The sequence below is a fragment of the Prionailurus bengalensis genome, chromosome A3 (assembly GCF_016509475.1).
Source record: "Prionailurus bengalensis isolate Pbe53 chromosome A3, Fcat_Pben_1.1_paternal_pri, whole genome shotgun sequence".
Taxonomy (NCBI): Eukaryota; Metazoa; Chordata; class Mammalia; order Carnivora; family Felidae; genus Prionailurus; species Prionailurus bengalensis.
In genome coordinates this window covers 140,193,317-140,264,709 of record NC_057354.1, presented here as the reverse complement: position 1 = coordinate 140,264,709, position 71,393 = coordinate 140,193,317, and the positions used below count along the sequence as shown (strand labels likewise).

The following is a 71,393-nucleotide window of genomic DNA, read 5'->3' as shown; positions in this document are numbered from 1 at the left end:
CACATCTGGGGCCTGCCAGCAGCCCACCAGCCTTGGGTCCTATTTGGGTGGAAAATTCTGGGTGGGAACGTTCCTTTGTAAGGCTTACCCTTCAGCAAACATTCCTTAGGACAAAAACAAAATACACGTTACGCCCTCATTAGGGACAGTAGCAATTGCAAAGTACTGAGATTACCTATTTAAATGTAAATACCATAAAACATTAAAAGTTGATTGTGTGTGTGACTAGCACTGGAAATCTGCTATCTTGCAGATCTGTCAGTGACACACTAACAGTTCTATTGTAGGTACAGTGAATTTTTAAAAATCACTTTACATTCATATATTATTTTACAATGACTAAAATTCCTTTTATACCATGAATTAATTTTCTTTATTTTATGAATAAAATGAGCTTTAAAATCCTATTCTTAATTACTCTGTGTAGCTTACTATTTAAAATGAGAATTTTAGGGGCACCTGGGTGGCTCAGTCGGTTAAGCATCAGACTTCGGCTCAGGCCATGATCTCATGGTCCGTGAGTTCGAGCCCCACGTCAGGTTCTGTGCTGACAGCTCGGAGCCTGGAGCTGCTTTGGAGTCTGTGTCTCCCTCTTTCTCTGCCTCTCCCCTGTTCACACTCTATCTCTCTCTGTCTCTCAAAAATGAATAAATGTAGGGGCGCCTGGGTGGCTCAGTCGGTTAAGTGGCCAACTTTGGTTCAGGTCAGGATCTCGCAGTTTGTGAGTTCGAGCCCCGCGTCAGGCGCTGTGCTGACAGCTCGGAGCCTGGAGCCTGCTTCGGATTCTTTGTCTCCCTCTCTCTCTCTGCCCCTCCCCTGCTCATGTGCTCTCTCTCTCTCTCTCTCTAAAATAAATAAGCATTTAAAAATTTTTAAAAATAAAATGAGAATTTTAGCTGTAGGTGAAATATTAAGGGACTTAGAAATGATTCCTCACTCCTTTGTGTGGCCTTCACTCTGTGTGACTCATCTGTGTTTGTGGGACACCGTGTACATGTGTCATGCGTACAAGTGTATTTAGAAAAAGAACCAAAGAAGATAGTGCTTTCTTTATCAGCTGGCACTAGTTGTCAAATCTTCCAACTTTTGGGGTCATTTTTTACAGTTAAAGTTACAGCCGAGTTACAGCAAGGATCTCACCGGTTTACAGACGAATTGCCTCAGAATGAAAAGTCTGGGAAACTCAGAAATGTAGTCAAAGCAAAACTGACTTGGCAATCCCAGCACACAGGTGCTGCGTGGCCACACTGCCCCCATGACCGCTGGGGGTGTCTCGGTGCCACAACCCCTGTCCTCTAGGTCATGATCTAGAAGCTGAGGAACGGGGGAATGCCATCCCCAAAGGAGTGGGGACAAGAGGTGTTCAGGGGCTTCGGGAAATGAGGAACGTGGTACCACAGGCAGACATCTGGAACCCGGCGTGAATGCCGGTCACCCCGCGCATCTCAGCCCGGAGGCCCGGGCGGGTCCGGGACCCGGGTTTTCCAGGCTCCCAGGGGAGGCAGGTGCCACCCACAGGGACCACAGTGATGAGGCCTCCAGACCCAGGTCCCCATCCTCACATTGATCTACAACAGCTGTGACCCCTCAGAAAATACTCAGGAAACTCGGTGGCGACGTCACCTCTCCGAGGAGCCAGCACTGAGTCATACCTGAGGTCCCTGCAAACTTGACCTTCGTGGGGCCCTGCCACTCGGTAGGGCAAGAAGTGGTGCTAGGAGTCAATCAAATCCAACATCTCCCACTGATGACTGCATATGACGCTCCTGTGTGGGCACGTGGACCCTGAGATCTGGGTCCTCTCCCTTCCCTGTGGGAAGCTACATCCTCTGGGAAATTCTCCCACCAGGAGCAGGGGAGGGGGTCTGCACTCGGCCGCTAAACCAGGCATGTCCAACGCAAGCCCAGTCTCTTTCCACGAGCGGTCCGTTGGCTGCCGTCGTTCAGAGACTTCCGAGAGCAGGTGGGACGTTAGCTGAGACTGGAGGCCAGGATTATCTTAGATGCACATAAGAGAGGGGATACTTCATGTGGGGAAGCTCCATGACCAAAATTTAAAGATGAGAAAGGCCACACCACATAGGTGTTGTTTGGGATGTTGGGGCCAACAAGAGTGGGAAGGTTGGGAATTGGTGAATTTGGGGAAGGAGGGAATAAACAGGAAGAGGAAATGTGTGGTCAGACTTGGAGCAGTGGGTTCACGGGGTCACAGGGAAGGGCGAGAGCTGGGGCTCTGAGGACGTAGGTGGGAAGGGAGTGTTCACGGAACAGGGGAAGTTTGGGGCGGCAGAATATCCAGATAGAAAACAGAGGAGGAAGCTGGGAAAGGCTCAAGCCTGACCACAAGGAAATAAGAATGCGTGCTCTGCAGGGTGGTTACAGACAAGGGCAGTGACAGCCTACTTGTGGTCCCCTCTGGGGAGGAGTCTCGGCTGCAACGCCAGCCTGGCCGGTTTTATCACAGAGAACCCACTTCCAATGGCACTGCCGAGCTCCTGAGGCCTCGTGCTCGGGCCCCTCGTGCTCCAGCATGACCCTGCTGGCCTCCCCGCTGTTGTCACAGACCTTCTCCCCGTCTTGGGGCTTCAGCTCAGTGGTGCCGGCTGGAGCTGGGGTCCCTTCACCTGCAGACACAAGCCAAGGAGGACTCCGAAACCACCAAATGGGGGAAGATTCGCTGAATGAACCATATCACCAAGTTCAAATACACAAATCTTAGAGCAACCTTTGACAGCCAAAGAAAAGGTAAATTTAAGATAAATTAAAAAATGCTACTGTATATTGTCGGTGGCAAATCTATAGAATGCACCAACAGCCATTTGAAATGTGACTTTGTTAACTTCAAGGGGGACACTTTAGAAACTTTCCAAATCTTCCCGTTGAAGTAGTGACTGTATCCACGTGTTTCTTCAGCGTGACCCCTGTGCTCCTGTCACGGCCAAACACTGGCCTGGAACGCGTGCTAAGACCAGTGCTGGCGTAGATGAAGACCCTTGTCAAGCAGTTTGAGAACCTGGTGGGCGGCAGCACTGGATTTGTCCCCAAAACCTGCAGACTCATTGGAGGATGTGTTACAAGGAGAACCTCTGGTGCCCCCTGCTGCTCTGATCTGGCAGCTCTTTGTGGCTCTCGCTTCAGAGATAGAACAAGGTTTGAAGCCTGCTATTCGCCGTAAAATGGGAAAAAGCTCACGCGCGTGCTGTATAATTTACAAAGTATGGCGCACACATCAACTTGGTTGTTTCTTACACTCACCTGGAGGAAAAACAGGAAACATACAAGTATTGTGGTGCCAAATAAGAAGCCAAATCCTGATCTAGTAAGGAGAGACTTCATTCAAGTGTTCTCACAGCAAGAAAGGTCCAACTATGAGAGGAAAAGGGTCCAAGCATGAAGAGAGAAGGGTCCAACCACGAGGGGAGAAGGGTCCAACCACAAGGAGGGAAGGTCCAACTACAGAGGGGAGAAGCATCCAACCATGAGGGGAGAAGGTCCAGTCATGAGGGGAGAAGGTCCAACCATGAGAGAAGGATCCAACCACAAGGGAAGAAGGGTCCAACCACAAGGGGGAAGGTCCAACCATGAGGGGAGAAGGTCCAACCACAAGGGAGAAGGTCCAACCATGAGGGGAGAAGGTCCAATCATGAGAGAAGTGTCCAACCACAAGGGGAGAAGGATCCAACCATGAAAGAAGTTCCAACCATGAGGGCAGAAGGTCCAACCATGAAAGAAGGTCCAACCATGAGGGTAGAAAGTCCAACCATGAGAGAAGGGTCCAACCATGAGGGGGAGAAGGTCCAACCATGAGGGGAGACAGGCCAACCATGAGAGAAGGATCCAACCATGAAAGGGAGAAGATACAACCACGACAGAAGCATCCAACCACAAGGGGAGAAGGCCTAACCATGAGGGGAGATGGGCCAACTGTAAGTATCTCCATCTGGGGCACAAGAGGGCTCCTCCTTTCTGAGGAAGAGTCAACGGGTGTAAACAGGTTAGGAAGAGTGGTCTGGGTGGGGGATGAGCCTGATGGGCAGGAGTTGGGTTTGAAAGAAATGTCTTCCCTGGCAGTAGGTGTTAGAGAAATGGCACTTGCCTCCTACTGGAGCAGCCCCACCGACCCTCAGCAATACTGTTCAAGCTATTAGAATGATCAGTACATGTCACAGAGCAAAAAAGACCCCATCATTCACCCAGGATTTGCCCTTACTCATTATAAAAGGAGACAGTTCAGGAGATTACATCATGCCGTCTGTCAGAGTTTCCAGGTGCTTCTCCAATCCACCTTTCCTGTGCAGCTCACCGTGCCCCACACGTGACAAGCCCAGCTATCTCTAGGGCATCTCTGCAGTGGCACATCCCGATGGCCTCCGCTTAACTCTGAGATGGCTCTTCCACCACCAAATGTGAGAATATCATGCACCAAATGTGCATGAGAAGCTTCCAGAAGCAAAGGCAAGATCACCCCGTTCCCCCTTTGGCTGCATCGTCTGAACCCTCCCACATCAAAACTAGTCATTGCTTCAGGGACCCGGTTCCCTCTTTCCCTTCGCCCTTTCCTCCCCCAACCAGGACAGGGTCAGCCTTGAGGTGAGGAATCAGTTCGAGGAGGCGCAGGAGGGAGACCACAGGAACTGGTGTATGTGCCAAACAGCATCTTGAGGAGGCCTGGGTGAGGCCACAGAGCATTTGCCCAACTGTTCCTTCATCTCAGCAGTTGACACGTGCATGGGAGGGGTGAGGGAGGGACAACCGCGTGCCCAGCGGCTGCAGAGTTGGGACCGGACCTCAGACACGGCTCAGAATGTGGTCAAAGGCCAACACTGGCCACGCCAGGAGACAGAAGCTAAAGCAGGGACATCTTTCCCAAACCTGAGGGATGGAAACACACTTAGAGTAGGGAAGTTATCTCAGTTTACCCAAATAAATGGACCGAGTCCATTGAGCTTACTTTGTGCATTATTGGCCTAAAACACTAAAATTTTACCTCATGCGTTCCATCAGTTACTATCACTGCCAAAGACGGGCCTTTCAAACTGGTGCAGTGAGGTCAGAGATTATCATGCAAACGGAATCGTAGTTTGAAAACACATCCTACCCCAGACCTTGGCTTCTGTCACTTTGCACCCAAGCCGGCAGACACAGACCCAGATTTGGGGAGTGGAACTGGTACACTTTGCAGAACTCTCTCTGAGAAAAAGAACACGAGGCCGTGGACCAGAAGTACCCACGACATGGCGAGGCTCCCACACGGGTGAGCGCCCTGAAGCCTCGGAGGCATCGGGTCGCGGGAGAGCGGTCCCTGCTGGCCGGAGAGATGGGGCAGGCCGGCCATAAAGCCCGGAGCCCTTCAATACCACGAGCTGGGTTTCCGCTGAGGAGGTACGAAACCGAGCAGGAGGAGAGCGCTGTGTGCACACAGAGAATTAACACAGAGGCTTCCCAGGATGGGGGTCCAAACAACTCAGTCACAGGCCGCTGCTCCCATGACTCTGACTTGCAAATTCTGCTGGCACAACATCCACATCTCCCAGGATTGCCCTGAGGTCAGCCGGCTGTGAGCACAGCGGTCCCTGCAGCCTGGGGTCTGGGGGCTTGCTTCTGTGCCCACGCCCACACTGCAGAGTCCCCTCCGGCTGCATGAAGCCCAGGCCCCTGACTCAGTCCTCAGGTGTGCTGGGTTCACTTCCCAGGATTGCTGGCCCTGCCCATGTGCTTTCAGGTGAGTGACAGCGAGCCCAGGAGAGACCCAGGCCCTGAAATCCTGCTGCCTTCCTATCACAATGCACCACTCACTTCTGTGGTATGGACAGAGGAAGCCGTGAGAATACCAGAGCTCTGCTCTGCCCCGCAGCTTAACGTCAACACAGCAATTTCATATTTGTGTCACTATGACCGACCCCCAAAACCTGCCCTTTGGCCTTTATCTGGATTAAATTTACGCCACTCTCCCCCGCAATCAGGTCTCACCATTGACGCCTGTGGTTGGGACTGAGAGACAGACTGAGCTTTAAAACAAGGCAGTGTTATCCAGAACCGCATGGCAGTGACCCTGAGAAAATGGGCTGGGCCTCAGGGCCATGGGGTCCACCGCCCTGGATGTGGCTATGGCACAGTGGGGACCATGCACAGCAGCCAAGTGGATCCGCCTGGTTTGCAGGGTTGGGTGGGAGCTCATTTTTACATGAGTTTTGTACAAAAGTGTGTTTAAATATTTCATTTCCAAACCTGATCTGAGAAAGAGGACTCGATATCCATCAATACCTCGCAGTGAACGCGGGTTGGAGTCAGTGGACTTGACTGCATTTTGTTTACAGAGGCTTGTGTTTCCACATCCTGGTTCCCTTGTTGTCAACAATCAAAACCTAACTCATATGCGTGTTATTTTAGGCAAGTTACCAAAACTGTGCAGATAGGAATCGATGCAGTTTCGACGGTGAAATGGGCCGAATAAATGAGCTTTTTCCCTCCACCGAACATCTCTTGAAATTCCTCGTATGCTGGCTGTTTCCTCCCCAGAACATACAGTTCAGTTGTCTTCCTTTTCTTCTTCTCCATGCGATGCGGCTTTCTGTAGCAGCTCAGGGAAGGCAGGAAGGGCACCCTGCGTGTCCCCACCCGGCCAGCGTGGTACTCGATACAGTGTCGTGCGGTGCGATCACAAGATGCATGAATGTAAAGCGGACGAGTCAATCGATGTTAAATATGTGAACAGATATTTAAAATAAAACGCATTTACTTTAGATTTCCTATTCTGACACCAAAGTCCAATGGGTGGGACTTCCCCCTAGACCAAGCAATTCTCCAACACCAGCTGGGTGGCCTACGGTTCAACCCGACTCTGACACAACCTACCTGGAGAGAGTTGGGCCCCAAGGGTTCAGAGCCCAGTCCTACAAGACTCCCTCCACCTACCTTCAGACGTCAACAGACCACCTGTCCTTTTGACTGACCAACTGTAGATTGTATAGCTTAGAGTTGCCGTGACTCCCAACTTGGGTTTGGTTAATTTGCCAGCACACATCACAGAACTTGGAGAAACACGTCACTTACTAGATTAACAATGTTAGAACACCACAGACCCAAAATGGCATCAGTTGGGTTAAGACCCCAAGTCGGTAAACAGGAGCTTAATATCTACTCTAACTGCACTTCTAACCTCTCCCAGAAATGTAAGTCTTAGTGGTCAGACAGCCATTTCCTGATCAGCACCAATGAGGCCGTCCCTCTGTCCATCACACAGGATGGATTCTCCATCCCCACCCACCCACCAAGGAAGTCAAGGTCACACGGGCCTTCTCCATCCCCTCCGAGGGAAGACAAGGTAGCCCAGCTAATGGGGCCCCTGCCCTTCCCCCTCAGTAAAGGTGACCTAATAACTTCCTTGCCCACCCTCCTCCCCATAAGACCTTCCATTTTGTGCAAGTGCTCCCGGCCCCCTGGACCCACCAGACAGGATGAATCCCTTGACCAAGCCAAGTGGAAGCGCACATTTATGAGGCTGAGTTTTGTTTCTTTCCAGCGGGCAGATGCGAAGGACGCAGAGGGCAGGTGTGGAGAAAGGTACTTTCCACGCCCTCAGGGAACAGCTCTCTTCCCAGTGTCCTGTGTTCAGCAACAGCCTGTCCTAGTACAGAGGCTTTATTACATAGGCAGCCCCTTCCCCTCCCCTGAGCTCAGGCGGGTGGGACTCAGATCTGGAGAGGGGTCTTCCTGGCACCCAGGAAGATATCAACCCAGATATCACTTGGGAAATTCCAGTGGTTTTAGGAGTTTTGTGCCACAAACTAGGTGAAAACCAAATATGATTTTCTTGTTATAGATCATATCTCAATATTACACCAGTTTCCTTGCAGTTTTAAACCTAATTACAACTGAGAATTTTTGGCCACTACATATATTTTTTTAATGTACCATATATTTTTACATTCATACCATATATTAACATATGTATGAATATATCACAAATACGGTCTTGCCAAGAGAGAAAACACAAGTATTTGCACAGATTGTGTGCATTTCGCTGTAAATATCTGAAACACGAGTGCGCACTTCCACGGCGGGCTTTAGGGCTGCATCTGGGGGGACACCGGCACCTGGCTCCTTGCCCGAGGCCACACCCCTGCATCCAGGTGGGCTCCAGAGCGAATTCTGGCCCTGAAACATGGGCGGAAATGGCAAGCACCACCTTCAGGCCCATCCCTCATCCTTTCCAGAGCTCTGAGCACTCTTGCTCTCTCCCCGCCTACTGGTGAGTGCAGAAGACTCTAGAAGAGGAGCCAGGAGCAGGGAGCCCCAGGGCGGAGTCTCTGTCAACCTGAGGGGAGGGAGGGGGGCCGAACTCCCAATGTGCTCAGGCAGCAAGACGAGGGCTTAGTCTGTTAGAGCGGCTGGCATGACCCCCTGGGCCAATCTGAGAGTGAGTGAGCCATCCCATCAGATGGTCCTTATGACAGAGGGACCTGGGTGAATGGCCTGACTTTGCAGTTGACTTGTCCAGTGAGGAGGAAGGCTCTGGGTTGTCTTCTCACAGTGGACATGCATGGTGGCAACAATCTGAAGCGCCTCAAAGCCCAACAGTATTTTTCATTTTACTCATAAATTTCAAAAACATTATGGCATTTCTAGTCATGGGGCAGATTTGAGCTACAGCCTATGAGTGTGGGAGATAATTTTGTCCAAAATGTTTTGCAGAGATGGTATTCTCGTTTCTCTTTCTTTTTGCAAAGAAGTAACTTCGTCCTGAGTCATCTCCCTGCACTCACGTTAGTCTCATAAAAAGAGTTAAGTTGGACAAAAGTGAAATTCTCCAGGTTGCCTACCAACTTATCCCTTGGAAATATTAAAACATAACTCAGATTTAAGCATTTTGAGCACTTTCTCTATATGAAAAGTACAGCCAAATCGAATAAGAAACCTCTGCATTTATACACACAGATTTGCTAACTATAACTGTGGAATTCTTTGCAAATATAGATTTGGCAAAGAGAATTAAAAAAAAAGGAATCTGAGTTGACCAGGGGGCCGGGGTACTTCAGCAAATAGGTGGTCACAGATGAGCTAATAGATGTTCTTACTCAAAATTCCAATCCACCCAAGCCTCAGGGGAACCTCCAGAAACCACAGGTGATGCTAGGGTTTTGCTGATTAGGTGGGTTCGGGCCTGTGCAATTCACACTTCCTGGCAACCTTTGCCCACATCAATGAGGTAATATTTTCAAAATGACTCTGAAATGCATCTTTCATGAATTAAGTAGAACACACCTGCAGACGATTGAAGCAACACATACCTTTAGGTGCAATCTTGGGCTCTCAGAAACCACACGGTTGTTACGGCAATCAATACCGTTGTCATTCCGTTTTCCCGAAATACGGGCTTTGTGCCAAGCACATCTGCCTTGGTGGAAAGAAAATCATTCTTTTCCAACTTTCTTGCCACTCTGTTTGCCGGAATCCTCTTTTGATTTTATAGTTCCGTGCAAACCTCTTAATTTTTTTTCTATGCACTTCATGCTTCCATAGAGCTTCCCAGAGAACAAATTGGAAGACTTACTAGAATTCTCCAGCAAATATTTACTGGACGTTAATCCAGGTGCCATGGGGAGAACACGGAAATGATGACAAGCCATCAGTCTTAAAATAACTCATATTTTTGTTAGTATTTTATTTTTTGTATGATCTGGTTCCTACTTCATGGAACTTATTATCTGGTTGAGATAGATGATAAAGCAGCATTTAAAGAGATGGTTAAAACCACAATGACGTGTAGGATCACTTGTTAAGTGATGTCAACATGACAGGCCCCAAACAAAATGTATGCTCCCTATTATTTTCTGTGATTGTTCCAGCCACTCTGTGGCCAGGCATTACCCATCCCTCCTCCCAACAGAAACTAAGGGTCAGAGAGGTTGAGTATTTTACCAAAGTTCAAAAAACCAAACAGCCAAGAATTAGGTTAAGAATGATTGAAATTTCACTCAGTGAAAGGACAGGAAGTGTTTTTAAAAATCAGAAACACAGGGGCACTTGAGTGGCTGAGTTGGTTAATGTCTGACCTGATTTTGGCTCAGGTCATGATCTCGTGGTTGGCGGGTCCAAGCTCCACATCAGGCTCTGTGCTGATGGTGAGGAGCCTGTTGGGGATTCTCTCTCTCCCTTCCTCTGCCCCCACCCCTCCCTCTCTCTCAGAATAAATAAATAAACTTTTTTTAAAAAAGTCAGAAGCAGAGAGCAGCTGGACAGCTGGGGCACTGAGAGCCAGTTTGGAGCAAAGCATGGGCTGCCCGAGAAGGTGGGGGAGGAAGGAAAGCCACCTGGCGGAGGTTGTCAGCACCGAGGCCACAAGAGCCCCTGGAAGACATCCCCCACGATGGCTGTTCAGCAGGTGTCCTTCCTGAGGCCGCCGCGAGGGCCCAGATGCGGTTGGAACAAAACCTGTCGCTTGGCTTTCCCAGCCTGTGCCTGGCTCCCTGGCCCTGGGATCTGCTTAGGATCCAAATAGAGGGGACTTGGAGCATTGAAGGTCAGGACCAGCATCCGCGGCTGTCGGGACGGATAGGAGGAAGCTGAGACTCTCAGCAGTGGTCCAGGCTTCCAACCTGAGGCACTTCAGAGTCACAGGACTGAGGACAATGGGCCACTCTGGTCTGTCTGCAGCAATGAAGCAGACGGCTTCCACTCTGACTTGGCCTGATGTGCTACCTTTCTCATGAATGTAAAGGTCTAAGGCCTCCAGTTTCCTTCAACGTGTCCTCCCCAATGCTGTGACATTGGTTTATGTGTCACTCAGGGATAAATATTTGTGGAGTGCCTGGTGCTGGTGGCCGGCAGTATAGCTTGGAAGGGGAAGAGGCAGACACGGAGGGAAAGCTTGGAAGAAGGGACACGTACCCAGAAATTAGAGATAAATGTGTAGAGATGGGGACACGTTCTTGCAAAGGCATGTGACGATGTGGGGTCTCCACTGACTCACTGAAAGCCCAACAAGGCTGATTCCTAGAGAATGAGCCTAGAAAGACCCCCTGGGCCACCTTCCTCAACTTAGGATCAATTCAAGTGCAGTCAAAGGAGGGACCGCTTTCCTGGAGGGTGGAGGGAAGAGAGAGGTCCCTTGGGGGCAGATGGGACAGAGGGTGGAGAGAAACAGGCCTGCAGGGTTTGGAGGCTAACCCGCTCTGGAAGGGCACAGAGGGCCAGTGTTTAAGCATCACTCTTGTTTTGGGTGTAAGCAGTTGGCTGGGATTTGGGGCCATGGTTTAAGAGTTAAAGCCCTGGGACAGCAGGAACTTTGGAAAAGAGGTTGCGCTGGGTCGTGTGGGGTTGACCAGACAGCCAGCGGATACAGGGTCTTGCAGCTGATGGGATGTGCCTCCTGGTGGCCAGGCCCGGGGACTCGTTCCAGGGCTTATGGCACACGGGTCGAGGGTCTGCATGTTCACAGAAACCCGAAGAGACAACGGGGCCCTGTCCCCGCAGAGCCACCCCTCACGCAGACCCACAGCCCCGCGGTGCCGATCACACATCTGCCGCCCGCAGTGACAGAAGCGCGACCCTGGACGGTCTGGAAGGTTGACTGAGGCCCAGCACCGAGGTGAGCCTGGTCGGGCACCTCCTCCGAACCCTCGATGCAACCACAGAGGGCGGTGGTTCCTCGCCCCCACGTGGCAGAGTCAGAGGAAACCTGGAGCTTTCTCTGTCCCTAACCATTTGGGAGACCATCCACGTGGAGCAAGTGACCCTGCAGCCTGGGTGTGGCCAGCAGTTGGATCTCCCAGGGCTCTGACGGTGGCCTGAACGAGCATCCATGCTCGTGACGGATGACAAACTCTGGCCACGAGCTCCCTCAGAAGCTGTGTCTTCTAGCGACCCGTCTGTGGAGACAGACGTGGCTGAGGATGATTTCCCTGCACTGCGTATGCCGAGCCCCCCGCCACAAGCCTCCACTCCCCGCTTTATGTGGCACCAAACCACGGGAAAGTCAAGTACTCAAAATATCCTGTTTATTGGGTAGATGCGGTGAAATCAGTACCAGTTGTACCCAGAAATCTGGGAAGTGATTTTCTGGAATTGATTCTAAAATATTTGCAACTCAAGGGGGTGGGTGTAGTCAGACATTGCCAATAAAGTAGGGGTCAATTACAGAGCTGTAATAATCTAAATTAATGCCATATGACAGGGCGTTCAGGCCACTCAACATGCAGCAGTTTTTAAAGGAACTTGACAAATTGAACTTAAGAGTCCGTTTTCCTTTTCAGGGAATAGCTGCACAGACGTTGCTTTTCAGAGGCTGGGACAGAAGAGTCCCCAAGCTTCACTGCCTTGGGAGCGGGGAGTGAGGAAAACGGCGACTCTGGAAGGGCAAGGGACGCCTGATCTACGCTTTCACTCTGACTGCTGGGGGAGGGGTAGATTTCCAAGGTCTCCAGCAACCACTCAGCTCACCTGGTGCGGGAGCAGACCCCTCCAGGCGGCCCTCGCCCTCTTAGTGGGAGCTGGCCGCTGAGGCTGGGCTGTCCTGGGGGAGGGGCTCACCTGCCCGGCCCGACCCCATCCTGTGATTCTGCCCTGCCCCAGACACCCCTCTCCGCCACCCTGCTCTCCACAAAGGACCGGGTGATTAGCATTTACAAAAAAACCCAAGTTGAACTACATAGCAGACGTTTTTTTAATTCAGAAAAACCCTTTGGGGCACCCAGCACACGCCCGGCCAGCAGAGCGCCACTGCTGAGAGCCGCGTGGGTCTTCGCGCCCCTGAGCTTGAACCCGGGCAGCGTGAGCCCCACAGGACGAGCCTCCAGCACCGAGCGGGCCGGGCCCTCCTTCAGGCCTGATTTCTCATTTCTCCACATGGCTGTTTGCACCATGGGATTTGCTTCCTATGCATGGAAGGAAGGGTTTTGCAGTCGGCTGGAGGATTTCACGTAAAACAACAAAAAACCACAGTAAGTGAGGAAATGCCAGTTGAAGACACACACCTAGTGTCCGAGGGACGGGGACACACACAGTGTCCAAGGGACGGGGACACACACACCTAGTGTCCGAGGGACGGGGACACACAGTGTCCAAGGGAGGGGGACACACACACCTAATGTCCGAGGGACGGGGACACAGACCTAGTGTCTGAGGGACGGGGACACATACAGTGTCCGAGGGACGGGGACACACACACCTAGTGTCCAAGGGACGGGGACACACACAGTGTCCAAGGGAGGGGGACACACACACCTAGTGTCCGAGGGATGGGGACACAGACCTAGTGTCTGAGGGACGGGGACACACACAGTGTCCAAGGGAGGGGGACACACACCTAGTGTCCGAGGGACGGGGACACACACAGTGTCCAAGGGAGGGGGACACACACACCTAATGTCCGAGGGACAGGGACACAGACCTAGTGTCCAAGGGACGGGGACACAGACCTAGTGTCCGAGGGACGGGGACACACACAGTGTCCAAGGGATGGGGACACACACACCTAGTGTCCGAGGGACGGGGACACAGACCTAGTGTCTGAGGGACGGGGACACACACAGTGTCCGAGGGACGGGGACACACACACCTAGTGTCCAAGGGACGGGGACACACACAGTGTCCAAGGGAGGGGGACACACACACCTAGTGTCCGAGGGACGGGGACACAGACCTAGTGTCCGAGGGACAGGGACACAGACCTAGTGTCTGAGGGACAGGGACACACACAGTGTCCGAGGGACGGGGACACACGCACTTAGTGTCCAAGGGACAGGGACACAGACCTAGTGTCTGAGGGACAGGGACACACACAGTGTCCGAGGGACGGGGACACACACACCTAGTGTCCGAGGGACGGGGACACAGACCTAGTGTCTGAGGGACGGGGACACACACAGTGTCCGAGGGACGGGGACACACACACCTAGTGTCCAAGGGACGGGGACACAGACCTAGTGTCCAAGGGACGGGGACACAGACCTAGTGTCCGAGGGACGGGGACACAGACCTAGTGTCTGAGGGACGGGGACACACACAGTGTCCAAGGGAGGGGGACACACACACCTAGTGTCCGAGGGACAGGGACACAGACCTAGTGTCCAAGGGACGGGGACACAGACCTAGTGTCTGAGGGATGGGGACACACACAGTGTCCAAGGGAGGGGGACACATGCACTTAGTGTCCGAGGGACGGGGACACAGACCTAGTGTCTGAGGGACGGGGACACACACAGTGTCCGAGGGACGGGGACACACACACCTAGTGTCCAAGGGACGGGGACACAGACCTAGTGTCCAAGGGACGGGGACACAGACCTAGTGTCCGAGGGACGGGGACACACACAGTGTCCAAGGGATGGGGACACACACACCTAGTGTCCGAGGGACGGGGACACAGACCTAGTGTCTGAGGGACGGGGACACACACAGTGTCCAAGGGACGGGGACACACACACCTAGTGTCCAAGGGACGGGGACACACACAGTGTCCAAGGGAGGGGGACACACACACCTAATGTCTGAGGGACGGGGACACAGACCTAGTGTCCAAGGGACGGGGACACAGACCTAGTGTCCGAGGGACGGGGACACACACAGTGTCCAAGGGATGGGGACACACACACCTAGTGTCCGAGGGACAGGGACACAGACCTAGTGTCTGAGGGACGGGGACACACACAGTGTCCGAGGGACGGGGACACACACACCTAGTGTCCGAGGGACGGGGACACAGACCTAGTGTCCAAGGGATGGGGACACAGGCCTAGTGTCTGAGGGACGGGGACACACACAGTGTCCAAGGGAGGGGGACACACACACCTAGTGTCCGAGGGACAGGGACACAGACCTAGTGTCCAAGGGACGGGGACACAGACCTAGTGTCTGAGGGACGGGGACACACACAGTGTCCAAGGGAGGGGGACACATGCACTTAGTGTCCAAGGGACGGGGACACAGACCTAGTGTCTGAGGGACAGGGACACACACAGTGTCCGAGGGACGGGGACACACACACCTAGTGTCCAAGGGATGGGGACACAGACCTAGTGTCCAAGGGACGGGGACACAGACCTAGTGTCCAAGGGACGGGGACACACACAGTGTCCAAGGGATGGGGACACACACCTAGTGTCCGAGGGACGGGGACACAGACCTAGTGTCTGAGGGACGGGGACACACACAGTGTCCGAGGGACGGGGACACACACACCTAGTGTCCAAGGGACGGGGACACACACAGTGTCCAAGGGAGGGGGACACACACACCTAGTGTCCGAGGGACGGGGACACAGACCTAGTGTCCGAGGGATGGGGACACAGACCTAGTGTCTGAGGGACAGGGACACACACAGTGTCCGAGGGACGGGGACACATGCACTTAGTGTCCAAGGGACAGGGACACAGACCTAGTGTCTGAGGGACAGGGACACACACAGTGTCCGAGGGATGGGGACACACACACCTAGTGTCCGAGGGACGGGGACACACACCTAGTGTCCGAGGGACGGGGACACAGACCTAGTGTCCAAGGGACGGGGACACAGACCTAGTGTCTGAGGGACGGGGACACACACAGTGTCCAAGGGAGGGGGACACACACACCTAGTGTCCGAGGGACAGGGACACAGACCTAGTGTCCAAGGGACGGGGACACAGACCTAGTGTCTGAGGGACGGGGACACACACAGTGTCCAAGGGAGGGGGACACATGCACTTAGTGTCCGAGGGACGGGGACACAGACCTAGTGTCTGAGGGACAGGGACACACACAGTGTCTGAGGGACGGGGACACACACACCTAGTGTCCAAGGGACGGGGACACAGACCTAGTGTCCAAGGGACGGGGACACAGACCTAGTGTCCGAGGGACGGGGACACACACAGTGTCCAAGGGAGGGGGACACACACCTAGTGTCCGAGGGACGGGGACACACACAGTGTCCAAGGGAGGGGGACACACACACCTAGTGTCCGAGGGACGGGGACACAGACCTAGTGTCCAAGGGACGGGGACACAGACCTAGTGTCCGAGGGACGGGGACACACACAGTGTCCAAGGGAGGGGGACACACACACCTAGTGTCCGAGGGACGGGGACACAGACCTAGTGTCTGAGGGACGGGGACACACACAGTGTCCGAGGGAGGGGGACACACATACCTAGTGTCCGAGGGACGGGGACACAGACCTAGTGTCCGAGGGACAGAGATGGTGTCCGTGAACAACAGATGATCTTGAGGTAGCTGGCCTCCCACTTCGGGACCCAGGAGACACGTGCTCAGAACAGCCACAGAGCAGGTTAAAAGCCGTTGTCCCCGGGGCCCACGTGGCCCCCGTCCGATCCGAGTCCAGGGAGCCGTTTCTGCTGGTGACCGGCGGGGCTGGGACGTAAGAGCAACACCAAGGCGGTGACGCTCTGAAGCGAGCGAGGAGGCAGGTGCCCTCGGCGACAAGGTCTGCGACTCGAGTCTGTCGGCAGTGGGGCCGCGGCCTCTCGGCAGGCAGGCCCACCCGTCTGAGCCTCCACGCGGGCGGCGGGTGAGCCCCCCTCCAAGCTGCCATCTTTTATGTGACCTCCTCGGGTTGTGCCGGTTTCCACGTGCGAAGAAATGCTGCACTGAGAGCACGGCAGCATTTGGTGAAGCTTTGTGTTTCCAAACCTGAGTGATATCCAAGCCAAGCTGGTGACCGGCCGGAGCCTCCGCTGTGACCACTCAGGTCCCCGTGAGCCCAGTTCCTGGGCGCGGGGACCCCGCGATCACTCGCTCACTCGCTTCCCTCTGGTGGGAAGTTTCTCCACCACATCTGCTTCTCTCCAGTTAGGTCCCACCCAGACCCGCCCCTCCTCCTCCGGCCAGCTTCCACCCCAAGGTGGACGGGGCAGCGGGCGGCATCGTGCCCGAGAAAGTGTCGGGGGAGGGGGGCACACGTGACCTTGAGCAGGGGCATGGATGGCTCTGAGCGTCACGCTCCCTCGGCAGCGGGCGCATGGTGTGCGCCCCAGCTCCGGGCATCCCCGTGGACGTGCCTTCTCTGACCTCCCGGTGCACCTGCTGGGATTTCAGGCTCCGCCACAGTGACCTCCCTCCATCGTTCGATTTGAGGCCAGCGGAAAGTGGACGCGTCCCTCAGACACAGGTTTTCCTAGTTAGGAAATACAGGACAGGAAACAGTTAATGCATCATGTTGTCTGAAGGACCCAGGGGTTGCCTGTGAGTGTGCACACCGTGGGCTACCTGACTCGTCGTGGTAGTTTTTCCAAAGTTGTCTTTGGCAGAAATACACCGGAAATGCTAAATGCGGTGCGCATGAAACCACTAAAATCAGAAACGTTTTCAAGGAAACGCCATTTATTTTTCCCATTAGCAAACCAAATGATATCTGTGATGGCCACTTCAGTGGGAGCAGGCTCACCGGCGGGCAGGATTCTGACCAGACGCCGAGGCCCACCCAGCATCCACACCCCGCGTGGCCCCTGCCGCGCGGCCCCATCACAGGCAGGACCGGGCTAGCTTAGATTGCAGACTGCGTGGAGGCTCCTAATCAGCAAGCTTGGAGTCAGTCCACGGGGGAGATTACCCTGGGTGGTCCAGACCTAATCAGGCGAGCCCACGCGGGACAAGAGGCAGCCTGTGGGGCCGTGCAGGCCGTGGGGGAGAAGACTCCATGCTGAGGAGACAGCCACATGGCAAGGACTAAATGGAGGTCTATCTCTCGGAGCTGAGGGCTCGGCCCTCCATCCCGGAGAGCAGCTCTGCCACGGCCCCAGGGCCCCTGGGCCCCGCAGACACAGCACGGCCTCTGACCGCAGAAACCCCGAGCTAATACACGGCGTGTGCTCTGCAGTCCCACTTGTGGTATTTGTTTCGCAGAATATAAACCAATACAAGTGCTAAAACAGACCATTCCCTTTAATCTCCCAGCAAAATTCCACACACCTGCTGTGTATACGCAAACGTGTTAACCGGTTTTGTCAGCCGCAATCGCGTCCACAGCCCAGTGGCCGCGCGGGGAACTGCGCCCCGTCTCCTCGGCACCGAAGCCATCGTGCTGACCGACCGGCCCTTGTGTGTCTCCTTCCACTTCGTGCTCCATTTTTAGGGTTGTGTATTGTCCAGGATTTTGAGAGAAAGTGAACTGGAAACTCGTAGCACGTTTGCAGCTGGGCGGAAGCAGGTTCGTGTCTGCCGAGGCCGTAGGACCAAGCGTGTTACACGCACGCGGCAGGGAGCACCGGCCGGCTCTGGCGGGATGTGGGGGAAACGCCCCTCGCGTTGGCGGGATACTGGAGCGAGGGCTCACCCCGCGTGTTCTGTGGGCGTCTCCGTAAAACTGGATCACGTTTCAATCGGCCTCATCTTCCTAGTGTGGGTTACGAGTCGTTATCGAAACCATTTATGGAAGAGGAGGAGGGCATCACGGGAGAGCTCGTGCCCTCCGGCCTCACGTTTAGCCTGCGTTTGCCGTTTCCCAGCTGAGGGTGCGGACGACCGACTCACCGTCCTCAAGCCTCTCAATGAGGAACTTCAGGAAACAGAGGTAACAGGACAATGATAGTACCTGCCTCCCTGGCGTTCTGTATGTGATGTGATGAGGTGTTTCTTTTTTTTTTAATTTTTTTTTAACGTCTATTCATTTTTGAGAGACAGAGAGAGAGCATGAGTGGGGGAGAGGCAGAGAGAGAGGGAGACACAGAATCGGAAGCAGGCTCCAGGCTCCGAGCCGTCAGCACAGACCCCGACGCGGGGCTCGAACCCACGAACCATGAAATCATGACCTGAGCACAAGTCGGATGCTCAACCGACTGAGCCACCCAGGCGCCCCAGATGAGGTGTTTCTCATAATGAAGTTCACCGTTGTGCTGGGCAGTTAAGTTTTAGCTACTGTCAAGTGTATCACTAGAAAATCTGCTTTTTTTCTGTGAATTTTGGTACTTACTTTTCTTTTAAGTAGTGAATAGTCTTGAGTGGACTCAGCGGTTATCAGAAAACCAAAACAAAACAACACAACCCAGGAACCACTCGGTGACGGTAACCACAGGGGAGCTGGCAGGAGAGGACCTGGACCGAGGAAGAGACTGGGGGTCCCAGGGGCCCACAAATGAGGACGCGATGGTGCAGGAAAGCTGAATCTGCTGAGTGAAGGTGAAGGAGGCCACAGGGAGGAGCCTGGCCCCGGTGAGGATGGGCCTGGGACCCAGCAGAAGGTGTGTCTATTTGGGGGGACAGGCGCTCTTCTCTGATCGGGGAAATGGAAAATGACGCGTGTGCGGGTGACCGTGGACGTGGAGGCAGTGCTGAGAAGGGTGCGCTGGGCACAGAACCGCTTTCCCCGTTGTGAGGGCTCCCAGCCGAGGCCCCGTCTTCCTCCCGGTGGGCGTTCAGTTCAGAGTCCTGTGAGTTCCAACCCTACGTTTATGTCCCTGCTGCGGACCAAGCCACTTGGCCGGCCCGGTTTCTTTTTCCTTTTCTTCTTTGTTTTGCATCCAGTAGGTAACTTAATTGGATACAGTAGAAAATGTTCATCAATGAATATACACATTACAAATATTAGATGCATTTCAACTTCATAGTTTCCAAGTTATTTTATGAGTCCCATTTTACCTTTTATTAAAACTTAGACTAATAACAGGCAGAGGCCACTTAAAATCCTGTCAAAAGTATCCACGTACCCACCACCCAGCTGAAGAAAGAACGCGTCATGCGTGAACACCGCCCCACCGTGGTCTCACCCCTTCGCCTGCACCGGGGAATCAGTAACGTCCTGAACCCGAACTCGCTTTTCCTCCTGATCGCACCAGGCGTGCGTGCGTCCCTGGGATACATAATGTCCCATTTCACTTGCATTTTGACTTTCTGCAGATGAAAGTACAGGCATAAGTTTCTCTGTCACTTTTTTCACTCACATTTTGCGTTTGAGATTTAACACTGTTGAAGCTTACAGCTGAATAGTACTACGTTTCATAGAATAGAATCCACCCATTTTATGCCGGTGGACATTGGTCTCCTTCCAGCAGGGGACGGGAGCGAGGCCGCTAGACACAGCGTCCCCCTCGGGGCACGCCCAGAGAGCCGTCCGGTCTGCGCCCCGTCTTCGTCCCTGGTGGGGACGTGTCGAGGTGTCTCCGGGGTGCGGCACACGCACAATCACGGCGGCCGTGGGCGGACGGGCCCCTCGCCCTCTTTGTGGATGTTTCCTGTGGGACGCACGCCAGTCTGCGGAGGGCAGGACGTGCCTAATTGTGCTCGTTTGGATGTCTCTAATTTTAATTACTATTTGGCCAGGGACTTCCACGTGCCGATTATAACCACTGAGCTCCCCCAGGAAATGCCTCTCCAAGGGCCGTGTCTGTTTTTCCGACAGGTTGTTTGCCACCTTTTCGTGGGTCCGTGGCAATTCTGCGAACTCTGACCGGGACCGAGTTGCCCATCGCCTCCCGGCCCGTGTTGCCTTTTCACATTCTTTGAGGTACCTTTTGATTCATAATATATACATATTATGAATATATTATATTGTATTATAATTCATATTAATGTAGTCAATGTTATAAATTTATCCTTTATTGTTAACAGATTTTTTTATCCTGTGTAGAAAATTTCTTTTTCCACCAAGGTCAAAAAGCTGTTCTCTGGTATTTTCTCCCAAATGTTCAGTGTTGCAAGTTTCACACCTGAGTCCTTGAGCCACTAGAGTTCACTTTTAGGTTTCCTGTGAGGTAAGATCTGTTATGGGGCTGAGTTGTGTCCCCAAAATTCTTATGTTGAGTCCTAACCCCCAGTACCTTACAGTGTGACCCTATCTGGAGACAGCGTCTTTGAAGAGGTGACTAAGTCACGAGGTGGGCCGTACTTCAACAGGCCAGGTGTCTTTACATGAAGAGGACATTTGGACAGTGACACAGGGAATTTTGCCTTCGCTGCCATCCCCCGCCCGCCCCCCTGCCCCAGGCAGGACACAGGTCACCTTATCCAGGGTCCGCGGTGGCTCTGCAGGTTTTCCTAAATCCACCTGGTTGGACACCATCCCAGCACGCATAATAAATACTTAATAAATATTTGTTCTTAACTCTGTCCCCTTGCTTTATATCGAAATACACTTAGCACAAGTATAGTATAGTAGGAGTGCTAAAAATAACAGAGCCTTGGGGTGCCTGGGTGGCTCCGTTGGTTAAGCATTGACTCTTGATTTCAGCTCAGGTCACAGTCTCACAGTTCGTGAGTTCGAGCCCCGAGTCGGGCTCTGTGCTGAGGGTGCGGAACCTGCTTGGGATCCTCTGTCTCCCTCTCTCTCTGCCCCTCCCCCACTTGCTTGCATTCTCTCTCTCAAAATAAATAAAAATAAACTTAAATTGAAAAAAATTGAGCCTTTGTTACATATATGTGTGTATTTAGTCTTCTCTTTGTGTTCTCTGAAGCTCGCGGTAGCCTGGACCATCCCGATGGCCCCAAAGGACAGGTGACCGTAGGGGGACAATGTGCTTGGTGAACAAGACAACACAAAGCCAACAGGAGAAGCTTCCGAAGTTACAGACTGTCTTTTGAGGACTGAGAACATGCCAGCCTCCTACATAATAAATAAAGACCACAAAAGTCTTCTTAAAAACAGAGATGTTGGGGCGCCTGGGTGGCGCAGTCGGTTAAGCGTCCGACTTCAGCCAGGTCACGATCTCGCGGTCCGTGAGTTCGAGCCCCGCGTCGGGCTCTGGGCTGATGGCTCGGAGCCTGGAGCCTGTTTCCGATTCTGTGTCTCCCTCTCTCTCTGCCCCTCCCCCGTTCATGCTCTGTCTCTCTCTGTCCCAAAAATAAATAAACGTTTAAAAACAGAGATGTTGGGGCGCCTGGGTGGCTCAGTCGGTTGAGCGTCCGATTTCGGCTCAGGTCACGATCTCACGGTCCGTGAGTTCGAGCCCCGCGTCGGGCTCTGGGCTGATGGCTCAGAGCCTGGAGCCTGCTTCCGATTCTGTGTCTCCCTCTCTCTCTGACCCTCCCCCGTTCATGCTCTGTCTCTGTCTCAAAAATAAATAAACGTTAAAAAAAAACAAACAGAGATGTTTTCAACAAAGGGTCTGAAACAAGAAAAAAACAAGCTAAACTTTGATGTGCTGCAACAGATAAGCATTATTTTCTCTTGAACTTAGAGTTTGGGTTGCCACTACATTTTAGTTCACATGTCAACTCCAAATTTCTGGCCATGATTATTTCATTATTTCTTAGTTATTGTGACAAAACAACCAAACCAAACTTTTTTTTTTTAAGTTGAGTCTTGGGAAAAACCTATAGATCTTTGGTCATTAATCAATGCACCTGTCACTGCCTTGAAACCCTGACTCTGGCATCTGGAAGACTCCAGGGCTGGGGATCTGCTGCCCCGGGGAGCGTGACTGACACACAACCTTCTGTTTCTCTCATTTGGGGGACCAGGAGATAGAGCTTTTGTGTCCTGGGAGCTTTCCCGTCAGACTCCACTCAATCACGACTCAGTCGTCCTACAAATCACACACTCTGTCCTCCACCATCTCCCCTGATTGACTGTCCTTTCAAATCCACCAGATTCAATTCTATTAGTCTTCTTCTGGCTGATTTTACATCGGAAAATCTTCTAAAGGACTAGAAAAAAATACTGGCATCTGTAGAATGTAAACTACACTTTGAAATGCAAACTTAGACACTGGCCGTGGAAAGAAAAGCACCCATGTGCTCTACTGCGTCTGTAAGTAACGCATGGGGTCTGGGAGTCAAGACCCGGCCATCCTGAGACTGCCCACCCGTGGATGCCCTCTCCTCTCCGCTCCTTCCCTTCTCTTGTTTCCCTGACACCACTCAGCAGCCAACATGAGGCCTCTCCTGAAGTTTGCTCTGTTTTCCGATTCTCTGTTCCTCGTAACACTTTTGCTCTGAACCCCAAGATTTCATCAGAGGGAAGGGGAGGAAGACAACTCGATGGTCGAGTTCTTGGATACAATCCCAATAGTACAGTCTGTGGAAGCAACAACTGATAAGTTGGACTTCGTTAAAATTAAAAACTTCTCTGTGAAAGACACCGTCAAGAGATGAGAAAACAAGCCACAGCCTGGGAGAAACCAATTGTCAAAGACACATCCGATAGGGGGCTGTCATCCAAAATACACGAGAGTCTTAAAACTAATAACCCAATTTAAAAACGGACAAAGGTTGGAGCACCTGGAGGCTCAGTCAGTGAAGTGTCCGACTCTTGGTTTCGGCTCAGGTCATGATCTCACGGTTCATGGGTTCAAGCCCCACATTGGGCTCCACTCTGACAGGGTGGAGCCCGCTTGGGATTCTCTCTCTCCCTATTTCTCTGCCCCTCCCCTGCTCACTCTTTCTCTCTCAAAATAAATAAACTTAAGAAAAAATTTTAAAAAATAAATAAAAATGGACAAAAGATCTGAACACACACCTCCCCAGAGAAGAGACAAAGGCAGCAGATGCCTCACTCGTCTTCCACGAAACGCAAGTTAAAACCACACGGGGTCCCACCGCACACCCGTGAGAATGGCCACAATCCGGATCCCCGACAACGGCAGGTGCTGGCGAGGACGTGGGGCAGGAACGCCCACTCGTGGCAGGTCGCGACGCAGAATGGTGCGGCCCCTTTGGAAGACAGTGTGGAGCCTCCTCACAAAACTAAACACCAGACGGTCCAGAGATCACACTCCTTGGAATTCAGTCAAAGGAGGTGAGAAATTACGTCCACGTGGAAACCCACACGTGGATGTTTACAGCAGCTTTATTCGTAACTGCTAAGCTCGGAAGTAACCAAGATGCCCTTCAGTAGGTGACGGATAAATAAACTGTGGTCCATCCAGACAACGGAATCTCATTCTGCACTAAAAATACATGAGCTACAAGCCACGAAAAGACAAGGAGGAATCTCAGATGTTACTGAGTGAGGGAAGCCAACGCGAAAAGGCTGTGCACTTGATGGTTCCTGCTATACGAAAATCTGGAAAAGGTGAAACTGTATAGACAGGAAACAAATCAGTCGTTGCTGGGAGTTGGGGGATGGAAGTCAGGAGCACAGATGACTTTTAGGGCAGTGGAAAAATACGTATTTAATACATATATAATGATGATGCATGCCATCGTACACTTGTGTGAAGCCCGGCAGTGAACGTGCAAGCAGCTGTGAGAGGAAACAGACGGACATTAAGGCGGGAAGTCTGCGACATTTGAGGGCTCCAGGGACAGGACAAAGTCCGCAGCTGGCCCTCTAGGACTGGGGCCCCGCTGGACCCATCGTTTATGTGTTGAACTGATGCTGCTTGGTTTGTGACGATGCCCAGATGGGAGCCTACACGGGAGGGTCCAGGGAGCCGGAAGGGGTCCAGGACGAGGCCAGTTCTCCCCACAGGCTTCTCCTCCGTGTCTCCGGAGCAGCAAGCGGAACTCGGCCCAGATGTGCCCAGATGTGAAACAAGTGACCAAGATGCTCCCTGCAGCTTCCAACTGAAATTAATCATTAAAATGCCTTCCTGAGACCGAGCTCTGCAGGGCGAGGGCCAGACCTCCGATCTGCACACCTCCGTGCCTCACGTGCCGGCCATGAGTGACGAGCCACCTGAGCATTTCGGCACCCGCCTGGCGTGCTCTTCCTGCAACTTAATCTTTAAAAAGTGTTCCATTGGATTACATTATAATTAAGTATGTGTTTATTAATTCAAATGGAGTCCAGGGCCTGGGCAAGCATGCACACTGGTGTGGGCGTCTTTTGTTCTCTGCTGTGTGTGTGTGTGTGTGTGTGTGTGTGTGTGTCTTTATCCAGTCTGCTTCTGACAAAGTAAAAATTAACTTTACAACATAATTTGGACATGGTCAGCTTAGTTCAAATGAAGACAGGAAATCAAAGCATCATAATTCTTGGTCTGTTCCCTTTGGAGAAGCCTCAGCCTGGCCCCCGCATCCCTGGAGCACTTGGCCTGCTGCCCTGGCGCCCTCTGGCGGCGTTAGTGAAAATACACGTTTCCTCGCCTGAGAATAAGTTTGCAAACCTGAGGAGAGACGGGTTCCGCGTTTTGACATCTTTGTTTCACAGCTTAGGAAACGGGCCGCGCAGAGCACATGGCTGCCGAGGGGGGCACGTCCCTCGTGCACTTGTTTGCACTCACGTCTTTCTCTCCCTGGGCTCCTGGGCTGAGCTGACACTTGGATGTGTCCCGTCCTGGGTGTGAGTCTTAGGACTAGATCGATACCAAGTTATCGCCAGCCCGCTACCGCTACTGTCCATGCGCTTTAGGGAAATTTAACGCCTGCCATATGTTTTGATGCTTGCCGTCATCTTATTAAATGAGTACGGCACGCATTAATACACATTTTATTCGCAAGGGGAAACAAATTCAGAAAAAACTCAGTGATTTGGCCGACACTGCTTCTCTAGCAAGTTCCGAGAGTCAGAAGTCAAACCAACCCCTCCCACTCCAAAGACACTCTCCTTCCAGGCCTCGTCTCCCACAGAATGCTATTTTATGTCCTTGATAGTCTTGTGAGCAAGTCTCTGGGAACATGGGAAGCAGTGTTTAAAACCTTTTTCTGATGCGGGAGGAGTCTTCTAACACGGCAAGACTCGGCGCAGGTGTCTTTACCCAGAGTCCACTGCTAGACGTGCAAACGATTCTCAAAACCACTTCGTTTTCGTGAGCAGTTTTACAGCCACCAGGCGCTAATGCGGGGAATTAATCCCGCAGCCTCGGCACAGCGACTATTCCGGAATCTCAGCTGTGTGTGCAGGTAACTTGCTGTCAACAGGAAGTCACCTCACCGGTAGGATGGGGCGTGGAGAACCCCAAGGCCTCTGGAAGGCTCTCCCGGAGGGCGAACGTGAGGGCGCCATGAACATGAAATCCAACCGTATCGGTCTTCTCCACCTCTGTCGTCCTCCGTGTCTCCGTTATTCTGCTCAGTGGACACTCCAGGGAGTAAACATTCCAAGGCTGCTGGTCACAGGCACCCCCACGGCGAGAGGAACACGTGGCCCCTTCCTCACACCAGAGGTGACCAGCCACAGAAGCAAGTGAAGCAGGGATTCCGGGGGATTCAGGCAGAACACTATGCTGGAAAAAAAAAAAAGACAAATCCCACAAGCATCCACTAAATATATTTCAAAAACGTACATCTTTATAATATTATACCCCAAGTATGTTTTCAGGGATTCTTGGCTAAACTTTTACATGTCAAAATATAAATAGTCTGAACTCACTATTTCCTTAATTGCCACTTTTACTATTAAATGCACATAATCTCACAAAACATTGACTTAACATGAATCGGACTGACTACTTTGGTTTAATCCTTCCGCCATGAGTAAGCACTTCCAGACCAGAGCGTCAAGAGTGGAGGGCTGGTCTTCGCTCCTTCCAGGATGCGTGGCGGCCTTGTTGGCTTGCAGTGAGGGTGAAGTCCCAGCCCTTCGCAGCTGCGCCAGTCAGCACAGAAAACACAAGAATCTCTCACAGTTCTAAACTCTTATAACAAAGGCGAAAATCAAACTTCAAACCGGAAAGACATTTTGCTTTACATGTTATTAATTTTATAATCAATAATGTTAATTATGTTAAATATGTTAAATATTTTAATAATGTTAATGTTAATAAATATATGAAATTAGAAACAATTTTTAAGAGGCAATATCGTAGTATGAATAGATTAGTCCGCCAAAGTGCAAAATGTCAATTAGCATTTGCAAAATGTTAGCCTCTCTGGTAACCAAGGAAATGTACGTTAGAACAATGAGATAAATTTGTGTTTATTCACCAGAAGAGTATTCTTTTAATGTTGCCAGCTAGAGTAACCAGGGTCAAGGAAACACGTGCAAACGATGCTGGTTTATGCTTCCTGAAGACTGGCTTAGCAATATTTATCAATTGCAATAAAACGTTTATATTTTGACTTAATTTCACTTGCAGGCTTTACCCCACATCAATAACTAACATGTAAAAGTACGCCTCGGAAGTCGTAGATACTTGTATTGCTTAAGTTAGGAAGACAATCAGAGGAACTCTGCACCTCCAGTACCAGTAACTGGTTAAGCAGATTGAACTAGTGATTGGGTTACAATGCAGTCATTGAAAATGACGTACATATTGAAATGTGATCATGATAAAAGGAATTGAAAAAATACTTCATAAAAAATTGACCTTAAGGAAAACCGTAGGGGCAGCGAACTGACATTTGACCATCTCCTGCCGTTCCAAATACACCGGAGGTCATTTAAGAACAGCAAAGCAGACGAGAGCAAGCTGGAGTCCCTGCATGGAAGGTTCAGGAAGAGCGGACTCACAGCGGTGGGCAGGGGTCGGCCCGGGGAGACAGGCCCAGGCTCCCCGAGATGGATAAACTCGTTTGGGGACCAGGCCGGACCCGGAGCGCGGGGACCAGCGGTCCCCGGGGGTCCCCGGCAGGAGAGGAGACACACAACACAGGGTGGGCCTGCTGTACGGGCTGCAGGCGGAGGCGGCCGAGTCACCGTCCCTGTCTGGGGACGGCCGTCCGGGGCTCACCGTACAACGCAGGCCCGAATGCCATCCGCGGACCGTTTCTGAACCCGCTCTGGAGGCTGGAAGGAGGCGGTGCGGGGGGCGAGGCCGAGGACGTGAAACAAACGTAAGCCGTGACCCCTGCCAACAGGGCACCGACGTAGGCAGTGTCACCAGATGCAGCGTGAGACGTCCTCGGCTCCAGGAAGTGAGATGCACAGCACAGAGGACACGTGAGGTCAACAAGAGGCGGCGGGGACCCAAGCACCCGAGGCTCGAGGCTCGCTGGCCTTCCCGGGGGCGCGGCCTGGCGGGGTAGGGTAGGTGGCTTGGTGTCTGTAAGTGTTGGACCCATTTCCACTGATATTCCTTAGTCCGCATCCCTAGTCAATAAGGATTCCAAATTAAAATTTTTAAGTGCTTTGACATTCAAGTTTTATTTATTTATTCAGACAGAGCAAGTAGGGGAGGGGCAGAGAGAGAGACAGAGAGAGAGAGAGAGAATCCCAAGAAGGCTGCGTAACCTTGAGATCATGACCCGAGCTGAAATCAAGAGTCAGACACTTAACCCACTGAGCCAGCCAGGTGCCCCTAAAAGTTTTTAACTTTAAATTTCTCGTAAAGGGTGAGACTATGTCACCATGTCCTTGCCACTTTGTCACAATAAATAATGCAGGTTTATATGTCACCTTATTTGATATGTGTGTGTCTGTGTCTGCGCTGATTTTCTGACAAAAGTCAATGTCTGGGTACGTGAAGCTCAGGGCCTAGTGAGGGACCACGTGGCCACACCAGCAGAGCCAACCTTCTGAGGGTTCCTGCTTCATCCACAGAAAAGTCAAAGCACATGTACGATTTCAGGGGGAAAAAACCATACTATATGTTATTAACTATATAGTCGATCAAGTCAATCATACGGTCAGTGTCAACGAAGACACTGAAGGTGTCACAGATTTGGAATAAGCAAAATATATTTTTATCGTGAATCTCTTTTTCCCCCTCTTTGTTTACAAATATACACGTAAAACGTCTACTTCACTTAAACAGAGGGGACGATGTCCTCTGGATGGAGCGGGCAGTTTGGCGTGTAGGACCTTCCTTCCCATGACAATGAGAATTAAAACACTTTTTAACAATTGCATTTTAAGGCACAGAATATGAACTTACCAGTTAAAAAAGGTTTGTGTGTGTGTTTGTGAAAATAAAATATAACCGCCCCCCCCCGAAATTACATATACACACACAAATGTACAAAGACAAGGCCCCGTGTCATGTTTTCACACTGATATACATCATTAAAATCAAATTCAGACCATGTTCACGATACTGCACTATGACATCCAGACGGTCCCACAGCACAGTCCAAATAATTGCAGGGAGTGGAAACGCAGTGCGGCCTCCTTACATCAGTCACGTGAGGCCGGACGTCCGGCTGTGTCCCCTTCCCGCTACGGGCCCGCACAAGCTCAGCCTGCACATCCCTTCTGCCTTGCATGAGCTCACACGGCTACTCCTGGGGACCAGGGCTGGGGCTGGGGCTGTGACGCCTGAGCTGTCCCAGGACCACGACACCACTCAACACCTGATGGGGAGCATCCCACTCACAGGCTGCAAGTGCAATGGACTTGAAATGACGGAACACGGATGCTACTTTCAAACCACTTTTTATGTTCAATACAAAAGAGAACATACCAGGAAGGAACTGGAAAACATGTCATAGTAGAAACTTCACTGGCTGTCTAGAAGATCCTATCAACTCCTTTCTAAAACTGTCAGAAATCAGGAAACTGTTTCTCTACCAAGAGTTCACAATTGTCCAGGAAAACGTTATATATTTCAATTTCAAGATTTAATTTAAAAATCTATCAAAGTGTGGGGTGCCTGGCTGGCTCAGTCGGTTGAGCATCCGACTTCAGCTCAGGTCATGATCTTACTTACAGTTCATGGGTTCAAGCCCTGCATCCAGCTCTGTGCTGACAGCTCAGAGCCTGGAGCCTGCTTCAGATTCAGTGTCCCTCTCTCTTTCTCTCTGCCCCTCCCCAACTTGTGCTCTGTCTCTCAAAAATAAATAAACGTTAAAAGAAATTTTTAATAAAAATAAAAACTATCAGAGTGTCACCTTTTAAGCTGCTAAATATAAATGTCAGATAGACTTTTTTTTTTTAATTTAAAGAATATGTTTCGTTTAGAGGGAAAAACCTTGTTAAAATTAAGACAACTATTCACAATTTTTTTCAAACCCAAATCAAGAGCCAGCAGCATTTCCTATACTGGACCCTGCACTTTTAAAAACCTGGATCTCTACTCACCTGTCGCCCTCCAGCTACGGAAGGACCAAGAGGCCTGAGCGACAGTCTGCAAAGGAGATGCTAAGAGGTAATGGTGCACCTGTTCTTTTTTTTTTCTTTTTTTTTTTATAATTTTTTTTTTCAACGTTTATTTATTTTTGGGACAGAGAGAGACAGAGCATGAACGGGGGAGGGGCAGAGAGAGAGGGAGACACAGAATCGGAAACAGGTTCCAGGCTCTGAGCCATCAGCCCAGAGCCTGACGCGGGGCTCAAACTCACGGACCACGAGATCGTGACCTGGCTGAAGTCGGACGCTTAACCGACTGCGCCACCCAGGCGCCCCGGTGCACCTGTTCTAACACAAGTGCTAGCACATTCCTGAGCACCCACACTTTTAAAAAGTGAAATTTAGGAAGGACTATAATCTTGTCATCATTGTAAAAACCTATTAGCTGGAACAGCTAAACAGTCACTGAATATTTCTACTTCTAATCCCGCATCCTGAAAACCTTTCCATGGAGCCCTGACTTGAAGGCCTTTGTACCGTTAACTCCTAGAACTCCTGTGAGAACACAAAGCAGCCCCGAACTTTCTCTGCCCCGGGGCCAACTGTGTGCCCTTCACAGAAGCCTCGCCTCCTGGGCCTTGGCTGCCTGCGCTCACAAGCCTGACTCTTTTCAGGACCGTGCTCCCAGGGTCTCACGTACAGACTGCTCCGGCCCAGGGCTTCTCAATCCTGGCACTGCTAACGTGCCGGGTCAGATCATCCCTAGCTCGGGACCACCCTGGGCTCCAGCCCTCCAGTGACAACCCAGAATGTCACCAGCTTTGCCACATCCCCTCCGCGGAGAACCAGCTGGGCCGCAGCCTGGGAAGCAGCGCATGCAGGGGGTGATGGTGCCGTTGCACGGACAGCACCGTTTATCATTCGCTTCAAAGTGTGTACGTTGCTTCAACGCTTTACAATGAATACTAATCGTACAGGTGACAACTCGGCGAACTATGCACAGACACTACTGATTTACACACTTTAACAGGAAGACGCCGACATCCTGGGTCGATCCAGGGCTAACCAACACCCAGATGGAACAGGAGACTAGTGTTTATTTTAAAAACCAGTTTTAAAGTGTGTCCTACAACACGGATGTCACGATAAAAGAACCCTCTGCACAAACGTGAGTGGCCGAGTAAGGACGCCTCCGATGCGCACTTTAACCCTTGACACGACAACAGAGGAAAACAACGTCCATAAGAAAACCAACACAACTGTTCCAGTGTTATTCTTCTTTTCTCTTCCTTCCTCTTCTCTTCTCCTGTAACGTTTTCAGGTCAGTCATTACATTCAAAGTCTTTCGGACCCACATAATCTAAAAACAATGATTTTGAGACACATTTAGAATTGGAAAACACACATCCATCAACAACACTAGAACTCAGAAAGCTGTAACACACATACCACAATGATCATGGCATTGAGCAGCAGCGGTGCTGAAAACACTAGAGAAATGAACATCCCCCGTGAATCGAAATACTGGTATTTTGAAAATGACCTGTTTCAGGAAGAAATTAAAAGTTACTTGGGACAACGGAACAACGTCCTTAGTGATATTCCCTAACGTAAAGCTCCTGGAGAGCCTCTTACGTCGACTAAGGCTCCACCGCCTGCCCCACAACCGAACCCACCCTCAGCCCTTCCCAGCTCGCTCCTACTGGGCCCCATCAGGGAACGTGCAGCGGGCCCGCGGCGAAGAAGGCAGGAGCCCCGGGGCCTGGGGAAGAGGGCGGTGGGGGCAACAGCAATCAACCCTCGGATTTGCCGGGCAAAGTAAACACTCGTGCGCTCTGGTTAATGGCGAGTTTGACGTCACCTGGGACGTGCTGTGCCTTCCGTGGGCCAGAAGGCGTCACGCGCTGCACGCGCTCCAGAGCTACTCTGAGACGGTGCCAGCCGGCTCTCTGCTCGAACTCTCACCAGCAGGCTGAGTCCCTCAAGCTGCCCCTAGGCAGAGGCCGGTTGTATCCTGGGGCTCGTCTGCGGCCACCAGTGACATGCAGGACGACCGTTTATAAAGCACCTAACAACCCGTTAGCTCGGTGACAGTCACGGAGGAGCCGGCCAGCAGCCCTGGCGTCACGGCTGAGAACAGGGGAGGCAGAGCTTAGAGCTTACACTATAGGGGAGACGGTTCGGGTAAGACGACACTCAAAACGCACTCGTGTGACTGATGTTCCGGAGAAAAATGAAGCCAAGGAGCATGGAGTTGCACGTGGGCTGCGGGAAGGCTCCCGACACTCCAGCAGGGACCCGGGGGAGCCACCAGGGCCCAGCCGTGGCCAGCCTGTGGCCGTGGCTGCCGTGGCTGTGCCGAGGCCTAGGTCGAGGAGGGGCTGGCGCCTGGGGAAGCAGGCCACCGCTCGGGAGGCATGGGGGCGGGCACCGAAGGTGAGGGACAGAGCCGCGCTCGTGGTTTGTTTCCAAGGTCAAGGACCTCGGGAGGAATCTGCATGGCGAGTGAGGTCTCTGGCCAAAGTCACCGGGAGGAGAAGCGCCAGTACAGAGTGGAGCACCGTGCCTGGGGTCAGCTCTGGATGGGGGCCGAGTGTGAAGCGCTGCCCTCCTGATGGTCATCAGACCTCCGGCGGCTGGGGCGGCTGCCCTCGCACAGGAGGAAGGCAGAGAGCGGGAGGAGGGACGTCCTGAGAGAGGAGACTGGCAGCCTGGTGTCCTGGAAACCCGCGAGCAGGTGGTTCAGGGGGAGGCAGGCTGAGGTCAAGTAACCCGCGGACTGGCGGTGGGCCAGGCCCCACGCGCCCCACCCTGTCATGAACAACAGCGTTTCCGCTACAAGGTGGGGAGCGGGCCCAAGGGGACGGTGACCATCTTCCAAGTCTCATCGTGAAGGGTTCAGACGGGGGAGGCCCAAGGGGCCCTGTTTCACATTGAAAAGTGGGGATGTTCTCAGTACGTCTGGCTGAGGAGATGGGTTCAGAGGGGAGCCAGGAGCAGGTGCTGGGGCCAGAGCCATTCCCTGAAGGCACAGGCTTCTTCCAGGTCCTCAGGACCCGACGAGCAAGGACGTGTAGGGGCTGGAGAGACAGCAGGTGTAACGCAGGTGGGATGGAACGTGCACGGTCACCTAGGGTGGCTTTCCGCAACCTCCTGGAAAGCGCCAAATGGCACACATTCATGCTTCGCAGGCCAAGAGGCAAGGTCTTCAACCCCTTTTTGCTGAGAGTCTAGTAGTTTTTCTTTTTTTTCTTTCACACTGAAGAAATGTAAATGTTTTAGCACTTAGAAATATCAAGACCATTTTTAGCTCACAGGCCACGTAAAACCAGTGGGCCAGATAGGGCCTGTGGACCGTTGTTTGAAAGCCACATCTAGACACACGTGTGAGGGTCCCAGATGAAGCCCCTCGGTTTGCACAGCTGTGTCTCGCTCACACGTGTGGGTGCCGGTGCTGAGCTGCACCCAGACACAGGGCCTGACAGTCAGGCAGGATGATGTGAGAGCCGGAAACGGGGGCAGAGGACAAGCAGAGGGCAGTGACGGCTGGTGATGCCCCGCGGGTCTCCACACCCCGGGGAACAGAGGCTGGCAGGAGCCGTGGTGGAGAGGGAGGAGGTGGGGCTCCAGGGAGGCCACAGGCAAGGGGGTGGAGCTGCGGTCACTGGAGGACGGCCGGGGGTTTATGCCAGGAGGACATCCCGAGGCCTCGAGGACACGGCAGGTCCAGGGAGGGCAGAGAGGTCTCAGAGCACATCACCCACCGCCCTGACCAGGCATGGACCGAATTCTCTCTAAAATGCCACTTTCTCTACTCTGCAAATAGAGCTACCTCAAACAGCCCCCTGAACTGTCGCCCGCTGTCATGAACCGTATCGACCAATCTTCAAATCCTAAACTGTCTGATAAGCCGTTCCTCTGACCTAAACCTGTCGGAGCAGAAGCACTTGGGCCCCCGGGGCCTTCAGCGACTTGTTTTCTCTTGCGGCTCCCGGAGTCTTGTGGTCGGCGTGCAATGCTCCCACTGCACAGACCACTCTAGAGTGCCACTCCCCAGTACGGTCAACACGCACAGGGCGTCGGCCTACCTCCAGTTCATTGCTGCTACTTCGTTGATGTACTCGGCACAATAAACTAGAATCACTGGAAGAGAGAGAAACCACGTGTCAGGATCCGGATGGCGACTGATCACCAATCTTTACAGAATTAAACATGCTGTTTACGATGCTGTATTTAACATAAACGTAAGAGAAGAGCAAGAATTTGAGGAGAGGTGGACACAGTGTGAGGTAAGACACAGTGTGAGGTAAGACTGTAACGCTTGCACACTACAGGCAGGACACCTCCCCTTGACGGAAACACGGGAAGGTCTCAGTGCACAGAGACCGGAAGCAGGTCTGCCCCTGCAAACCACGTGCGCACACGTGTGCCTGCGCCCGTGCTCCGACACGACCCGGTCACGGTGACCCGGTCACAGAACGCCCAGAGCTGCGAGGCCAGGTGTCTTCCACCGTCACACTGCCACCCCGCGGGGACACACGGGACAGCCGGCTAGAGACAGGCCCAGAGGTTCTGGCGGCCGCAGCAGGTATCCCGATGCCCCCCGAGCCTACCCGAGTAGAGACCGCGACCCTCCCGGAGCCCGGGACGCAGAAGCACACGGCTACTCGACCCCGGACCCGGAGCTCGCTCAGCACCGCGTGCTGCCACCGTTCCTGCGTGAAAACTCCACGGCGGGACGCGGCAAACCGCAAAGTCTGATGCTTTCAGTTCTCAGGTAAATTAAAATGGGGAAAACCTTCCCGTCCTTGACCCAAGTCACAAAACGGAAGACACCACGGCTTTAGAACCTCTGGACTCCTCCCTCCGGATTGGACCCAACGAGGCACATCAAGAAAGCCAAGGGAAAAGGAGAAAAGGGGGGGAAAGGCTGAGACACCGAAGGCGGCGGAATGACGCCTTCTCTGCCAGCTGACCAGGTAATGAATCTCGGCGGTGCCACCCAGGGGCTGAGTGACCTGGGGGGCAGGGAGCCCCTCCGTGTCTCACTTGTAAAAATGTGGCAAATAACACCGCCCTGAATAAAATCAATCTGTGCGGGTCTGAGAGTCAAAGGAATCACAGAGGATGTACACACACGTAGAACACTGTCTGTCTGTTGCCCCCACGTGTGCAAAGTCCTCCCCTCTTCACCCTCAAAAATAAGAAACCCAACACGGTTCTTGAGTTGCCAAGTTTTCCTCACATGTCCGCTCCCGTGATCAGGCCGGCGTCTTTCTCCCAGGGACCCGCCCCAGGGCCCGTGCACAAGCTGTCCTCGCGGCAGGGAGTTCACTGGGGCCCTCGCGCCGCACCCCTGCTGGTGGCTCCCTCCTGCAGGCCCTGCACACCCAGGTCTACGCGCTGCCCCCGCACCTCGCACGAGACCCCGTCCCGGAGCTCCGCTGGTTTGCCGCCTCGTCCGGATCACGGGCGGCAGCAACGCACCTCCGTCCGAAACTGCGTCGCGGAGCCGGTGCTGCCCACCACCTCGTGCGGGCCCAGAGGCGCCCGTGACAGCACGTGGCGGCAGGAAGCAGGGCCTCCGCTCATCCCTTGCGCTGCGGGACGACTTCCGCAACGCCAACGCACCGCTTCCCTCTCTCCCGAGGACGCTCTCTTACTGACGCGTCCCACCCTGCACCTGGTCACGTCACACGGCAATCTGGGTCACAGAATTCGTGCGTTCTACTCACCTAAGCACAGGAAATGCCCGACCTGCAGTTTATACCTCTGGGCTGAGAGACACGTGAGCAGCAGACACAGCACATGGAAGACGGCCAGCCCCAGGAGCCACGGCTCCGCCCAGTCCGTCTGCTGCAAGACACATCGCTAGAAACTCATCACGGTCAACTCACGCGGGGGCCAGGCGTCGCGTCTCCTGGGTCAGGGGGGCCGGCGGTCCCTCACTGCCAGCGCTCCTGGGGCTGCTGGGCGGGGCGTCCAGGGCCCTTCCCCCACAGGCCTCCCAGAAGCAGGTGTTGGGGAAGGAAGGGGGGGAGGGAGACGGAACGACTCCGCAGCCACCCGCAGACATTAAAGAGAAATGTCACTGCTTTAATGTCTGAGCACGCAGAACTGGGGCACCACGGATTTCCCCTTCTGCGGCCTGAATAAAATCACGTTTTAAGGCTTCTAAGGATCATCGTCCCAGGACAAGCAGGAACAGAGTTCCTGAGACTAGCACTCAAGGCCTTGGGAAATCTGAGCCATCCCAATTTGCTAGATTTCCTCCGACCTTTCTGTCAGGCCGCCAAATAGCCCTGGCATGTCGGGTCTCCTCAACCGGAGGGTGGGCATGTCCGCACCTCCAGATGCTCGTATCCCCCCCCCAACCATGCTCGGATTTACCCTTCGTCTAGATCTCCCCTGCAAGCTCACCCCCAAGCCCTGCCCTTAGCCCCGCCCCCAGCAAACCAGGCCGGGAACTGCATCAGGACACTGCAGAGCCCTCAGGACTAAGTGTCCCCTGCCGCTTCTGCACGCCCCGGAGGGTAAACTGCCCACAAGCTACCGGTCCCCATCAATTTGCGGAGGGGGCAAAGGGAAGGGAGCGAGGGGGGGGGGGTGGCCAGAACAGCGCAAGAGCAGCACCTGGAGCTCCCACTGCGCTGGGGGAGCGGTCCCCCCACCACCTCTACCCGCGGTGCGTCCACACCTAGAGCCCAGGGCCGCCCAAAAGTCCCAGCCAGGTCCGCCCCGAAGCGTCCCGCCCACCACCAGGCCCCGCCCAGGACCGGTCGGCCCACCACCAGGCCCCGCCCCCGCCCCATCCGGTGTCGTCGGCGTCCGTGGCGGATGCGAACCCGGACTGCCCCACCCCCCACCCACCAACCATCACCCAAGCTGGCGACCAAAAAGGCAGCGAGTTACCGTGATCACGGCGGGAATGCTGACGGGGAAAGAGCTGACCGAGAAGGCGGACGGCATCGTCCCCGGAAAGGCCCACCCTCACCACCACCGTCTCCTGTCCCCACCCCAGTCGGTTACCACAGGGAACGCCTCCGGCGTCCCCTCTCGCGGGATTTCCACTTGTCGCGAAATCTACTCGGACCCAGCTATCTCGCGATATCTCCCGTGCCCGGTGCCAGGTCCACATCTCGCGGTTTTCTGTGGCTTTAAATCTAATGTTGAAATTGTAACTACGCTCCCAGAGTGTTTTCCCAAGCGGGCCGAGAGGCGAGAGGGTATGAGAGCGTGTTTAGTTCTCAGACCTTCAACCCAGTAGCGCTCTCGAGAACCGGGGGGCGAGTGGGCGTCTCTGCCTGCTTCCGACGCCGGCCCCGAGGGACCGAGGGGGGACGGTGTCCGCGCTCCCGGGGGACCGAGGGGGACAGTGTCCGGGGGACCGAGGGGAAGGGGGCAGTGCCCGCGCTCCCGGGGGACCGAGGGGAGAGTATCCGCGCTTCCGGGGAACCGAGGGGGACAGGGTCTGGGAGGGACCCACTTTTTCTGGCAGATAACCTTGTGCGTGCGCACACATCACCTGGGCCCGTATGTACGTGGGGTCTGAGTACACCTGGGGGTGCCGAACGTTCCACCTTTCTAACAAGCCGGGTGAGGGGGATGCTGCCTGTGGGCGACCGCAGTTGAGAAGGCCCTGGGGACGCCCTGCCTACCCTCCGCTTACAGGTGCATTCGGGTCGCTGTTCGTTAACCGGGGTGTCCAGAGCCCTGCGCCTCAGGGACGGACTCGGGACCCGCGGTTAATAGGTGAGCGCGGGCACGCGGTAGCAGGAGCGGGTGAGACGGGGTGTGTGTGCGGCCGCCCGCGGACCTACCCGGAAGGCGACCGTGTGCCCGCAGGGCCGGGACTGCCACGTGCGGAGACAGTGCCCGCGGTCTGGGTGGAGTGGAGCGAGGACGCGCAGTGCGCAGGGGCCCCGCCTCTGGGGCTCGTGCGGGAGCCAGGCGGCGCCAAAGGACGCGAGGAGATGGCTTCCCGGCAGGTGCGTTCCTGAGCGGCGGATCAAACCGACACTGAACCCCGAGGGCCGCGCTCCGGTTTGAGCCGGGCTGCTGCAGCGTCCGAAACGGCGTCCGGTGACCCCGCAGGTCCCGCGGGTCCCGGCCGCAAGGGTCGTGGGGTCTGCACGCTCCCGCGCCCTCCTCCCCACGCTTTCCACTCCGCCCAGAGACCTCGAAGAACACCTGCTAGGCCAAGTCCCGCCTGCTTTGAACGCTCTGTGCTCCTGCTTCTGACGTGTTCTCCCTGCTCCCCGCTCCGCTGCCGCTGCGCTCCCTTTTCAGACACTTTCGAACCTTTGCCCGGAATCGTCAGGGGGCACTCAGTTTTCCCTGCACCGAGTCAAAATCCCACTCGCATCGTGATCCTGGAGGTGGGATCCCTAGCAGTGTGTTCAACACAGAGCTGCCGTTCCGGTTCTGGGACTACATCTCCCCAGGGGGTGACCCTGTGTGCCCTCCGCCCCGGCCCTCCTTCCCCGGAGTTACAGCGGGCGGGGCTGGAACAGACCCCTGCGGGGACCCGGTCGAATCGCATTTTAGTCAGGCGCCAGCAGGTGGCAGCACGCCGCCTTGCCTCGGTCCTGCTGGCGGAGCCTGAACACCTTTTCCATGTTTTCAACAAAATCAATTTTCGAGTGTTCACAGTTGTTGAACTGAGAGGCTTTACTCTACACCATTTAATTTTAGACGGAGAAATAGTTTGGTTTTTTTCCCCGAGCATTATGGGGTAGCCGAATCTGTTCTTATCGATTCTTCTCTCATAGAATGCAGGTGTAAACTTGCAGTCACTTAACGACAGGCTTCCGAGAACTCCATAATTATGGACAACGAAAGCCTTACGGATTAAATCCAGCAAATTTTATATCTCACCTTCACTTGATATTTTCAGTATTCCACTGATGCGTCCCTACCTCAGTGCTCGGGAAGTGGTGACCACATGGGTCACAACCACACCAAACTGTGCTACTTGGTTTGGCGCGTTTCTGTCCTTCTCACTGACTGAGCCGCTCCAGGGCCTGGTCCTGTCTTATCTGTCTGATTGTTTGACACCCTCAGCACATCTGATACCTAGTACATTGTCCGTGAGAATGTCTGTGACCAGAGCGCCGAACACATCTGTAGCGACAGCTCATTCAGTCGTTGGAGATGAAGATCTTCTGGAATCTGTGTTTGTGTGCAGACCCTCAGGACTACGCATGCAGGCGCACTCCCGGGAGGGCTTCTTGTGTCCGCAGACAAGGAGGGAAGAGCTGAGGAAACAAATTAAGGCACTGTCTTCTCTTGGGAAAATTGAATCCATAATGACACATTATTAGTTGAAGTCGTCCCCTCCCACCCCCACCTTATTCCTGGGCCAGCAGGCACTAAAGCAGCAGTTTTCCAGAACATGTTTGGGAAGCCTCATTGTACAGCATATGGAAGGGACTGTGTTCCTCGAGCCCCATGAGGTTTCTGTAGAATTTCTTAAAATTTTATCTTGGCTAGTAGTAAACACACAAGTGCAATGTTATGTTTGGGGATTTTCCCTCTGTATTTTTGATTGTATATTGTCGACCCAAAACAGATAAGATCACTAAAGCGTGGTTAAAAATTAGGCCACACGAACATGGTATTTGGGTATTTGATGTGCTCTCTAACAGGTCGTCTGTAAGAAGCCAGAGCCAGATGACCAGGCTCTGCTGATGTCCTGGGATGAGGCCCATGGTGACACAGACATTAGTCTAAACCTCCCTCTTGGCTCTTCTGATGTGTGTGCCTGATGCCTCTCGATGGCAAATCTGTCACATGCCATCAGTGGCTGGCTCTGGGTTTATGGAAAGTGTGGAGGCATTTCCCACAATGGTTTCTGGCACATAGTGGACACTCAGGGGACGTTTGTCTAGTCATTCATAGCCTGGCCATTGGCTAATGGGGCAGGCCCTGGCCAGATGGTGGACCACCACCAGACCAAAAGGCGGTCCACGCCATGGGAGACGCGTGCTGTGATGGTGCCGAAGGAAACTGCCTGCAGGAAGCGTCACCAGGCGGGGGCACGTGCAGGGCTGACCTCTGAAGATTGAGTGGAGACTCCTCTGGTAAGCTGGGTAGAAGGAAAAGAACATTGCTGGCAGAGGAAACCATGTGCTCAGACACAGGTAAGGATGGAATTTGTTAACGAATATAAGGAACTGTAAGTTCTTGCTCTGGGTTGAAGTGAAAGGCGTCTCGTGAGAATATTAGGGAATTTGAACACTAACCAGGTAATGTAAGTGTGTGTGCTCTGTGGAGACTGGCCTGACTCTTACAGGCCAGTATTTCTCCATGTGCAGGGACATATTCTCAAACTATTTCTCAGTAAGGCTATCAATGCCACATCTGTATTTAGATGGCAGTGTTTGAAATCACCGTGTCCATTTACACGTCTGTGTCTCCTCTGTCTATGCATCCACTCTGCGTTTCCTGAACGTCCACTTTATACCACAATTTACTTCTAGAATCCCAAAGACGCCCCCACCCTCGTTTCTGGAAATGATGAGCGTGTTCCCTCACACAGAGGAGGGGAGTGTAGGTGGCACATGGGATTACAGTCACTGCACAGCTGCCTTCATGTAGGGATCGAGGCAACCGGCCACGGCTAGTGTGCGGGGGGGGGGGGGGGGGGGGGGGGGGGGGAGAAGAGCCTGGCACGCAGGTGCCTCCGGAGGCTGGAAGGCAGCAGAATCATCTCCCCGGGAGACTCCGAGCAGAACCAGCCCTGCCAACACTTTGATTTCAACCCAGTGAGACCCGTTTCAGAGTTTTGACTCCCAAAAATGTAAGATGCATTTGTTAAGCTGCTAAGTTTGGGGCAGTTTGTTAGAGCAGCAACAGAAAATACGTAAGGCAGGGGGTGCAAGGGCGGTGGTCGGTAACCACTCATGTTTTTCAGAAACCTCAGTACGCGTGTGGTCTCCCCCAGGCGAATGTCCTCTGCGCTTGATGCACGACGTCCCCACCCTCCAGCTGTCACTCCATGAGTTCCTGGGCACAGTAGCACACCTTCCTGTGCTTCTTACATCCTTTCCACCCTTTAAAATTATTTTTTTAACGTTTATTTATTTTTGAGACAGAGAGAGACAGAGCATGAACAGGGGAGGGGCAGAGAGAGAGGGAGACACAGAATCTGAAACGGGCTCCAGGCTCTGAGCTGTCAGCACAGAGCCCGACGCGGGGCTCGAACTCACGGACCATGAGATCATGACCTGAGCCGAAGTCGGACACTTAACCAACCGAGCCACCCAGGCGCCCCCTTTCCACCCTTTAAATGCAACCTCTGGGATCCTATTAGCTGGGACTTTCTTGATTGTAGGTTGTGGAAATCTCCTCTCCCTCTGGCAGAGCAACATTCTCTGGACCTAGAGCAGGAAGCATGGCCCTGAGCCTTGGCCGCAGACCCTCCTGTCTACATTCATGTTCCCCGTTGCTTGACATCGTTATGAAAGCAGTGGCCAAATCATAGAATGACTTTTTAAATTAGGAGGGGCAAAAGCATCTTTTGATTTTTACTTCTGTCGACTAGCTGTTTCTCCAGCTTTTAAGATGATAAACTAGGGGCATCCGGGGGGCTCAGTCGGTTAGGCATCTGACACCTGATTTCGGCTCAGGTCATGATCTCGGGGTTCATGAGACCGAGCCCTGTGTCGGGCTCTGCACTGACAGCTGGGAGCCTGCTTGGGATTCTCTCCCTCCCTCTCTCTGCCCCTTCCCCACTCACGCTCTCACTCTAAAACACAAAACAAAACTGGGGACACGTCGAAGACTCAGTGAGAAGAGAGATCAGCTGGGCCAGCAAGTGGGAGAGTTGATGGCTCGCAGGCTGGTTGCGGGGGGCGGGGAGGCCTGAGGACAGAGGGTGCTCTTTGCAGGGTCAAGGTGGGAGTGACCCAGCCCAGTGTTCACAGGTTCACACCACTGCCTGATTCTTTATCCTTTTCCCTTTTGTTTTGTTAAACACCTAGAGTGAGATATGGGCTGGTAGGCTGGGTGTACATTCAGCGTGATTCTCCTGACAGGAGCCCGCCCCCCAGGGTCCCCCTCCTGCTGCTGGTCCTGCTGGAGGTGCCATCGCCACACTTGCTGTGTCTTAACTTGCGTCTCCCAGATAACTAGTAAAAGTGAATTCTTGTTCATATGCTTATTGGCAATTTATATATCTTCTTTGGTAAAGTTTCTATTTAAATATTTTCTCCATTTTTTACTGGGTTGTTTTTCCTTTTTATTATTAGGTATAAGATTAAAAAATATGTTTTGCACACTAGTTGTTTATTAGATCTATGTTTTGTGAATGTTTTCTCCTGATCAGGAGCTTGTCTATTCGTAGTCTTACAGAATCTTCAATGAACAAATATTTTCAATTTTGGCAAAGTTACTTTATCATTTTTTAACATGTTCATTGTTTTCTGTGGCCTAAGAAACGTTTGCCTACCTCATATCACAAAGATCCTGTATTTTCACTTAAAACTTTAAATGTCGATGAGCCATCTCAAATTAACTTCTGTGAAATGGGTGAATGAGGAAGGGTCAAGTTCATGTTTTCCTTGATATGCAATTATTCCAGAACTGTTTACTAAAAAATGCTTTCTTTCCCCCATTTGATTGCCTTTCCACCTTTGTCCAACATCAGCCAGCCCTGGGGGGTGCCTACTGCTGGGCTCTGTCCCGTGCGGGCCCCCTGCCCTCACACACACACAGTCTCTACCACTGAACTTTATCTGAGGCTCAACCTTATCTACATGCATCGTAAACACTGGGAGAAAGTAAGATAAAGTACAGTAGAATGCATCAGATGTATCTACAAAACCTACAGGAAATGTCTTTTAAACTTGCCCAGCATTTACCATTTCCAAAGCTCTTCACCCCTTTCTGGAGATTCACATTTTTGTGCTGTATCATTTTCTCTGAGGCTAAAGAATTTCCTTTAGCGTTTCATGCCATATGGATCTGTTGCTATTTCCTTAGTTTTCTCTGTCTGGGGATGCTTTCATTTGGTCTTCGTTTGACAGGCTATTTTTGCGGCACATTGATTTTTGCACGTGACCTTGTCTTTCCGTGAGCGCTCTGGAGCAGCCCTGCTGTCTTCCGGCCGTAGCTTCTCACCGGAACCAGCTGTCCTTCCGTGTGCAGGTTTTCTGTGGGTACTGTGCCATACTCCTGTTTTGAGGATTTTCTCTTGGTTTCACCAGATGGACGATGATGTGCCTAAAATTCATTTTATCTGTATTTGTATTTCTTTTGGCTCAATAAACTTAATCCTCTGAATTATATATGTTTTTAACCAAATATTTATACTTTTCAGACACCATTCCCACCAATATCCCTGTCCTATTCTTTGTCTCTTCTCTCCTGAGATGACAGACGAATGTATATGCTAGACGTCCCAGGATTACAGAGGTATGCTTAGTTTGCAGGCTGTACAAAATGGGGTATATGAGAGCTGGCCCCGGGCTTGATGAGCCCTGATCTCCACGGTGAAATGTAAACACAGCAGTTAACTCAAACTACAACAGAGGAGTCTGGTGTGTAGGGCACATTTCCTGTTTCTTTGATTTTGGGGTAGTTTTGTAGGACCTATTGGACATTGTGCATAACATAGATATGGGTTCTGTTATTTCTTCCAGAGATTAGTGACTTAAATAAAGGCATTAGATCAGTTTGACAACCTGCTGTTGAAGACTATGAGTCTGGAGTTCTCTCTCGTCCAGCAAGAGAGCAGACGCAGAATTGCATACAAGAGAGGCTAATGTCTGGGAGAAGATAAGAGCCTGAACAGGGGTTTCGTCTCTGGATTTATGGAGCTCACTAGATGCTACCCACGTGGCGAATGTGAAGAAAACAAGATCTTACACACGCGAACGTGGAGAAAACAATCAGACAGTAATCATTAACCTATGTGTGTAAGAAGCAAAGCAGGGGCAAGAGGAGTTTGTGGTCAAAGCATACTGGCACCAGAGGGAAAGTAATTTCCTGCAGGTGATCCAACAAGTTACTCATGATCCCCGTACAATGTCTCGCTAGCTAACCTCAGGCGCTTTCACCCCGTGGTGGCGGCTTTCTGCCCCATGATTTTCTAACCCATTTATGTAAGTATAAAGAATTCTTGAACCTATTTCCCCACAAGCTGCAAACTCTTTTGTGCAGAAGCTGAGTTCTTAGTCGGGTTCATCATCCTTAGACGGGCTGCTTGCAGCATGCTTTGTGCAGAGCTCAGGCACCAGCCAGAACCTGGGGCACGGCACGTGCACTGAATTTGGGGTGCCCGCCTCTGCATCCCTCCTTCCTTGTGGGCAGCCATCACTCCGTGGATGTGTCCTCTGTGTGTTCAGGCAGGGAAGACTGAGGATTCCCTGCCAGCAGGGAAGGCCTTACCCTAAAACCAAAGTCCCTACGAGAAACCTGCTTCTTCCCCCATGCGCTGCCATTCTCTCCCACAGTCTGTGCGTCCCATCGTCCTCCAGGCCTTCAGGAGGTCACTTTCCAGATTTCGTTCAGTTTGCAGTTTTAACTTGAGGACACTGTCGTAACAGCAGCAGGCTTGGCCACTACCCGCAGAAGTGCTATCCTGACACTTTTTTTCCTTAATGTTCATTTATTTTTGAGACAATGCAAGAGACAGAGTGCAAGCAGGGGAGGGGCAGACAGAGGGAGACACGGAGTCCAAAGCGGGCTCCAGGCTCTGAGCTGTCAGCCCAGAGCTGTGATGTGGGGCTCGAACTCACGAACCGTGAGATCATGACCTGAGCGGAAGTTGGACGCTTAACTGAGCCACTCAGGCGCCCCTATCCTGACACCACTTTTAAGTGGTGCTCCAGTAGAGGCCGAGGCGAGACCACTCCAATGGGCCACTTTGGCACGAAGCCTACTTGGAGTTAAAGGCAATCAAAACCCAGCAGAGTCAGGAAAAGCTCTTCCCCTCCCCCTCAACTGCCTGCCCTACAGGAAGAGAACTATTAACAGGCTCCTCTTCACCCAGGAAACCCACCTGCGTAATGGGCACCTTTATTCCCAAGCATCTCCTGTCACCTTCCTGCTAATGTCCTTCCTCCTCTTTGTGTCCCAGCACCTCTCCCTCCCCTGAGCTCACGGAAGCTTCCGGTTGCCTCACTGTCTTTGGAATTTCACATCAGGGTGGGTTCCCGTTATGTTTGGCATTAATTTTGATTTTCTCCTGTTGACCTACCTCATGTATTTGACTGTCACCCAGCTCACAGAGCCTTGAAGGGGACGGGAGTTCCTGCCCCTGACACCCCAGCCCCGTTCTGTGCTATGTGTTTGCTACCTTGTCCATTTTGCAGTGAGCCAGCAGACTCCAGGGAGGAGAGTGACTGCCAGTCAGGATTTACACAGGATTCTCCAGTGTAAACTGTCTTAGATGTTTTCCCCGTCAGATCAAACCTAATTTCCTCCCTCTTCTAGATGGAGAATTCTTCGTGTTTGGAGATGATTTTTCTCCCAAGAAAGTAATAAACTATTGACTCGATACCTGATTCCCTTGCTCAGATGGAGCCTTCTAGTCTCTGAATTCATGTCTCAGCAAACTCTTCCAGACCGCTCTTTCACCTGCTTGCAATGGTGTTTTGGGCTGTCTGGTCACCTTCTTCTCAGCCGTGGTGGGGCTGCCGGGATGGGCACAGAGGGTTCCCTCAGTAAAGAGCTGCTTGGGAACAGGAGTTGGCCCGCCACCTTGTGGCCACTTTCCTTCCGTGGCACCGGATGTTCACACGCAGATTTGCTCTCCTGACCTGTCGAGGTGGGTTGGAAAAGTCCCGGGCTTCCAAGGCAACGCTCCTGCTCCCCGTGGGGACTACAGTAGGGTTGTGGAAGCAGGGATCTCAGCCCCCGCCCCACACCAGCCCGGCACCCTGGCCCCCACAAGGGGACCTCCGGCAGGGGCATCCCCGTGTTGCCATGGCGACATGCCCCAGGGCCTGAGCAGCACTGCCTCCATGCTGTGGCCGGTCCCCTAGTGGTCCAGCAGGGTGACAGCTGTGCACTTCCCGTGCTGCTCAGGATCTCGTGGCATCATCACCAACTTGTTTCTAAGATTCTAGACAACTACGACAGAGCTTTGCATGCAGTTGTCAAACGGATTTCCACCTCCACGTGAGCAGTCGTCACACACGTTGACGGGCCCCGGAGACATCCAGAGAATCATTCACCTCTTCAGCAGGGGGTCTGCTCTTGTCCTGGTACCAAAGAAAGAGACAAAAGCCCGTCCAAAGGCTGCTTATGACTCTAAGCAAGAATCAGCAGGTGATTCCTTCTGAGCCTCAAGGTGGGGGGGAGCCTCTGGGAGGGGCTGACTGGGAGACTGCCGAGGTCGGGCTGCACACGGAGCAGGTGCACACGGGACGCCTACTCGGTGGTGTGAAACCACAACCTGACGCAAGGTGACGAGTTTACATCGGGGTCTCCTGTGGCATTTGGACTGAGAGTTTATGATGGTTGCCCTCGCGTGGAACATCTGGTCCTTCCCTGAGGGTCGTCAGGTGGTTTTCTGGGTAACATTCTGCACGTGGCATGAGTTAGCTCGGCTGCCGTGGTGATAGTACAGACGTGGGGATTGAACGACCCAAGTTTATCGTCTCACAGTGTTGGAGGCTGGAGTCCAAGGTCAAGGTGTTGGGGCTGGTTGCTCTGAGGCTTCTCTCCTGGGCCTGTGCTCACCTGGTCTGCCCTCTGTGGTGTCAGGGCTCAAACCTCTTCTTATGAGGACACCAGTTGTGTGGATTAGATCTCACCCTGATGAGCTCATGTTACCTTAGTTAAAGACCATGTCTTCAAATATCATCACGTTTGAGGCTCTGGGGGTTGGGACCCACCATATGAATCTGTGGAGACACAGCTCAGCCCGTCACGGCCACCACGGGGCGTTCGACACAGGGCCAAGGACACGCTTCCCCGTCCAGTCCTCTCTAATTTGTAAGCATCTGGAATAGTGGAAAGAAAATGGATTTAAATCAGAGAGAACTGGATTTTAGTATGATTTGTTTTCCCTACTAGCTGCATGGCCTTGGGATTGTTAGTTTTTAGTTGCCCGAGTCTTCGTTTGTGAGCGAATGTGGAGAACGGTGTCTTTTGCTGATTGTTTTGAGGGTTTGTGATCGCTGCCTTGAAGGTCCTGCCTCCGGCCCAGTGTGAGGCCTTCTTTCTGCCTGACAAATAAGTGAATGGAGGGAGGACAGTGGTCCCCCAGTTACTGCAATGCCTCTTCCCACCTGTCTCCTCAATGCCAGGAGCCACCTACCTGAGTGGCCAATGAGTAAAAGAGGGTACAGGACCTGTCCTTTGATATGGATTCTGGACCATGCTTAAGAATAGCCTTTCTGTGGGGCCCCTGGGGGGCTCAAGTCAGTTGAGCATCCGACTTCGGCTCAGGTCAGGATCTCACGGCTCGTGGGTTCAAGCCCCGCATTGGGCCCAGTGCTGATGGCTCGGAGAATGGAGCCTGCTTCCGATTCTGTGTCTCCCTCTCTCTCTGCTCCTCCCACACTCACACTGTCTCTTTCTCTCAAAAATAAATACACATTAAACAAAAAAAAAAAAACAGGGGCTCCTGGGTGGCTCAGTCGGTTGGGCGTCCGACTTCAGCTCAGGTCACAATCTCGCGGTCCGTGAGTTCGAGCCCTGTGTCGGGCTCTAGGCTGATGGCTCGGAGCCTGGAGCCTGCTTCTGGTTCTGTCTCCCTCTCTCTCTGCCCCTCCCCCGTTCATGCTCTGTCTCTCTCTGTCTCAAAAATAAATAAACGTTAAAAAAAAAAAAACAGCCTTTCTCACTTTTTGCTTATTACCCACAATGCATCTTGAAGATTTCCAATTTAAAGTTGGGTGTGATTTTAAGGAAATTCGCAAAACTATGCGCAGGATATTTCTAAGTTATGTATTCATTGATTAATTTTTGCTTTTTCATCAGTCCCAACAGACTCACGTTTACCAGCCTTTCCAAAGCAATCCGCTTACATCATGAATCCTCATATTCAGTTCAGTTAAGTAATATAAGTACAATAATGAGCAAAACCTTATGAACTTGGTTGGGGGTAAACACAGCTTACTTTTCATAAGACTTTAAATGTCTGTGGGGAACACACACACAGGCTTTGAGTGTCCAGAACCCTGTGGGCCACAGCAAAATACAACAGAGGATTTGGAAAGGTCCCCTAATTCGGGGAGTTAAATGAAGTATGACAACAGTGACCACTTCTAGAAGAACTATTCCTGCAAAAACTTAGAAGGTGTGGGGAAAAAATAAAGAAAAAAAACAGACATAAAAAGGTTTGGGGGGGGCGCCTGGGTGGCTCAGTCGGTTGAGCGTCCGACTTCGGCTCAGGTCACGATCTCGCAGCCCGTGAGTTCGAGCCCCGCGTCGGGCTCTGGGCTGACGGCTCGGAGCCTGGAGCCTGTTTCCGATTCTGTGTCTCCCTCTCTCTCTGCCCCTCCCCCATTCGTGCTCTGTCTCTCTCTGTCTCAAAAATAAATAAAAACGTTAAAAAAAATTTTTTTTTTAAAAAAGGGTTGGGAATGCCCTGAATACCTTGATTTCATTTCTTAGTTTTGCATCTCACACAGCAGAGCCACTCTTAAAGTTTATCCTTCTTAGCAGATGTTATTTAAAACACAAGAATGCAGGGGCACCTGGGTGGCTCAGTTGAGCGTCTGACTCGGTTTCAGCTCAGGTCCCAGGGTCGTGGGATCGAGCCCCACATCAGGCTCCGTGCTAAATGTGGAGCCTGCTTGGGATTCTCTCTGTCTCCCTCTGCCCCCCTCCCCCAGTTGCACGTGCACTCTCTCTAAAAAATAAAAAGTCAAAAAATAAGTAAAATACAGTAATACGGACAATTTTATAGCTTTATGGAACCTAGAGACCAAATCAGTTCAGTGACTCATTTTATGAATAACTTGTGCTGTGTCCCATGCAGAGGGCATGGGGGTCCATTTAAGCTTCCCCTTCGGAAACGCCAAGGCGTCAGAGGACGCCATGTGCGAGTTTCCATTTTATTTTATTCTCAAGTCTGTATTTTTTACACAGGACCAATGGACGTAGGCCAAGAAGCAAACACGCGAACTTAAAGCGTGACCGCCACGGGGCGTTATTTGGAATGTATCTGTCACCTTTGCGGTTTGGTTTCCCTGCAGACGCGAGCCTTGGGTCTCTATGCTTCGGGGTCGGCTCCCCCGAGCAGGACACAGCGTCAGTGTGAGAGGGTTCCTTCAGCCCCGTTGTCCCTGCCACCTCCCGCTGGGCCGCTGCTCCCGTTTGCAAGCTGCACTTAGGGTTCTCCTTTCTCCAGAGACCCTTCCCTCTTTCCTGCGCAGTCCGCGGTGGGGACAAGCAGCTTTGCCCACGGTTGCTTTAGGTCTGGATTCGGGCCGCAGGATACACGGAAGGCTGATGGAGCCACGCCACCGCCTGCTCCAAAAACAAGCCTCCAGGGCTTCACTCGTAGGTGATGGTGGGAAGAAGAGAGAGAAAGGGAGACAGATTTCCGAAACAGTTACACACAGCTTGATCTGCGGCATTCGAATTAACCTAAGTCCCCATGAAGAGAAACACACGCTTTCCTTTCGCACAGTTTTGAAATATTCACCAGTACGAGATTTTCTACTCCTCTGTGAGTCTCCAAACATTCTTCCCACCGAATCGTTGTCCTTATTTTTGGAGCGAGTCCTGAAAGACATTCTCAGAAGGAAGAAAGGAACAAAATTTCAAGACACTCCTTTGTTAATAGAGTTTAATCCGAGAAAGAGGAAAGAGAAGTGATGGGTTAAAGGTGAGACCCCGTGTGTCCACACCGTGACAGAAGGCAGCAGCGGTCTCGGGGAGAAAGTCCGGCAGTTCCGGCCCGGTCACCCTGGGCACTGGCATCCGTGTCTGCCCCCCGAGCCCTGTGCCGCTGTCCTCTGGTTCTCTGTCCCTGCTCTGCCCTGGCCGCTGCTCATGGAAACTTCTGGCGCCAGTGGGAGACTGGAGGCCCCTCAGTCTTTCAGATGGCCCGATCCAGGCGTGGTCGTCTTAACTCTCTTCAATTATTGTGTTAAAATCACATCAATACCTAGAAACGTGACACTTTTGTTATCACAGATTTTGTCATTACAGCTGCTGAGTTTCAACAGATCCTAAGCAATATCATAAAAAGACAAATGTATTATCGAACCTAGAACCAAAATCAACGGTGAACAGAAGACAAGGTTTGTTTTCACTCATCAACCCCGTCCACCCAGGAACCCGCACGTAATTCTGCACGGCGGTGTGTTTTCCTTCGACAGCAGCTTGAATGTGATTATGTGGAGGCAGAAAAGATTAACAACACATTTAGACAGAAAGAATCGGTCGGTTAATCAAAAGGCCAATTGCAGACACCTTTCTCTTTTTGTGACCCACAGGGTTTGTGCAGGTGACACCCATGGGGGCCTCCGCAGGCCCAGGAAGCTCTGGAAATCGCTCACACGTCTCTTTCTCAGCCTGTTTACATACGGTTTCTCTGCAGAAAAAGTCTACATCTTTAGCTAAAGGGCCCGTGGCACCCAGAGACTGAGAAGACGGGCTACGTTTCCTGGTTCCTGGAGCTTAAATGTCAAATATTATTTCCTCCGTCTTTCGCTCGGGTTTGCTGTTACGATGCATCTTTCCGGATGGATAGTGGACATGGGAACCTTTCCTGTGGGCACACCGCCAGCCCCTCACTTGTGCAAACAACTGAAATGTGTTGATTTCCTAAGAGTTTACAGGCTTTTCTATTCGGTGGATGCTGTGCGGGGAAGTGTAAATGAGGAGTGAGATGAAAGGTTTCAGCCCGCTGGGCAAAGAGGGCACTGTGTCTTGTGGTTAGAACTGGGCTGTGACACTCGGCTCTGCAGAAAGAACTCACCAGCCCGGCGGCCATCCCTTTCCCTGGGAGAGAAGATCACTCTACACTACACCTGGAGGTAAGAAACTGTAGCTAACGCGGGAGAGCAACCCGAAGTAACCTGGAGATGTTCCAGCCGTAGCCGTCCGTCCACACGGTGGGGAAACAGCACAATCAAACGTGGAAAACGGAGACGGTAAGGCAGCAGGAGTGCAGACTGAACGAGTAGATACTAATTTATTTCTTTAAGTAAAAACTTTAAAAACGTATTATTCCGGGGGCGCCTGGGTGGCTCGGTTGGTTAAGCGTCCGACCCTTGATCTCCGCTCCAGTCGCAATCTCATGGTTCGTGAGTTTGAGCCCCGCGTCGGGCTCTGTGCTGACAGCCCGGAGCCTGCTTGGGATCCTCTGTCTCTCACCCTGTGCTCCTCCCCTCACTTGCACACTTTCTCTCTCCCTCTCTCAAAAATAAAGAACTTTAAATAAAAAAATTAAAAGTATATTATTCCGATTTAGAATTTTAACAAGACTATTACCTTTCTTATTTGCCTTTCATTTTTTGAATATACTTTGAACTTCGTTTCCATTATTTTTCTATTAAGATTTCCTTGTGAAACACTCCGTGATCATCTTAAAATCTTGTGGTGAGTATTCAGTACTTTCTTTAGCTAAAAGTCAAAAGACTTGCTGCCTGTCAGCAAGCAGGAGGAGGCTGGAGAGGAGAAGGCGGAGAAGTACGCAGGGTGCGCAGAGAACACTGACTTCATCCAGAAGAAAGAGCTACAGGTAGGTGTTTTTAGGGCTTCTTCCTTTTCTTTAACTGTGACTGAATGACACCGTGTTGAAACGTAATGTGCTCCAGGGTAAGTCCTGGCTGTGGAAAACCCCCTAACAAGACCTAAACCTTGTCACTGGTTGCTCAGTTTGCTGCTGTCTTGGTGGTTGGATCAGATCCACCAGTGGATTGATGCGTTTCTTCCGAGTGTGCTCCGTCCTGGGCTTACAGGTGTCCTGTCTCACTGGGACGACGCTAAAATGACAGCTGTTAAAATATAGATAAAATAAAACCAGTGCACAAAATGAAACCGTTCAAAAATCTCACGCTGCGTGAGGTAGCTCGACATTTTAAGCAACATTTTTGTTAAATGAACATTGGTTTGGGGGCGCCTGGGTGGCTCAGTCGGTTGGGTGTCCGACGTTGGCTCAGGTCATGATCTCACGGTTCGTGGGTTCAAGCCCTGCGTCGGGTTCTGTGCTGACAGCTCAGAGCCCGCAGCCTGCTTCGGATTCTGTGTCTCCCTCTCTCTCTGCCCCTCCTCCACTTGTGCTCTGTCTCCCTCTGTCTCAAAAATGAATAAACATTAAAAAAAAATTTTTTTTAATAAATTAAAAAAATAAACATTGGTTTGGTGTGTCTTTTCCGCTAGCCTACACAAAGTCTGTTTTTACTTTGTTTCCTATCATGTGATATTTTTTTTTACCTATGGGATGTTGAGTGTGAACGTGTGTTGTAATTACCTTTACTGAGAACCTAAAACTGAACTTCAGAGCCGTGAGAAAGGTAAGAACTTCTCTTTCTCTTGATTTAGAAATTGCGCTGTCCCCTATAACTTAGGAGAGCATATTTTTATCTCCTTTAACCTCCATAAATGTATACGGAATTCAATTTCATCAGTTTCAGAGTCCAGCCCATCCGAATAATCTCTCCCCCACACGGCTGGAAAGAGTTTTCATTAAGCAGGAACCTTCAGCCGTGTCATGGGGGCGCTGACCGCAGCAGCAGCTGTGAGTCACGATCCCCCTCAGCCCGCACTTCCACTCGTTTCTGGGGAGGACCAGGCTGCTTTTCCCCTGAAATCCGCTACGCCCTCCTCCCTAGTGGAATCCACATTGTTTACTCGGGAGGAGGATTTCTTATTTGATTTCATTACACTTGCTTCTCACCCAGAGTACCGATGAACTGGGGCTCGTCTATCTACTTTGAATTCACCGTGGCATAAAAAAGCACGTTCGGTTAGAATTCTGAGTGGTACCAGCTCAGGTGTTCTCTCCTGCCAGGACCTGTTTCCCGGCAAAGTTCCCACGTTTTCACTTGGGAGAGTCAATCACAGAAAGTCTCCGCCACAGCTGTGTAAGGATGCTCCTCGTCTCGGCGGCACCAACAGAGCCAAGAGCTTGGGCCATCAGTGCCCTCTGCCCGCGGGCCAGCCTCCCGCTGGACACAATCATCCCCTCTCTAGCTGTAGGAGTTACTTGTCGGTGAAATAAGCCAAAAAATAAACGGTAAGAGTATTTGAGGTAAAGAAATAAATGTGTCTCTACTTATAAATGACATAGGCTTATGTAAGAAATATTCCATAAACTATTAGATTCAGCAGGTTGGTTAGACAGACTCTGTGCACAATGTCGATACACAGAAACCTTTCCTACTTACCGGCAATTGACTAACAGAAAGTACATTTTTTACGTGATACCATTTACTATAGCATCAAAAATCACCGAATACCTAGGAAGCACGTGTCAATATGTGTAAGGCCTCTACATCAAAACGGTTAAAACATTATTGAGAGGAGTGAACGGAGGCCTAGCTACCTGGACGGATATACCATCTTCTTGGATCGGAGGGAGCGATGTACTGAGAATGAGAATTCTCCCTAAATCCGAGCAGATGCGTTTGTTTGGCGACAAGACACTCGATAACCTAAAACGCACCTGGAAACAGAAGGGCCGTGAGTAGTAGAAAGTCTACGCTACCCGATACCAAGATTTGCTGGGAAGAGAGCCCAGCAGAGCGGAGCAGCCCAGGGCCGTGCGAGGCAGACAGGTCATGGCGCTCCAGCCCCAGGAAGAAGGACGCTTGCTCAGACACGCAAGCGACGTGCTACAACAATGGGAGAGGCAAGTCTTTTCAGCGAACGGTGCTGGGTCGACTGGGTCGACTTAGTGAGAAACTCAAATCTAGAGGCACCATAAATCTAAACAGGGAAACCACCCAGCTTCCGGAAGATACCGTGCAGATACTCTCCTTTGTTACGCGGGTAGCAAAACAGTCTTTAAACGGGATTTTAAAAAGCTCTGCTTATAAGGAAAAAAGAACTTCCATTTACCAAAGACCCCATTAAGAGTTTCTAAAAAGTAAGCCGCAGAGGAGCAGAAAATATTTGCGATACATGTAACTACCAAGGAATCATTACACCGGTAATAATACCAATATACATACATCAGTAAGGAAAAGACTATCAAAAAGAAAAAAGAAAAATACGTGAGTGGGAAGTTTATGACGGGAATCTCCAAATGACCAATAAATATACGACAAGTTGCTAAATGCCGCTACCCTTCAGGAAAATGAAAACGCAAACCAAAATGACAGAAACGACCCGCACAGTGAGAAGTCAACCCATGACGTGAGACAGAATTTTTGCAAACCATGCATTTGCTAAGTGGTTGATCTCCAAAATATGTAAGGAACACCCACAGCAAAAGATTGACTGATTGACAAATGGCCAAAAGACTTGAATAGACATTTCTCCAAAGAGGCAGATATGTGGCCAAGAAATATATTAAAAGATGCTCAACGTCATTGATCATCAGGCTGTTGAAAACCAAAAGCACAATGAGATGTCACCTCACACCTACTAGGGTGGCTATTATGAACGTGTTGGTGGGAAGCGGTGAAATGAGAACCCCGCGCACTGCTGAGGGGGATGTGAAGGTGGCCAGGGCTGCGAAAACAGTATGAAGCTTCCTCGAGAACGGAAGTGACGACCACACGATCCAGCAATCCCACCTCTGGGAATTTCTCAAGAACCGAGGTCAGGGTCTCAAAGACGAAGGGGCACCTCCACCCCCATTTCAGAGCAGTATTACTCACAACAGCCGAGACTCAGAAGCAACCTAGGTGCTCGTCGATGGCTGGATAGACAAAGGAAATGCAGTGCACACACACAATGGGATATAATCCAGCTTTAAAAAAGAAAGAAATCCTGCCATTTCTTATGACATGGATGAAAGGTAAAGTCCTGGGGCGCCTGGGTGGCTCAGTCGGTTAAGCATCTGACTTCGGCTCAGGTCGTGATCTCTCGCTCTGTGAGTTCCAGCCCCGCGTCGGGCTCTGTGCTGACAGCTCGGAGCCTGGAGCCCGTTTCCGATTCTGTGTCTCCCTCTCTCTCTGGCCCTCCCCCATTCATGCTCTGTCTCTCTCTGTCTCAAAAATAAATAAACGTTAAAAAAATTTTAAAAAAAGAAAGGTGAAGTCCTACCTAAATGAACAACCCCATCCTGGAAGGATAGACGTGGCACGATTCCACTCGACCAGCTGCGCAAGGAGCCGGACCCACAGGGGCAGGGAGCAGGAGGGCGGTTGCCCTCATGCATCGTCTTCTTTGGTTTTGACGGTCTTCTCCTCATTGCTGCCATGTGTTTATACAATAACCTAATATGTAGCAAAAAGTCCCAACTGCTATACACAACACGTATGAGTATCAGAAGCATATTGTTGCACCAAAGAAACCACACACACACACACACACACACACACACACATCCACTTCAAGAAAGGTGCACGTAACCTGGTGTGAGGGGGCAGGCGGCTTCCACCTCTGGACTGGGGGCACATGGAACACTTAGGTGTCCTGATCTGGGCAGGAGGTCGTGGGGGCATTCACTCCGGGACACCGACGCAAATTATGACTTATGTGTCCCTTTACTCGGGTGTGATATACTTTGACGTGACTGAGTCAGGACGGACGAACTTCACCTAAACATACCAGTGAGGAAAACAAGCTGTATCAGCCCGATTTGAGCAGTCCACTCCATGGAAAGCTGTCCTCACACCTCTGCTGTCCCCAAGGTCCCTGCAGAGTGCCATCCACCCGCGCTGTCCCACAGGACTGAGGTTGTCACAGTACAAGCGTCGGTGCACCCGGCCCCCGTGCGCCCGACCTGCCACAGGGACGGTGCCCACCCACCTCTACCCCCTCCATCAGCTGTCAGAACCCGCGTTCTGTGCGGAAAATGAATTTTCTTACAAATTACTTTGTCATTGTTGGTTTTTAAATTTATTTATTTATTTTTGAGAGAGCCAGAGAGAGAGAGAGAGAGAGCACAGAGGAGGAGGGCAGAGAGAGACAGAGAGAGAGAATCCCAAGCAGGCGCCTCACTGTCAGTGCAGAGCCCAACGGGGGGCTCAACTTCATGAACCATGAAATCACAACCTGAGCCAAAACCAACGGTCGGACGCTTACCTGACCGAGCCACCCAGGAACCCTGTGTCATTATTGACTTTAAATAGATCTTTCGTGGGGCGCCTGGGTGGCTCAGTCGGTTAAGCGGCCGACTGGCTCAGGTCATGATCTCGCGGTCCGCGAGTTCGAGCCCCACGTCGGGCTCTGGGCTGATGGCTCAGAGCCTGGAGCCTGCTTCCGATTCTGTGTCTCCCTCTCTCTGACCCTCCCCCGTTCATGCTCTGTCTCTCTCTCCATCTCAAAAATAAATAAACGTTAAAAAAAATTTTTAATTCTAAACTGGATTATTAAAAATAAATAAATAAACAAATAGATCTTTCGTGCAAGTGAGTTTGCTACGTTTTCCGTACAAATGTCGAAGGCAGGGGAGCTGGGGGCAAGTGCTTTCTAAGTCAGTCATACTCTGGGGTTCTTCTGGCCACGCAGCAAAGAAAGTGTGACGTGAACTCATTCTCTCCGTGGGCCAGCTGAGCAATCTGGACACTGATGAAGGCGGTCTAGATACTGAGGTGGAAAACACCATGTTTCATGTGGGAGGGATTCAGCCCCTGAAATATTGTTCACCAAATCGCCAGCTGAATCTTAGCACAGGAAAGCAGATTTTGTTTTCAAACACTTTCGAGAGGTGCCTAAAATTCAATACGTGTGCCGAGCCTTCGAATGCTTTGAAGGAGTTTATCTGCTGAAGCGCTAAATAGCATTGGACTTAAAAAGGCCTCTCTTCCCAATTCTCAGGCAGGCTGTCGGCCTCTGTGCGACCCCGCTGGCTCTTTCTTCGCTTTCTGTCCTCGGTGGGCAGGCGGGCACAGGGCCCCACCGACGCCCCTGCCTTGAACTCCCTGGACAACCCCGGTCCAGACTCTTTTCAGCTGGTTTTCCAATAACTACGTGTTCGGTGTTGTCGCACTGATTTGGTAAGTTGACAAGGGGCACTTTAAAAGGCTAGTTTCACATGATTTCTACCCGCAAAAACAACACAAAATAAAGTTTCTAAAATGCTGATGAAGACACATGATCTAAGTCTATTCCATGCCCGACACCCCCCAAAATAATCATCAATCAGGGTTAACATGCGAGTGTACATACATTCAGTAAATAATGAATATACACAGGTGGTGAAGGCACCTTCCACAGGCCTGATACACCTGCCTGCCGCAGTCTCCTTGTTTGTGGGTCACAGAACATCCAGTTATAGACAAAGTGGGGGAGGAATCACATGCTGCACAGGATTTGGACTCATTTTTCCCCGGGCTCGTGAGCTTACAGTGTCCTGGACAGAAGCCAGGATTCCTGAGGACGTGCTTCCTCATCAGGGGCTTACGTGGAGTGTCTGTGAGCATTAGGTAAACGTGCACACGCACAGCACACACACAGGCACACGCTGTGGACTGAGCATTGAGCTGAGCCCCTGAGCTGCTTCGGGCTCTCTTTGCAGGGAGAAACCTGCAGCCTCCCCAGCCTGCGTCTAGCAGGGGGCAGGCATCGTTGAGCCCATGTGGGAGCAGATGCACAGCCGCTGTGGTGGCCGGGCCAGAACAATGGGAGGGACTGTCCCAGTGTGAATTTGAAGCTCTGGGCTTTGAGCCGAAATAGCCACTTCTCAGCACGGCCAGTGCCCGGCCCAGCATCACCTCTTCTGAGCAAAGCACAGACACCAAAGTCAAGGTGGGAGCTTTGCGGAGGCTGTGAGGGAAAGACCCTGTGGGAGCCCCTCTGCCACGAACCAGCCCCTCCTCATTAGGAAAGCTTCAGAAGAGGACAGAAAGCCCGAGGCTGGCAGAGGGTTGCTCTGCACCCACCTGTGACATAGTGACTGTGCTGTCGCTCCCGACACTTCCTTCAGACCCGTTCTGGCCCAGATCCTGCCTTATGTCCCTAGAGTCAGGATCCCTGTTCCTGGAGGGTTTTCCACAGGACCCTGTGCGTGTCATTACCACTAGAGGGTTTTGGGTTTTTTTTATTTTAGAGAGGGACAGACAGAGACAGACAGAGAGCACGTGCGCATGAGTGAGGGAGGGGCAGAGAGAGAGAGAATCCAAAGCAGGCTCCTGCTGTCAGTGCAGAGCCCGATGTGGGGCTCAAACCCAGATCATGACCTGAGCCAAAGTTGGACGCTCAACTGACTGAGCCGCCCAGGCGTCCCTGGGTCGTCATGTTTAGTGTTTGAGTCTGATGTGCCAGCTGCAGTTGTAAAGATGGACGAATCCTGGCACCTGCCGCCCAGAGGAGGGCGTGATCATAGTGCAGGAAGTAAGGCCTGCTGGTAGCTACCGGGTTCAGCAGCGACACTTACCCCCTCAGGGGACAGGACACCTCCTGACAATTCACCCCGTCACACTTGGGCAGGAGTTTTCTCCTCAGTTGGCTAATAAAACACCACACAGGAAGGCGAAGATGAGCCAGCACTCTGCCGACAGGTGCACGGCATCTCCATCTGCTAGCGCCCTGTTCCGTCCGCTCCGCACGGCAGCTGAGACGATCCTGTGTTTCCGCGGCACCCCCAAGCGTCGCCGCCCTGTGGCCAGAGCTTTCTCCGGGAGAAGCCTATTTCACGAGGGGACACACCGCGTGAAGCCAGGCCTGACTGCCATTTACGGAAAGAAGTTGTCTTAGACACGGACACCAGGCAGGCATCTCAGCGGGGCAGACAGACAGACAGGGCTCTCTCTCACTTTGTGTCTAAATGAAAAGTTTCTTTTTGTAAATCAATCTTCTCTCATAGAATACAAGCTAGGGGCGCCCGGGTGGCTCAGTCGGTTGAGCGTCTGACTCTTGGTTTTGGCTCAGGTCATGATCTCACGGTCGTGAGTTCAAGCCCCGCGTCGGGCTCTGGGCTGACATCATGGAGCCTGCTTGGGATTCCCTCTCCCTCTCTCTCTGCCCCTTTCCACTTGCTCTATCTCTCAAAAGTAAGTAAATAAACTTCAAAAAAAAGAGTTTAAAAACACAAGCTAAACAGTTACAAAATGTACACATTTCTCACATGAATACAATCACTTCAAGGCCTGATATCATGAGAATGAACCCATAGTTAATAGCCCATCTTATAAAATTGCAGTGACCACACTGTCAGGGTCTGTCCCCACGGGGACAAAATGCCTCATTAGCTATGGTACAGGAGGTGATCAGGGTTCTTTTTATCAGAACTGACATCTGAATGAAGAAAGCTGAAACAGCCCTATTGGTTTTTCATATAATTCCTATTTCAATAAGGAAAACACAGAGAAAAATGAAAGTTAAAGCAGTTCAGTACGCGTGGAGTGCAGGATATTAATGTCAACGGTGGTGACTTCTGAAGACTGAAGGGTGCTTTGGTGACAACGACACAGTGCTAACGTCTGTCTCATGCTCTCTATGGATCGTGTCCTGTTACAAACAGGACTCACAGGTGTAACTTCCTTCCACACATACGGAAATAAGTCTGATTAAATACAAACAAACCTTAACCTGAGTGGGTTTTTGATGGTTAAAATATGACCTCATTAATGTTCCCTCATAAAAATACATAATTGGCCTTCGCTTGTTTGGTTTATAAGATCATAGTATGTCATTAGAGCATTTAGTAGATCGTGTATCTCATTAATAATTCTGGAAGAAGTATTTTTTATTTTATAATTTTCTTTAACATTTATTCATTGTTGAGAGACAGAGGGAGACAGAGCGTGAGCAGGGGAGGGGCAGAGAGAGAGGGAGACACAGAATCGGAAGCAGGCTCTGGGCTCTGAGCTGTCACCACAGAGCCTAACGTGGGGCTCAAACCCATGAACCATGAGATCATGACCTGAGCCGAAGTCAGATGCTTAACTGACTGAACCACACAGGCACCCTTGTAATTTTAATTAAATTGTATTTTACTACAAACTTATTTTGCTATATTAAGGCTATATAATACCACAAATTGTTTGGATGGGAAGAAATCTATAACATCAAAAATAGCAAAACAAAACAATATCCAACTATTGTAACCTAAAGCAGTGAATCCTCCGCAACGTTAACTTAAAACATGGGAACAGAGAAGACAAAAGTTCGTAAGAACAATGAGATCAGTGACACCGTCACAGATTCCACAGACACTTAAACCAAAGAGAGGATCTTACGAGAAAGCGGTGATGACTCTGAACATGTAGATGTAAATCCACTGACGACAGAAACTGAAACAACGAAACCAAAACCGTGCGTAAGACAGCGCGTGCCACGGGAATCTAACGTCATCTGAATACGCACGCAACGGCTCTGGCCCCGATGACTTCGCTGACAAGTAATTTCACGCTTAAAGAGGGAATGCTGCCGGCATCACGCGGGCTTCCGGAGGATCAGAGCTGATCCGTGAGTCCCGCCCTGTGACTGGACCCACTCGTGTTCCCACACGGGCAACAGAAACACTGAGAAGATAACGTTTAGAAAATACTACTTGCGACATCACAAAAGCCTCAGATAACTGGAAATGAGCCCAAATAAGAGACGGAAGTCTCCTACCCCGAGAACTGCAAATTACTGCGGACCGAGCAATGAGTCGGAGACTCGTAGCTGACACCAGAGCGTCTCCCAAATTACCTGCGGGCTCGCGGCCCTGCGCCCGACGCTGGGCGTTTTGTGGGTGATCTGAGCAGCTGGGCCGTTCTAGCCGAGCAATCGAGGAATGTCAGTGAATATTCCGTGAGTGTGAATAGAACAATGACACCCTCCGAAGGACCTGCTGGGAGGACCACAGGACACGGCCGTGGTGACACTGGGAGGACCACGGGACCGGGCCACTGTCACAGTCACAGTTAAGGTTTATCAAGTGAAAAGGCAAAGGTGAAAATCCGCGAAGGGAACAGGTGTCTGGGAGGTCCCAGGGACACCAGGTGGGAGCTTTCCTGTGACCTTGGCCCGTGGGGCCTCGGGGTCATGTTGCGTTCTCCCCCCCACGATTAAGGGGGCCTGTTAGGGGGCCGGATGCCTGGGGTGCAGCACCCAGCTGACTAAACTCAGCCACTCAGAGCCCCCCACCCCCCAGCAAAAGCTCATTCCTCATAAATCAGGCTGTTAACATAAAGGACAGAGTGTCCCAGGGCCCCGGGCTACAGACGCACTCACAGCAGACAGGACGCCCCAGGGGCCTGGCCCCTAGCTCCCCAGAGCCCACTGAGGGCTGGTCCTGAACACAGGCCTGTCCTGGGAATGCGCAGGGTAGGAGGAGCCCAGGCCTGCAAAACTGGGGAGGAAGAAAGAGGCACCCCTACGTTAAATCTTTCACAAGTCAGTCTGCAAATGACTAAAGCTCTGCGTGTAAAAACGAAATATAACTGTTAAAATTCTATCAAAAATAGAAGAACATTTAAAAATGTTTTAAGTCTTATGACTTCCGTGAATATGAAATAAAGCCCAGTAAGTCATTAATAACTATAATGCACATCACCTGAAAACATTAAAAATCCTTGTGATAAAGGCAAAAATGAAGACATATTGATAGTCTAATAGAAAATATTCTTGGGGCGCCTGGGAGGCTCCTTGGTTAAGTGTCTGACTTTTGATTTCGGCTCATGTCATGATCTCACAGTCTGTGACCCGAAGCCCCGAGCAGGACCCTATGCGGAATCCGCTTGGGATTCTTGCTGTCTGCCCCTCCCCCACTCATTCTCAATCTCTCTCTCTCTCTCTCTCTCTCAAAAATAAATAGAAGACATTTAAAAACATTTTTTAAGAAGAAAATATTCTTAAAACATGATGGGAAAACGATGGATTTGTGTTGGTAATACTCACAAATAAATGAATGAAAAACCAGCGTAAGCGGTGTGGCAGGTGAAATCACGCCCCCCAGAGATGCGTCTCCCCCAATCTCAGACACCGTGAGTATGCTGGCTCGCGTGAAAGGGGTTACAGACATGGCCCTGAGATGGGAGAGCACCCAGGGTGCCGGGGGACCCAGCGCGAGCACCCGAGTCCTCACCGGCTCCGAGGACACACGGTGACAGAGGGGGAGGGAGGCGGTGAAGACGGGGCCACCGCCGAGGAATGCAGGCAGCCTCCAGAAGCTGGGTGAGCCCTCACCTAAGCCCGTGACAGGAGATGGGCGTCCTCTCTGCCACCACGGACGCCCGCGTTCTGCCCACCCCCCGTGTGGTTCCCGGAGCCCCCGCGGGGCAGCTCAGCTTCTGGCCTGGAGAGCCGCGGGGACATCACTTCGCTGGGTGAGACAGTGCGGTCTGGTCACTGGTTGGCAACAACAGGAAACGAACTTTCCAACACACGCCGAAAAGTATAAGAATTCACAGGAGAAACAAAAATAAACTTCTGCGAAAGTTACTCAGTTTCGCCAGGACGTCTGCAGTCCCGGGTTAAACCGGCGTGAGCTACTGTTTTCTGCACACCAGTTAGAGAAAGGCAGAATTTTGCTAATACTCGGCTCCGACCACCTGGAAGGCGTGGGAAGCTCGCGCACCGTCGTGGGCGAGGTCCCCGTGGCAGTTCCCACCGCCGGGCCTTCCACGCACACCCTTGGGGCCGCTCTTCTGGATTCACCAGCAGCTGCGCGCCCCCCGTGCTGCAGATCGGCACACGGAGGTGTCTCGTCAGGGGCCGTTGGGAGCGCGTTCCGGGGAGGCGACCAGCGTGAGCCGCTGCCTCGACCGTCCGGCAGCGTACAACGAGGGACGCGGCGGTCTGGCCGCTCGGTGAGCGCTCGCGCCGCCCGAGACCGCCTCCCGTGCGGTAGAAGGAAAGCGAGCAAACGCGCAGAGGCCACAGGCCAGGGAGGCCCGTGGCGCGGTTCCGCGCTAAGCGTGCACGTATCTGCACACGCGGCGCTGCCTCCGTGGACTTTCTCGGGAGTTCCCGGAGAGGCGGGAAAAGGCGTGGGAAGGGCCTGCGTCCTCGGAACGAGTGCCCGGAAGCCACGTGTGTCCAGGCGCCGAGGCACCGGCCCCTCCGGGCCGCTGGCCGCGTTCTCGTTAACCGCCAGGAGCGGAGTGTGACGCGCCAGCCGGACAGCTGCACCGGGCTGGCGTGTGTTCCTCTGAAAAACTGTTTACCTTTCAAGAGAAAAGTAGGCGATGATAAATACTGAAATTATTAACGTGTTGCACTTTTTGTTCTGGGAAGAGAGATTAATTATATAATTCTGTACTCGCTTTTCAGGGAGAGTGAGCTCAAGCAATTTAGTACATCTGAGACGTTATGTAATCGTCACATTAACTATGCATCGGCTGATGTTAGAGGTGTTCATCTAACGAATATTGTATTCTGTGACTTTTAATCAACCAAGATAAGGAAAAAGAAATCTCAGTGAAAGCTGCTAGTTTTCACTTAAGAAATAAAAGAAACATTCTTCACTTTTTTTTTTTTTTTTTAAATTTTTTTTTCAACGTTTATTTATTTTTGGGACAGAGAGAGACAGAGCATGAATGGGGGAGGGGCAGAGAGAGAGGGAGACACAGAATCGGAAACAGGCTCCAGGCTCTGAGCCATCAGCCCAGAGCCTGACGCGGGGCTCGAACTCGCCGACCGCGAGATCGTGACCTGGCTGAAGCCGGACGCTTAACCGACTGCGCCACCCAGGCGCCCCAAAACATTCTTCACTTTAAAGGACATCCATCTCGGGGCGTTTGGGTGGCTCAGTCAGTTAGGTAGCTGACTCTTGATTTCGGCTCAAGTCACGTCCTCACGGTTCGTGAGATCGAGCCCGGTGTTGGGCTCTGCACTCACAGCACGGAGCCTGCTTGGGATCCTGTCTGTCTCTCTCTGCCCCTCTCCTACCCACACATGCTCTCCCTCTCTGTCTCTCTCTCAATATAAATAAACAAACATATAGAAAAATAAAGGACACGCATTTTGGTAATTTAAAAACACATACTTCTTGTGAGTACTCTTTGAGAAATGTTTTATTTTTATGATGCCTGTGGGATGCTGTGCTTTTCCGGGTGTGTTCACACCCGGAACAGTGTGAATTATGCCTGGAACAGTGTGAATTATGCTGCTCCGAACCGTGTGCCTGTCTGTCCCCCGCACGCTTCTTCCCTCTCCTGGAACGTTGTGCTTCATAAATATTTCCTTATGTTGCTGCTGAGTTCCAAGCAAACGCACTGAGCATAAGGAATGTAACAACATATTTCAGTTCATACAAGTTTTGTGGCCTTACCTTCCTGTTCACTTTGTTCCTGGGAGGTCTTTCTCAGAATTTGCCACATCCTAAGCCAATGGCACTTACTGGGTGTATATTCAGATGACCTCATTTCAGCTTCAAATCTTTCGTGAATTCTTTACTGGACTTTGCCCGTGCGAGAGGCCGTAATCTGTCTCTGCCTCGAGTTCAGGTGGGGGGCCCGGGACGAATTTCCTCCGAACCCCTGACATCCGCATCCTGCCTGCTCTCTGAGCTCTTCGGTTCAGCCATCTTCTCTTTTCCCTCTTACGACAGACAGGATTGTACCCAAACCCTCCACTTCCAAGGCCTCACCGCTGTGAAGTGTAAGCTTTAAAGAGAAGTGTGGGTCCCCCGGGGAGGGAGTGTTTTCTAAGGGCAGGGGCGGGTGGGGGGGAACCCTTGTAGCTCACAGGAATTTGGGAGAAATGGTCAGAAAGCATTGCTTCCAGAACACGGCACGAGCTTCTCTGATCCTTCTCTAGAAGCATCAGAAGAACAGAATGCAGCGAAGTAACCCCGCCTCTCCGAACAAAGTAGCGGAACGTTTCAGGAGTCAAAACTATTCAGGACCCGGCAAGGGTAACGTTTACAGTTCTGGCATCAGTAACAATCGCCAGGCGTGCAAAGAGGTGGAAGAATCCAGTGTGTGTGACGACGAAACCAACGAATAGAAACAGATGCGGGAACATCACCTATTATAGAATTAGTAGGTGGGTTGAAAACCCGTTACGAGACTTTGTTCACTAAGGCAAAAGAAAGTAGGAGCATGTCAGGAAGAGAAGTGGGCTGTATTTTTTAAACCAAATCGAATTTCTAGAGACGGAAGCTAAAATATCTGACGTGTGAGTTAATGGATTGGACATCGCAGAAGAAAGGTCCAGAAACTTAAAGGTTCAGCGAATGAACCTAGATGAAGGAAAACACAGAGAAGAAACTACTGAAAAAATTAAAATGAATTGAAAGAAGGCAGTGCCAGTGAGCCATGATGTGATCCGAGTCCCAGAAGCAGGGACCAGAGGAAGGAGGAAACATTTAGCAAACACAGGTGTCCACCTCCTGGGGGATTTTTAGCCCCTGCCACAGGGACCAGCGAGGCAGGATGGCTCTCGGGGCCCAGCCAGGTGTGACCGGCCCCCCTCACCTGCCTCACCAGAACCTACGCTCGCCCTGAATCAGAGCACCCGGATTTTGAGGCTTCGGACCGTGGTTTACTTTCCGTTGGCGATTTTTTGGGTGGCCCGAGCACAAGTGGGTTTCTGCGGAGCGGGAGAACTTGCACGTTCACTCGGGATCCGGTCCTTCGGGATCCAGCTCGAGGCTCCCAGTGGCCCCGAGGCCCACCTGCTCCCTCCCTGAGCGGAAGAGGGTCTCAGATGGGAATCTGAAACCTGGAACCGAGCCCTGCCCCCCGAGGACCGCCCCGCCCGCCGGAGGTCGGCGGACAGGCCCACGTGTGCAGCTCGCAGCCTGTGCGCCCACCCTGCTAATTTTCTGGTCTCATGTAATTTGACAGGGATTTAATAGGAAATACATTCCGTCAGTGGAGGCCAGACACTGTGGTGATGAGACGTTTCTCCCCCTGACCCTTGATATTTTTAGATACTCTGTCAACACCATTAAATGCGTTGCTTCCTTAATGTAATTTTCATGCAATACCTGTGGGTTCGTGGGTCTGAGATGAGTGTTTACAGGAAGTGACAGATCATTAGTCCAGCAACCCCTGCAGGCGGGACTTCGGCACCGTCCAGGGGGGATCCCCAGGTTCCTCGGCTTGTGCAGCCGATGCGTTAGCCATGAGGCCTGTAACCTGCTGGAAAGGACAAGCGTTCATGCCAAAAACTACGAATATGCCCCTCCATTTGCCTCTTTCATGAGTAACATTTAAATGTAGACCCCAAACTAGTGCTCTGTGCACATAACGGTGATTTCTCTTCACAAGTGACTGGAACTGGCTTGTTATTCTATGTACAGAATAGAGTACTTTTTATTAAGACTTTTTAAGGGTTTAGGTTCACAGCAAACTTGAGGGGGATGCAGGGAAATTTCCCACATATCCCAGCCCCCCAGTCCGCCTCCTATGATGCACACCCGCCCCCCTACACCTCCCGCCTCCTCCCACACAACCCTCCCCCACCACAGACACCCTCCCCTCCCCAGACGGTACCTTTGTTACACCCGATGAGCCCACAGACGAGCATCCGAGGCCCCGGTTCACATCGGGGTCAGTCTTGGGGGCACACGTTCCATGGTTTGGCACAAATGTATAAGGACACGAATCCCCCACGTGGTACCTGACAGAGCAGTTTCACTGCCCGAAGAGTCCTGTGCTCCGACCATCATCCCTCCCCCGACGCCAGGCAACCACCAGTCTTGGCACCAACCCCGTAGTTCTGTCTTTTCCAGAACGTCCTGTGGTTGGACTCACACAGTGTGTAGACTTTCAGACCCGCTTCCTTCACTTAATCATCTGCATGGAAGGTTCGTCCGCGTCTTTTCACGGCTTGATGGCTCATCTCCTTGTAGCGCAGAGTAACCCTCCACTGTCCGTGTGGACCACAGCTTATTCATTCATTCACCCACCGAAGGGCGTCCGTGTTTGGGCATTTGGGAACAACACCACTATAAACTTGGGGGGGGGGGCAGGTTGTGTGGACGTGTTTCAATTCCTTTTGTGAATACCAAGGACTACTTGTTAAGAGTATGCTTCGCTTCATAAGAGACCCCCGCGGTGGCCCCCACAGCGACCTCCACAGTGGCCCCCACAATGGCCCCTGCAGTGGCCCTCACAATGGCCCCTGCAGTGGCCCCCGCAGTGGCCCCCGCAGTGGCCCCCGCAGTGGCCCCCTCAGTGGCCCCCACAGTGGCCCCCGCAGTGGCCCCCGCAGTGGCCCCCGCAGTGGCCCCCGCAGTGACCCCCGCAGTGGCCCCCGCAGTGGCCCCCGCAGTGACCTCCACAGTGGCCCCCGCAGTGTCCCCACAGTGGCCCCCGTAGTGTCCCCACAGTGGCCCTCACAGTGACCCCCACAGTGGCCCCCACAGTGACCCCCACAGTGGCCCCCGCAGTGGCCCCCGCAGTGGCCCTCACAGTGGCCCCCACAGTGGCTTCCACTGTGCATTCCCACCGGCAGTGACCTTGACTTCCTGCTGCTCTGCATCCTGGCCGGCGTTGCATGCTGTCAGAGTTCCGATTTGGCCATTCCAGTCAGTGCCCGGTACTGTCTCACAGTTATTTCGATTTGTGTGTCCCTGGTGGTATATGGTGCGCCATTTCACCTGCTAACTTCCCTCTGTATAACCTCTCTGGGGAGGTGTCTGTTAGGGTTTGGACCATTTTTTAATTGGGCTGTTTGTTTCCTTAGTATTGAGCTTTAAGAGTTCTTTACATATGTGTATATAAGTTTATTTCTTTACTGAGAGAGACAGAGAGAGAGCGAGATCGTGAGTTGGGGAGGGGTGACAGAGGGAGAGATTCCCCCCCAGTCTCCATGCTGCCAGCTCAGAGCCTGACATGGGGCTCGGCCTCACAAACCTTAAGATCATGACCTGAGCCAAAATGAAGACTCAGATGCTTAACAGACTGAGACACCCAGGCGCCCCAGGTTCTTTGTATGTTTTGAGTTTTGAATAACAGTCCTTTCTCAGACGTGTCTTTTGCAAATATCTTCTCCCTGTCTGTGGCTTGTCCTCTCTCTCTCTCTCTCTCTCTCTCTGACATTGTCTTTCTGAGAGAAGAAACTTTTTATTTTAATGCAGTCCAGCTTATCGGTCCTTCCTTTCACGGATCCCGCCTTTGGTATTGGATCTAAAGGTCGACACCATCCCCAAGGCCACCTGGGTGTTCCCCGATATCATCTTCCAGAAGTTTAACATTTTGCATTTTACGAAGACAGTCTTTGCTTCATTGTCAACGATCAGTGACTACACTCATGGGATCTCCATTCACTCTACGGATCTAGCTGTCTGTTCTTTGACCAATGTCACATGGTTGTGATCGCTATGGCTTTCTATTACGTCCTGAAATCAGGTGGTATCAGTTCCTGCATAAAGGAGGATGTCACATAATGGTTTTAAAAAGTTTAATTTCACCAAGAAGACATAAAAACCCCAAATGTTTATGCACCTAGTAAAAGAATTTCCTTAGTTAGACAAAACCTAGTAGAACAGAGAGGAGAAAAAAACACATTTACAGTTATTCATGGAGACTTCAAGACCCCACTGTCAGTAACTGGAAATCAGCAAGGACCCATGAGTCCTGAGAACACCACCAACCGGTCAGCCCCCTGACGCCACAGGAACACCACCGTCCTTAGCAGAACCTAACCCCTTGTCCAGTGGACACGGAACGCGCACAGAAATGGACATAGTGTTGTAGGCTCTGGAATCGACATTAACAATTTTGTAAAGATAGAAATGATTTAAAGCGTGTTCTTTGCCCACAGCAGAACAAACAGATATCACCTAACCGCCCACTTTGGAAATTAAACAATATTATCAACTGAGAAACATGGCACATCAAAGCTTCCTGGGGTTTATCTTCTCTTATTTTAGCTCTTTCAAACAAAAATGAGACGTGTTTTTGCACCCACGCTGCAGCATTATTACAGCAGTCCACATGCAGCTTAGCGCTGGGTTGAATTGTCCCCTTTGTGAGACTTAACCGGGTATTTTAGGGGGACTGGAAGTTGGAGTTCTCCCGGTGCGTTCGCGGCTCGGTGCCTGTGCTAGAAATAACTTTTATTTGAAGTAGAGTATTTGCCCCAGGATGAGGGCACCTTCGGCAGCTCCCCCCGGACTCCCCGACCACCTGCCCGCCCTCTGCCATCCAGAGAAAGCAGCTCTTCTGATGTCTGGTCACCTCCGCTTAGTTCTGCCTGGTTTTGAACTTTGTAAGGGACACCTGCCAGTGAAAGTCTACTTGGACAGGAGCCGGGCAACTTATTTTAAACAGAGAGAATTTAAAACAGAAGTGTTCTCCCGCACCGGAGAACTGGGGAAGAAAGGAAGGAAGCACAGGGCTCGGGGGAGGAGAGAGCTGCTCCGTGAGCGGGACAAGTACTCATGTCATGTCGTCATGCCCTCACCACCCTCCTACCACACAGAATAGCTCCGCCATCAAAGTGTCCCCACATCAGCCCCCTTTTAGCCAAACCTTACTGTCCGCCAACCCCAGCAATAATGTTCTGGATTATCCTACAAGCAAAAAAACAAAAAAAAACACTTATGAAGTAAAAATGTTCTTCCACATGCTTGTATACACACGCATGTATCGTGTAGATTGTATTTCACGTAGAAAGAAGCATACGTTCTCATTCTGAAATGCTATAATATAGAAGGTAATCAATTAGCCAGTGGTAGTCGTGTTCAAAATTTGCCTAGCACTATGCACAATTTTGCTTGTGTAGACACACATATTTGCCAAGTTAGGTGAAATGGGATTCCACTCCGTGTAATAGGCTACCAGCTCTATTTATTAACCTCTAACTTATCACTTCTCGTAGACACTTGGAAGGAGAGGTTTTAATAACTGCACGACATACACATAACAACCGGTACAACCTCCCTGCAGTGTGGCTGTGATGCTAACAACAGGATGTAGAGACACTAACGTCGTATGTGTGTGTAAATAACTCCCTACTGAGGATCATTTCCTGGGGGCGGAACGTGTACGTGCTTGAGGGAACACACACTGGGCTGCTCTCCGCTCCCACATAAACACGTCCAGAACATCTCGCTTCCCTCATCTGGGCCAACCCTTGGGGTGGCCTGCGCGCGTGTGTGCGTGTGTGAGATTATGTGTGTGAACGTCCCATATTCGCCCATTTGTTGTAAAATTGTCAGCTTTTAATTTTAATGTCTATTATTGCCAGTGGGCTGAACATTTTCTTCTAATATTTGAATTTTTGGAAACATGGCCTTGGTTTTTCTTTTGTGTTCATTCCTTCCCCTCAATAGGCTCCAATCTGCTGGTTGCATGTCTTTCTTTCAGTTTCGTTTTCTTGCCAGCAGTGGTCAGAGATCACATACTCTTGGATAAATTCTTGGCACATCCGTTGCCACCGGGAAATAGTAAAGAAAAGCCACCCGTAACATGATGGGTTTTAACTTTCATTTGTCACTTAGGGGTGAGAACATCCCAAGCTTTTAAATTGTATAGTTGTGTCCTCAGATATTTCCTCCCTTATTTGAACACCGTTTACTAATTACTGCTTCTTGGAAATTGTGGGATATTACTGAAGGCTCATCATTTCCACAAACACATCCTTGATTAGCAAGTGCTGATGGTGTAATTCTCAAGGTAGAGAAACTCTGACCTCCCTGCAGGCCACTCAGATTCTCAAAGACTGTGAACCGGGAGCCCGTGAGGTCTGTTTCCACAGGGCAAGGCGGGGTTCAGCTTTTGGCCCAAAGGCATTTTAGTTTCACATTCTTAGGTCAAGAATGTTTCTCGGCATGAACTCACCTGAAAGCTAAAATGATTGTTCTCTGGATCCCTCCAGATCTTAGGAGTCAGATGTAGGGGAGTTCTGCCGTCTGAGGTAAAAACCGGAGTCCCCAGGTGTAGACACAGGAGGGCAACAGCGGGCAAAGCGGGGGCTCTGTGCTCATTTGACAGTCAATCCTCTCCTCAACCATTTTCCTCCAGCAGTGGTGCGTCGTTGCAAATCATTTCCGTTCACGCCTTATCGGTCAGGGCAAACACAGAAACTCATTGCTTAATTTCTGTGATAATAAACTAGCAACCCCCAAATTCGTTGTTTTCTTCACGCAGTAACAATTTGTCGGGCGGGGCCTGGTGTGACGGCTCCGTTCTCCACTAGGTGGCACTGCTTAGCGGACTGGGGTGGATCGTGCGCGTGCAGGCGCGCGTGGGAGAGTGGGCGTGGCTTCGCCCGGCGACCTCCTCTCCGGCCCCCGGGAGCTCTGCGCGCTCACAGAGCCGCGATCGAGCGCCCCTCGTTTGTCTCAGGCCTCCGTCCGCTCCCCGCCTCTACCCTGTCCGTGTCCCAGCCGGCTGCCTGCGGGGCCGCACCTCCCTCCGGGTTTTATCTCAGATGCGCTGTGTTTCAAAAGCCCGCACTTCAGAGGCCCCGTGGCGCGGACTCCCGCCGACTCTCTGGGGAGGACGTTGCTGAGCGGTGGTCCCACGTTGCCCCAGAAAACGTTCGTGGAACCGCACGAGGGCAGAGGTTCAGAGATTAAGGCAAGCCACAACACAGCCGGTGCCACCACACTCTGGCGTCTTTGTCCCCAAACCAGCAAACGGGGCTGCCCTCCAGGATCCGCCGGGACCTTTGCCCGAGGGGAGGCCGCATGGCCTCCACCAAACGCCCTCCAAGCGGGGGAACCGCTTCTCCCCACGTGGCACACGGAGCCCTGAGACCCCGCTGCCTGCTCCTGGGGAT

The 71,393-nt window shown here is 51.9% G+C and overlaps 1 protein-coding gene across 2 annotated transcripts; it reads right to left on the bottom strand.

The window, feature by feature from the left end:
• Positions 1-30,833: 30,833 nt before the first annotated feature.
• Positions 30,834-36,801, bottom strand: TMEM18 (transmembrane protein 18). 2 transcript variants are annotated; one of them, XM_043604661.1, is made up of 5 exons: positions 36,669-36,801; positions 35,492-35,609; positions 33,845-33,899; positions 31,206-31,299; positions 30,834-31,116 (listed from the first exon to the last, which is right to left on the bottom strand). In XM_043604661.1, exons 1-5 carry the CDS (start codon positions 36,723-36,725, stop codon positions 31,027-31,029), a joined length of 414 nt encoding a protein of 137 aa, XP_043460596.1. In that variant the 5' UTR covers positions 36,726-36,801; the 3' UTR covers positions 30,834-31,026. The 2 variants fall into 2 exon arrangements, with proteins under 2 accessions (XP_043460596.1, XP_043460595.1); XM_043604660.1 differs by having other exon boundaries at positions 35,492-35,612; positions 36,669-36,800.
• Positions 36,802-71,393: the final 34,592 nt, after the last annotated feature.

Bases quoted from the DNA above. Each gene is read 5' to 3' on its own strand.
- TMEM18 (XM_043604660.1), bottom strand. From the start codon at position 36,725: ATGCCGTCCGCCTTCTCGGTCAGCTCTTTCCCCGTCAGCATTCCCGCC. The intron at 33,900-35,491 runs GTGAGTAGAACG...TCTCTCTTCCAG, and splicing joins CGGGCATTTCCTGTGCTTAG to TGATTCTAGTTTATTGTGCC. The intron at 31,117-31,205 runs GTATGTGTGTTA...CATTGTTTTTAG, and splicing joins TCAATGCCATGATCATTGTG to ATTATGTGGGTCCGAAAGAC.